The sequence below is a fragment of the Lolium perenne genome, chromosome 5 (genome assembly GCF_019359855.2).
Source record: "Lolium perenne isolate Kyuss_39 chromosome 5, Kyuss_2.0, whole genome shotgun sequence".
In the NCBI taxonomy this organism is placed as follows: domain Eukaryota; kingdom Viridiplantae; phylum Streptophyta; class Magnoliopsida; order Poales; family Poaceae; genus Lolium; species Lolium perenne.
The window spans coordinates 257,756,975-257,829,063 of record NC_067248.2 but is presented as its reverse complement, the minus strand read 5'-3'; the positions used below and the strand labels follow the sequence as shown (position 1 = coordinate 257,829,063).

Genomic DNA, 72,089 nt, shown 5'->3' with positions numbered 1-72,089 from the left:
GAAAGTCATCAAGTCCTAAGGGCATGAGCAATGGAGGCAGCTGTCCAACTAGGATTGGATAAAACTTTTGACATATGCATGCCATGTTATGGTCCCATTAATATATCTTTCTCTCAAAAGCTGATTTGGTTTTTCTCTTTCTCTCTCACATTTTCACACAGTTTTCACTTTATGGCTGAAGAGACTGCCTCCTGATGAAGAGGCTACCTCCTCATCCGAACCTACTTTGGACCACCCGAACCTAACTAAAGTTGTGAGGCAGTACCTCTAGGGCAGTGCATTGGGCATGCCCTAAACATCCTACCTGGAAATCTAGGCCAAAGTAGTGAATGCTATGTAATCCTTACTAATCAAGACAGCCTACAGGTGTGTAATTGTCCAAATTAACACAACCTGGAAGAAGCCTTGAATGTTCTTCGAGGCCTGACATAGTCATAGACTCTCTATCAAGTCCTAATCAGGCTAGGGAGAAAATGAAAGATTTGCAGTTCAGGTTTCGTTATCATTGAATCAATGTAACTGCCATACCATGAACACACATGATACACCATGTATGTAACTGCCATACCATGGACACACATGATACACCATGTATTTCTCACGCGTTCTCGCTGATGCTGCAGGTTCCACGTTTTGAGCCAGAGATCGAACACACTACCGTGAAGATCATTCCCATCCCATTGAAAGGCATGAAACATGAACATTAGTGATAGTATAATTAAGTAGTAGTTGATGCAGGATGAGGATCCTCGAAATAGGCTTTCGCCCCGCTATATTATTATAGCAACCACACGATACAACGAGCACGCTGGGGCCGCAGCACAATCAAGCCCAAAAGAAAAGAAACAAAAAGAAAGAAAAGAGAAACAAAATGCTATCATCGGCAGCTCGATGGAAAAACGAAGACGAGTCGCCACTGCTGCGCCCTCCGGACATGTCCCACCACGCTCCTAGCACTCTGGATCGCCCCCATACCAAGCAACACCTCCAACAAGGAAAGCGACGACGACGCCGCTGCCGCCCGGACAAGTCCTAGGGTTTCCCCCGGTACGCGGCGGGGGTGAGGAGGAAGGTACACCCGATGCCCTTCAGGAAGGAAGGATGGCACCCGCAGGCGTCACCGCATCGGTGCCGAACGAGCCGGCAAGGATTTCTCCTAACCCCAACCAACACCACCCTGGACGATCCAAAGAGCCCACCCAACATGTCGCCCACCAGCATGCGCCACCACGGTCTTGACTACAGCTTCGCCGTCTCACTGCGGACACCATCGCGAGGCCTAGAGGAGGGAAAGGGACAACGGGTAAGGGGCAGCAGTACCGCAGCCGCGCGGGAGGGCACTACCTCCACCGCCTTCGCGGTAGCCGACCGGACGTAGTAGCAGAGACACACCAGGCCCGAGCTGGCCCGGCCGGGCCCAAACTGGCCCGTGAAGTCTCCGCCGCCACGCTGCAGCAGGCCGGCGGCAGTGCCGCCACCACCTCACCCCACCGACACACCTCCGCCACCTCCAGGGAGCGACCACAGCGCGCATATAGGGCAGCCCGTCCAAGCCCAGATTGGGCCCAAACTGGTCCAGATCTGGGCCGAGACGACCCTGCCGGCCGCACGCCGGCGACCAGCCTGCCGCCTACTCGCGCCACGCCGCCCCGCCGCCAAGGAGCAGCGCCGTCGCCACTGTATCCACCCAGCCGCGCTGGACCGACAACCGCCGAAGAGCACCGCCGGCGGCGCCGAGCTCCGCGCCTCCTTGCCCCGCGCGCGGGGAATGGTCGGCCGCCGCCGCCGGCACCGCACGAGCAACGCCCGGCGGCCCGCACCGGCGGCAGCGGAGGGAGGGGGAGGAGAAAGGAGGTTCGGGCGGCGGCGCTAGGGTTGGCTCCTCTCGCCCGCGCGGGGGGCGAGAGCGAGCCCGAAGCGTTTTTTTTTCCGAACAAATTCGAGCAGTGTCACCGACGACCGATGCAGGATGAGGATCAGGAACATTAATGTAAGGATCTGGAAGTCCATAGTGCCTATGCGAATTAATTCAGATGTAAAGATGTTATTATTATCTGCTAATTAAGGATATTTCTTTTGGTGCATCAAGATCATGCTTTTGGCACTTGAGTACAGCTAACCCGTGCACCATTTTCAGAGATACGTTGAAACTATCATTTAGCCAGAAAACACACTGCCATGAATGTGAAAGGCATGAAGCATGAATATTAGCAATAGCAATGCAAGTTAAAGTGCTTGATGCAGGATGCCGATTAGCAACATCAATGGATTTGGAAGTCCACGCCTTGGTGCTTGGTGCAATACCCATGCACCAGTTTTTAGAGAAAAATCATCATTTCAAAAGAGGGATTTTCCCTGATCATTGCATAAATTAAAATATTTACTTAGAATTCACTTATCATCGCAAAACTTTAATATCTAGAGACATTCCTTGAAAAGCCATTGGTCCAAACAGGTCTTTTTAATTCTATCTCATATAGGTTCCTCAAGAGAATATTTTAAAATCCCTGTGCTGGAGTACTCGCCGTTTTCAGATACATTTTTTTCGAGAATACACCAATGGAAGGGTGGATCAATAATATAGAAGGGTGCCAAAAGGCAACAATAATGCCTAAGACGGATGATCCAACTAGTTTTTCAAATGATGGGGCAAATCTAAAATGTCAGGTGTAAAAAAGAAACACCTAAATATTCTTGCAAATTAGCATGTAGTGTAAGAAAATTGCTAACCACAATAAACATGAAGAGCCAGGGATCACAAATAAGACTGAACAATACTACCAAAATCATCACCTTGCAGGAAATCTAGGCCCAATCCTCTATAAAACACAATCAGGTGAGCTAGGAATATAGGCAACTAGTATATAAACTGCCCTGATGAACAACAACTAGATTTACTAGACTAATTAGTTATAATGTTTGGAAAACTGAAACGGTTTTCAAGACCACCCTTTGACCATCAGATATACTAAAATGAAGCACTACGGGAAAAACGGTCGCTGCCGTGCAACCACCTTTTGCCGTGTGCTCGCACACGGCAAAGAATACTTTGCCGTGCAACGCAAACAAAAACGCACGGCAAAGAGGACCTACGGCACACGGCAAAGATCAAGCGCACGGCAAAGCCTCAGCAAAGCGCACGGCAATGAAAAAACGCATGGCAAAGAGAACAAGGCGTTGCCGTGAGAGGTCCTTTGCCGTGCGCAAGGCCCAGCTTTGCCGTGCGCAATGCACAGTCGCATGGCAAAGGCTGCTTTGCCGTGCACATTTTCCTTTGTCGTGTGCCTTGTGACATTTTCTCCTTTTCCTTTCTATATTGTACTTATCTTAATGCTTATATTTATTCTTGAAATATGACAAGTACCACATCTTGATTAATGCAATGTTTATACCATATTTTTGCAATACGACAAGTACTCTAAGTCTTTACCCCCCCCCCCTCCAACATATCAGGGTTTCAGAGTAAATAAACCGCGTTCGAGGAATCTTCCAAGTGCTATCGCCTAAAAGAGAGGAATGCCACACATGCGAGCTATGCCTTGCACCATTTGGTGAATCACACCTTCCACCACACTTTCACACATATCCTAGGTCCACATTCAAGTTTTGGTGGCATTCCGGTGCTCCGTCGGTCATTCCCCCCTGAAAACGGCGGTCTGCGTGCCTCGGGGGGTCTACCCCCCTAGATTTCATCGCGCGAGGTTCCACCAACATACTTTTTGATAGGTTTAGTTTTGATTAGGCCATATACACATGGAAACCTAGGTTTGGCACACTTTGGCACATTATAGCCACCGGTATACCCGCAGCGGGACACTTCAGCCTACAAGTCGAGGAATCTTCCAAGTGCTATCGCCTGAAAGAGAGGAATGCCACACATGGGAGCTATGCCTTGCACCATTTGGTGAATCACACCTTCCACCACACTTTCACACATATCCTAGGTCCACATGCAAGTTTTGGTGGTATTCCGGTGCTCCGGCGGTCACCCCCCCCCCCCCCCCCCGAAAACGGCGGTCTGCGTGCCTCGGGGGGTCTACCCCCTAGATTTCACCGCGCGAGGTTCCACCAACATACTTTTTGATAGGTTTAGTTTTGATTAGGCCATATACACATGGAAACCTAGATTTGGCACACTTTGGCACATTATACCCACCGGTATACCCGCAGCGGGACACTTCAGCCTACAAGTCGAGCAATCTTCCAAGTGCTATCGCCTGAAAGAGAGGAATGCCACACATGGGAGCTATGCCTTGCACCATTTGGTGAATCACACCTTCCACCACACTTTCACACATATACTAGGTCCACATGCAAGTTTTGGTGGCATTCCGGTGCTCCGGCGGTCATCTCCCCCCGCCCCCGCCCCCGAAAACGGCGGTCTTCGTGCCTCGGGGGGTCTACCCCCTAGATTTCACCGCTCGAGGTTCCACCAACATACTTTTTGATAGGTTTAGTTTTGATTAGGCCATATACACATGTAAACCTAGGTTTGGCACACTTTGGCACATTATAGCCACCGGTATACCCGCAGCGGGACAATTCAGCCTCAAGTCGAGGAATCTTCCAAGTGTTATCGCCTGAAAGAGAGGAATGCTACACATGGGAGCTATGCCTTGCACCATTTGGTGAATCACACCTTCCACCACACTTTCACACATATCCTAGGTCCACATGCAAGTTTTGGTGGCATTCCGGTGCTCCGACGGTCACCCCCCCCCCCCCCCAAAACGGTGGTCTGCGTGCCTCGGGGGGTCTACCCCCTAGATTTCACCGCGCGAGGTTCCACCAACATACTTTTTGATAGGTTTAGTTTTGATTATGCCATATACACATGGAAACCTAGGTTTGGCACACTTTGTCACATTATAGCCACCGGTATACCCGCAGCGGGACACTTTAGCCTACAAGTCGAGAAATCTTCCAAGTGCTATCGCCTGAAAGAGAGGAATGCCACACATGGGAGCTATGCCTTGCACCATTTGGTGAATCACACCTTCCACCACACTTTCACACATATCCTAGGTCCACATGCAAGTTTTGGTGGCATTCCGGTGCTCCGGCGGTCATTCCCCCCCGAAAACGGCGGTCTGCGTGCCTCGGGGGGTCTACCCCCTAGATTTCACCGTGCGAGGTTCCACCAACATACTTTTTGATAGGTTTAGTTTTCATTAGGCCATATACACATGGAAACCTAGGTTTGGCACACTTTGGCACATTATAGCCACCGGTATACCCGCAGCGGGACACTTCAGCCTAGATTTCACCGCGCGAGGTTCCATTCTATGTATGAACTTTGTTGGACTATTGTATGGACTATTATTATATGAACTTTGTTGTTGATGATGTGCAAATGCTCTATGTATTGTGCTATATATGAATTTGCATGTATATATGAATTTGCGATAATTTTTAGCATCTTTGTCGTGTGTGTGCACACGGCAAAGACTATTGCGCACGGCAAAGTTGGGCTTTGCCGTGCACAGACGCACGTCAAAGAGAAGGTGGACGGCAAAGGCTGTCTTTGCCGTGCGGGTAGCCGCGGGCGCACAGCAAAGGGCCAGTGTCGCACGACAAAGCTCGCAGGACGCACGGCAAAGGTTCCCGCTCGGCAAAGATGCCGAGGGGTTATGCGGTCGCGTCGGCCCGACCTAGCCACCAGCTCGACCACACACACGCGCACGCACACACAGCTCGACCTAGCGCTCCTCCACCCCGCGCCTCCGCCTCGCCCTGCCCCCATCCCGCCGCGCCACCGCCTCGCCGCCTCGGCCCCGCCACCGCCACGCCAGCCCACCTCCTCGCGAAGGCCCCCGCCCCCGACGCGCTCCCGGCCTCCTCCTGCCCTCCCGTCATCCCGCCGCCGCCTCGCCCTGCCCCCGTCGCACCGCGCCACCGCCTCGCTGCCTCTGCCCCGCCACCGCCACGCCAGCCCACCTCCTCGCGAAGGCCCCCACCCCCGACGTGCTCCCGGCCTCCTCCTGCCCTCCCGTCGTGCCATCGCCGCCTCGCCGCCCCGCACGCCGGGCCCCTTCCTCCCGGCTCGGTGACACACCGGCAGGCGTCCTCCTCCCGCCTCGTCGCCCCGCGCGGCAGCTCCCCTCGTGCGGCTCACCGGCACCAAGTAAGTGCGCCCCGGCCTCCTCCAATACATCCCTGCATCTTGTGTAGTTAGAGTAGGGACTTAGTGTAGTTTAGTTTAGGATTTAGTGTAGAATTTTAATGTGCTGCGGTAGTGTAGGTTAGAAATAGGCCAATATAGAAAAAAAAGATAATGTGCTGTGGTAAAAGTTGTGAAATATGTGTGCGCCCCGGCCCTTCTCCGATTATAATGTGATGCAAGCAAATTATAAGTAATAGTTGTAAAAAAAATTGTGTTCGCTTCCATTAGTAATTCATTTTCTCACTATGCAGGCGATGCTTCGAGGTGGACACAGGGGGCAGCGTTGTGAGGGTCTCTGAGGGGGCGTCCCGGATCTTCTTCGAGGTGGACACGGGGGACGGCGTCGCGGGGGTCTTTGAGGGGGCGTCCCGGATCTTCTTCGCCGATTCGCTCACGCGTCAAGGGTAAAAATCTCGACCCTATGTACCTAGGTTTTTTTGGGTCTAGATCACCAAGTATGCCGCGTTACCTAGGCGTCTCTTCCCGACCGTAAGGGTTACGCGGATAAATATGCATTAGTGGTCTCGCATATTATGAACCGTAACTCTTACGGCATTTATCGGGACAGTCAGCGGATGCGTAGTTGGGTACGTTTTTCCTGCTCTACCCCGATCCGAGTCAGGATTTTGGCAGCGCCTCCCCGTTGTTCTCCGGATGCACACCCCTCTCGGCTTTTTGGTGAGACGTCTATCGGGAGAACAGCGGGGAGATGCTGCCGAAATTCTGTCTCGGATCAGGGTAGAGCAGGGAGAACGTACTCAATCTACGGATCCGGCGGCTGCTAGGAGCCCACCTAGTAGAGATTCAGGTTGATGCATGCGTAAAAAATAAAAAATTAAAATGCGGACCATGTTTGATATAAATTCTAAGTTCGTCTGTTTTGGTGCTGATTAGAGGATGGATAATCGTGACTGGATGTACGATGGCAGAATCGGTCCGTGGAAATATACTAAGGAATGGGGAGAAATGACCAAGCAGTTCGTGGACAGGGCGTTTGACATCCCTAGCAGACCCAGGACAGTTTTTTTGCCCTTGTAATAAGTGCGCTAACCAAAAAAACACAGGACAAGGAAACTATGAGTCTTCACCTGATGAAGTCCGGGTTCAAACCGTCCTACAAGATTTGGACTTTTCATGGAGAAAAGGCGAAGAAACGTGCTAGGAAGGAGGTGCGGTAGATTCAGCCTTCGAGAGAATATGATACTGGTTTGACAGGTGCTTAGAGAACTTGGCTAATGGTAATGTGCCTGAAAACCCTCATGTAGAGGCGGAGACACCTAGGGATGCGGAGACAGGTGAGGAGCCGGAGGAAAACACAAAGAAGTATTACGAGGCTTTGTTTGCTTCGCAGAAACCCCTACACGTAAATACAGATGTTACCCAACTAGATGCCATCGCTCGCCTTTTGGCCTTTAAGTGCCACATGAATCTGTGCAGAGATGGGTTCGATGAACTTCTGGTCCTCGCTGGCAGTATTCTGCCGAAAGGGCACCTCTTGCCGCAAAACTTCTACTATTCGAAAAAAATTGCTCAGTGACCTCAAGATGTCATCTCAGCAGATACACGCTTGTCCAAAGGGATGCATGCTATTCAGAGAGGAGTATGCTAACACAAATTATTGCATCCATTGCAATAGCTCTAGGTACTTTGAGGTTGACACCAATGGTGATGGTCAGAAGAGGCACACCACGGTTGCCAAGAATATCCTCCGCTATCTTCCAGTCCTACCGAGGATCCAGTGGCTCTTCATGACCGAGGATACTTCCCAGCAGATGAGGTGGGCTGTAGAAGGGATCAGATCAGACAGTGGCAAGATGATACATCTGTCGGATGGTACTGCATGGAAGAATTTTGTCAAGAAATATCCCCTGAAATCCGGTGACCCGAGGAGCGTAGCAATTGCGATATCAACCGATGGGTTCAATCCATATGGTATGTCGGCTGCGGTATACCATTGTTGGCCAGTGTTTGTTATTCCCCTGAACCTACCCCTGGCGTCCGCACGAGATCAGAGTACATGTTTGTGTCGATGATAATCCCAGGACCGAAATACCCGGGTAAGAACATGAACGTGTATCTGGAACCACTGATTGATGACTTGCTTCTTGGCTGGGAAGATCGCGGGATCCGAACTTATGACGCGGCAAAGAAGGAACACTTTGATATGTATGTCTGGTACCACACGTCCCTGCATGACTTGCCAGCACGTGCTTTGTTCTGCGGGTGGTGTACACATGGGAAGTGGCCTTGTCCGGTGTGCAGGCAAGCCGTGACTTTCTTCTGGCTAAACAAGGGTGGCAAGTATTCCTGCATTCAAGAAGCTCGACAGTTCCTTGAGCGAGTCATGAATACAGGAGTGATGTAAAGAGTTTCAAAAAAGGCCGTGTTGTCCATGCACCGAAGCCAATTCCGAAGACCGGACAGGAAACCAAGGCCGAGTTAGACGCTCTCCAGCCTAACCCTGATGGGAATGGTTTCTTGGGATATGGGGAGACACACCAATGGACCCACAAGCCGTGCTTCTGGAAGCTTCCTTACTTTGAGTTTCTCGAGCTCCCGCATAACATTGATGTAATGCACACCGAGAAGAATATTAGTGAAGCAATTTGGAGCACCATAGTGGACACTAAGAAGACGAAGTATACCATAAAGGCTCGAATTGATCAAGAAAAGTTGTGCGATAGGCCAGAGTTGAACATGCAGCCACCTCATGGTGCCAAAAAAACTTGGACTAAGCCACACGCTCCGTTCTGCCTCACAAAGGCCCAAAAAAGGGAGGTCTTCCAATGGATGATGGACTCCTTGTTTTTCCCTGATGGGTTCGCAGCCAACTGGATGAGGGGTCTGAACATTGAAATGTTGCGAGTACAAGGACTGAAGAGTCATGACTACCACGTATGGCTTGAGCGGATAATGCCGGTGATGATTCGAGGCTATGTCCATGAGAAGACTTGGCGAGTACTAGCGAGGTTGAGTTTTTTCTTCCGCCAGATTTGTGCTAGGGAGTTAGACACTAAAGTGATTGAGAAGCTGGATGAACAGGCACCCATGTTGCTTTGCGATCTAGAGAAGATCTTTCCTCCAGGGTTCTTTAATCCGATGCAACATATGATCCTGCACCTCGCGGAGGAATGCTTAAAGGGGGGGCAATTGGGGCCATTGGCAGTTTGGTCCCGAGAGAGAAACACAAAAGCTTCGTCAAATGACTGGCAATAAATGCAAGATCGAAGCATCCATAACCGAGGCAGTCCTGAACGTGGAGGTGGCAAAATTCACCACTAAGCACTATGATCCCAACATTCCCACAAAGCACAACCCGGTCCTCCGTTACAATGCCGCCAACAATGAAGATGTACCCAAGCTTAGCATCTTCACAGGGCTTGGCGGCAAGTCAAGTGGCTCGAAGCCGTACACAACGAATTTACATGAGCGGGAGTTGATCCACTCATATATCTTGAACACCATGGTGGAAGTGAAGCCGTACATCAAGTAAGTGCTAACCATTTAGTTATTTGCAAACATTCACTCGTATGTTTGTGGCTAACTCTTCCTCTATTCATTGTTATAGACAATTCACGGCTAAATATTGGAGGTATACCCACAGGGATCCTACCTCGGAAGAGTCCAAGGATATTTTCGATAAGGGCGGCGGTCATGGTTTCAGTAGCTGGTTATGTGGTTTGGTACTATCCTATCCAAATTTTCTTGCACACTGTCGACATTTCTCGGTCATTTCTTGTTCTAAACTTGTCGTGCTAATCTTGTAGGCAAGAACTGACAAAGACATGAATCCCTTGCTACGAAAAATTGCTAGGGGCTTTAACCATTCCTTCGACTCGTTCAATTCTTATGACGTGAACGGGTATCACTTCCAGACCCATCAATACACAACAAGCCGTCCAAACAAGAAGACAATAAATAGCGGGGTGGTTTGTCAAGGTGATGATGGACTCCATTACTATGGAAGAGTCGAGGGTATATACGAGCTGAATTACGGGTTTGACAAAGGACTAAATCCCGTCGTATTCAAATGCCATTGGTTCGACCCACGTCGCGTGAGACGGGATCCTGAAATTGGATTGGTCGAAGTTGAAAGAAGCTCTGTTTATAAGGGAGAAGACGTGTACATTTTGGCCACTCAAGCCTTCCAAGTATTCTATCTCCCGTACGCGTGCCGAAACCCGACAAAACGTCTACATGGATGTGATGTTGTGATGACGGTTCCTTCACGCATTAGGTCACCCCCGCCAAACAAGGACGATTACTGCCGCATAGACCCCTCAACAAAGAGTGTTGATTTTTATCAAGAAGAAGGGATCCCCGGTCATTTCACTATTGACTTGTCGGTTGATAACATGGTCGTAGATGATGAGCAAGAAGAAGATGCGGTTATGGAGGAAGACAATGAAGAATATGAAGGTGAGGATGTGTGTGCCGTAGAAGACCTAAGTTTGCTCGAGGCGTTCAAAGCAGGCCTTGACCTAGCTCCAAATGGACCACCTCCAGGTTTCATCGATGATTATTGGTTCGCTGAGCCTGATGATGATGAAACATGTGGTCCGATTACGGATGTCAACATAGGCTACTGATCTATGTAGTTGTAATTGTGAGGCTATCCTATGTACTGAACTATGTGCTATTTGTAATAAACTATGATCTATGTACTAAACTATGTGATATTTGTAATAAACTATGATCTATGTACTGAACTATGTGCTATTTGTAATAAACTATGATCTATCTACTAATATTCATCTACTTATATATTTGCATTATTGTTGATTTCACTAATATTCATCTGTTTACATTGCATACTAATAAACCACTCTTTTCATTGTGTTCGCAGGTGATTGAAACATGCCGCCAAGAAAAAGAAAGGGAGGTTTCAAAAAGAAGATCAAGGCCGTGGCTGAGCTTGTGGGACTTTCGAGTGGTTCATCGCAGACACGTCCTCCTAGCGCTCCTCCTAGCCCTCCACCACGGAGGAAGAATGCCCAGCCACGGCGACTTCGTACCCCTTCTCCTAGCCCTCCCCCAGCCGAGGATGATGATGAGGAGCACTGGGTGGGGAGGACGAGGAGGACGGTGAGGAGCACGATGGGGAGGACGAGGAGGACGGTGGGGAGGACAGTGGGGAGGACGGTGAGGAGGACGGTGGGGAGGACCTCGAGGAGGATGAGGGGCTGGGGGGTTTGCCGCTGGAGCTTGACCCAGACCTAGCTTGGTATCCGCCGGCGGAGGAGGTGTACGTTGCAGCCGAGGAGAGGCTGCAACCACGGGACAAGAAGTCGTATAAGCGCGGGATTACAAAACTCCCCAAGCTAAAAACTTGGGCCTTCCGCGATGTTGTTCTCGTGCCCGCTGGAAAGAGGTACATGCTGATTTTGGCATTCCATTATTGAAATTTTTATCATTATAGAATTTTTTATCACATGCATACTGATTTTGGCATTTCGTTGTAGAACATGTTCAAGTATGGCGACCCGAGGAGGAAGCCGACACGTGAGTATTCGAACATCCTTGGAGGCCTAATTAGGAAGCATTTCCGTGGGATTGTCCATCTCCCTAGTGGTGGCCGCGATGTGGCTTGGACTTGGAAGCACTACAGCTACGCGGAAGATCCTAGCGGCAAGTACAACAACATGCAAGAGCGGGTTGTCCGCCACTTCTGGGTACGCGACTTTTGGCTTCTTAGCATTCAAACACTTCTTGACTACCAATAGTTGCTCTAATTCCTCTTGTTTTACCTATGTGCATGGTTGCAGAAATACTTCAAGAGGGCTGAGGGTGAGGAAATTGCGTGCAACGTTATCTTACACGAGTTGTGCAGGGTGAGGGTGACTGACATGCACTACGAGGCACGTGTCCAGTGCGTCCGCGATTGGCACGCCGAGCGCAAAGTTTGGATGAGTAAGGCTGATTGTCGGGATACGCTCATGGCACCGTGGCAGTACCTGTAGGTATTAGCATTCTTGTGTTATTTATTTCCGCATTTTCATGTAGTTTATGTTCTAATAATGGGTCTATCTTGTGTATGTAGAACCCTCCTCAGTACGTCGGGGAAGACAAGGCGTGCTTTCTTGCGATGGTCATATGGTGGACATCCCCCGAGTACGCCCGGAAGCACGAGGAGGGCAAGCAGAAGCGTTTAGAGATGGGAGGCGGATCACATGTCCAGGGCAGCAAGAACTTGGCCCTTACCTTGCAGGAGAGGTGAGCAAATGGTTTCTTCATTCTTTCGTTTCATGTTATTGTTAGCCCCGCAAGGGTGTCCCTCTTCACTTACTTGCATGTACTCTTTTGCAGGAAGTGAAGACAGGCGTGACACCAAGCTTATTTGGCCTTTTCCAAAAGTCGAAGCCCAGGAGGGAGCCGCATCCTGAAACGGGGTCCGTGTGGGTCAACGAGCTAGCGGAGGCCCAGTGTGGCGCGTACCGCTCGAAGTTCAAGGACAAGCACGGCGAAGACGCCGACCCAACCACCGAAGACTTTGACATTGAGGCTGCGGTGCTTGCGGGACAAGGCAAGAAGGGTGGCCGCCTATGGATTGCTGACGGGTTAGTCGACCCAAGGACCATTCCATCTCTACGCAAGATCCGCCGTGGGCGTTAAAAAAACAAAAATGAAAATGAAAAAGGAAAACAACAAAAAATAAATTTAAACTAGTTGTTAATTAAACTTAGCCGTATTTTGGGCAATTTTTACACAAAAGAAAGCCCTATATGGGCTTTAAACTAAAAAAATAAACCCTAGCCAGGGTTTGCGAGCACGCGGTGGCCGCCGGCAGTACTACCCCCAGTAGTACTCGTCGTCGTCGGCGTCGATGATGACGACGCCCCCCGGCGGCAAGGCGCTATTCCGGCTCGAAACGCCGGAGGGCGCCGGGGACTTCGGCCAGGGCGACCATTGCGCCCTTTCCCAGGCGGAGTGCGGGTTCGGCGGGCTCGCCGGCCTGCGCAGCCGTGCCCTCCGCGCGGACTCCTTGCGGAGCTGCTCCTCCGCTGCGGCCTGCAGCTCCGCCTCTAGCCGGAGCGTGGCCCGGCGCTCCTCCTCCGCCGGGAGCGCGGCACGGCGCTCCTCCTCCTCCCGGAGCGCCGCACAGCGTGTGTCCTCCTCTCTGCCGGCGCGCCATCTCGAGGAAGGCCCACGCCTCCGCACAGGCGTTCTCACAGGCCTTCCTGGCCTTCTCGCGGCGCGGAGGCGTGCGGCGTCTCGGCGAGGTGCGGCCATTTGGCCGGCTCGTCGAGGTCGCAGCTCGCGGGACGCCGTGAGCGCCGCTGCGGCTCCGGGTCGTCCTCGTCCTCTGCTGCTGGGCTGCGGGCAGGGCTGCTTCTTGGGGGCGGGGCTGGGGCTCGTCGATGTACGGGCCGCCGGGCGCGGCGGCCGACCCGCCTTGCGGGTGGGCGCGGCTGCGCGCGAGGCCGCGCCGCCGCCGACGTGAAGCACGTGTGCCGGCGCGCATCGTGCTCCACTTCGAACCACAAGTCCCAGTTGGGACTTGCGTCGCCGTACGCGGGGTCCTCCTGGAGGTCCGCCGGCGTGCGCGGCGCCTCCGGATCTCGCGACGCGGCGCGGCGGAGCGAGGATGGGCGGCACCAGAACCCGATCTGGGCTCAGGTGCCAGCCACGGGGGAGGTGCACGTCCCCCACGGCATTGGGACGCCGGCGTCCCAGAACATCTGCGCCACCGCAACGGTGACGTAGATCCGGTTGCGTCTGGGGATAGCCGGCGGCCCCATGGCGAACGCCGCCGGCGCGACTAGTCGGCTGCTGCCGGCCTCGTGGTCATTCGCGAACGGGAGAAACTCGCGCTTCGGGGCCATGGCGGCGCGGAAGCTCGAGCACGCGCGTGCGTGTGGCCGGAGTGGAGAGTGAGGACTGGATAGGGACAATCCCCCTCCCCCAGTCCACATTTAATAGGACTGGGGCACCGACAGCTGTGCCAGCCACGCGGACCAGGCGGACACGCGAGGACGCCGCGTGCCATCCGCGGTCACGCAAACCAGGCCCAGATTTGGGCCGGGTTTGCGTCGTTCCGGACGCCGCGGCCGTCCGCTTTTGCGGTGCATCCCCGCGTTGGGCCGCATTTTTGTCCGGTTTGACCCATCCGGACGCGCGGGCGCGGGATGGGTCGCCCCGTTGGAGATGCCCTAGGGCTAGGGCGAAAGGAGGACACATGGGTGGTCGGCATCTCATCCACGCAGTTTGCAGTTTGCGTTGGGCCGCTGGGTCGTACTTTTGGTACCTTTGTGTGCACGTGGACTTTGCGTTGGGCCGCTGGGTCACACTTTTGGTACCTTTGTGTGCACGTGGACCAAACAGACGGCTTCGATCGCAGCTGAAGATGCTCCAAACGATGGCAGTACTTCACCTGAAACAGCTGAAGATGCTCCAAACGATGGCAGTACTTCACCTGAAAATAAAGCATTCTCATCATAAAATCATATGTTGTGAGAGAGATTGTAGGAAAAAGGAGGTAAGTGCACAAGGATGACGCCCGCAGCCTCCAGGCTTCGGGGATGAAATATCCGTGCTCAGCCTATTGACAACAAAAATAAACTCATGTAATACATCAGTGAAAAAATATTATAGAAAGATCAAGAAAAATCTAGGGAAATACAAATGTACATACACATGCAAGTACATGAGCTATCATGTCCTCTAATTTTCAGAGAGCTGCTTTGAGATTCACTAAGAATAAAATCATAAAATATCATACAAAGATAAGGAAATCTTATACTGCAGCATAATAGTATGTTGAGAGAAATTATGCGTTAAGAAAGAATTAGTGGATTGTGTTAGTGTAACAACAGAAGAGACTTCCTCACAAAAAGAGATTAATCATGGCACAAAAAAACATGGCGAAAAGAAAAAAAGAAAAAAAAGACACGAAGAAGAACCAACATATTTCCAGAAACTAAGGGCAAGGAACCTGATATTACAAAATCTCAGGAAACTACTGGAGACGCCAATTGAGGCCACCCTTGTTGAGCTGAGGGGGGAGAGGAGAGCCTGTACAGCTCCACTGCATGATCTATGTACACCAGAGTCTGCAGATCTATCTATTCTATATTCTGGAGGGGTCAAAGTCCATCACTTGCTACCACATACAACACATGTATGCAAAGTCAGATCTGCATAACTTAACTAGTTTCTTCTAGCTGCACAATAATAACTCAAACTAATCTGAAAGGATCTCCTCCAGCTCAGAATCCTCCTGTTTGGACAATGATTCATCATCAGCCTCAGTGTCAACCGTCTCTCCTGTTGCAGCAGGATCATCTTCAGCAATCATCTCTTCTCTCGCATTGAGATCATCCTCCTCAGTAATCATTTCTTCTCCTGCCCCTGTGGGGTCTTCTTCAGAGTCTGACCCATCCACCTCTTCGTCGATGTAAATAGGATATGCTGGTTCGCCAATGGCCTTCCTTATTCCAGTGCTATCTATGGTTTCCTGACGATTACTAACAGGAATTGATTTGACTACTGAATTTTGGTCGGTCTTTCCACATATACATGCAGCAGGGTTGGCATGGAATTCACCTCTTCCCGGCATGACTTCCAAGGGATCTCCCATAAATCCTTTCTGCAGTATTCTCATCTGAGAGGAGAATTTGTCCCATGACATGTTCCCCCTATTCATCAATAACGGGTAGAGCTGTTTAGCATTTGGGCGGATTGTTCTCTTGTGGCTAAAATATCTCCTGCAAAGAGCACCACTAGATGATCAGAACTAAGAATGAAAATTGAACAGAGACATAAATAGCCAGCACAAGCATAACCTTCGCCCAGCAAGTATTTTAGCCATGTTGCCATTGTTGTTAGTCACAAAAGCATCACTTCCATCACAGACAATAAAATCAATTGCAGCCATGCGAGATGAGTGTGTCAAGAACGGAGTCAACTCATCTTTGCTTGCCAATGATTCTTTTGTATGGAAATTCGGGAAGAGCGCCTTGAGGGGTGCTAATGTAGCTTCCCCTCCATATATCTCACCGGAAGCAGTATAGATATGAACATCACTTCCATAGCCTAATGCCCGCAGCAGCAGCCCTACCTCCTCAGGAGTTAGTGGGCATCTACCTTGCCTTCTTCCTTTCTCTGGGTTACTTGTCTGAAATTTTAAAACACGATAAGTTGGCAATAGGCAACTTTAGCTCACTGTATAAGTAACTGAGATGCAAACTGTTCATACATGCAAGGTTTTCCATCGCTTGCGAATGGCACCTAGATCTCTCCTCTCCTTTTCTCCACCACCATAGTAACACCCAGAAAAGGCAAGCATATCACTTTCGAATCTGCCAGAAAGACAGAAAACCTATGTTGATCAATAAACAAAAGTATAATGATGCATGCTTCACATTTTGCAACCAAAATATTTTCTTTCATTTTCTTCTTTCCTTATGATCAGTTAGCCATTTAGACATCATAATTTTTCTGCTCAATTATAATTCTAGTTAAGACAAAAACAATTGGTTCGATCTGAAAGGAATCTAGATAGTGAATCATAATGACATTAGGTGTATTTCAATAATTCAAAATCCAGCTTCATTTTGTGCAAAAAAAAGTGGATGAGGGGAATATCCTACAACTCTGGAATTCTTGAAAGAACGGATGTACCAGAGAAAGACATGAGAACGACAAAGAAATGAAGATTATTTTCAGTTTTTCATTACACTGTCGTAATTGAGTAGTCTAAGTATGTCCCCTGTTGTCATGAAAACTGCAAGGTCACATATGTCTCTGTGTCATATTTTGAGAGAGTTCAGTAACAGTAGTATACTTTATGCGTTACCCGAAAATTGTATTTCCCAGAAACAAGATATCACACAGAGGGTCATTACATGTACTTGCAAGTTGAAACCAAAAGGATGAGGGGTAAACTGAAATTGGCATATTATGAAGAAAGGAAATATGTGTATCAAGGACAGCTTCAGCTAGATGTACCTCAAATGAAGGGCAATAAAATATCTGCTCTTCTCTCGCATTCTTTGTATTAGCTTTTCACCCAATTTTTGTATTGGATCAGTAAATCTCAAAGCATGGTAATTTACTCTGCAACGCAGTTTTTGCAGGTCAGTGTCCAATTTATTTGAGAGCCTGTAGTCATATTTCGTCATCCGAATAACCTGCAACATGAGGAAGAAAATAATAAGCCTGTGACTTGAGAGTGAGAACTTCAATAACCTCAGCCACAAATGAGCTGAAAAGGAAATGGAAGTACAGAAAGAAGCAAAGAGGGCAGAACAATGTACCAGGAATTTACTGGATGAACAGAGTGCAAGCATTACTGAAAAATCTTTTGGTAAAGGTTATTTATTTAAATGCCTAACTAAATTTAATCTACTTATAGGTTGTGTGTGGCAAGAAAATAAGATTAATTTCATACAGAACTAATATGTCCCAGTAACAAAGACTCCTACTAAGCCACAGGGGCAAAACTTACATGTTTCTTCAGAAGTGCAGGCAAGACACGCTTCAAGTAACATTGTGGAGTACATTTCCGGGGGACACGCATTTTATAAGGTCGCACAGCTTTCCCTCCTTTTTCTGGAGGTTCTTTGATAATTTTGACATCCTTCGCAAGAAATGAAATGAACCAGTCGATATCAAAGATTTCGGAAAAATTGCTGCAGCAGATGTTGCATTAATATAGAATAAGCGAAATTTGTTCAACTTAATCACTTAAACAGTCATAGAAGACCACCGGTTGAGATTTGGAAGCCTTCACTACTTCCATACCTTGAATCTTTCCAGAAAGATGTCTGGTCCAACTTGGGGACAACAAGTGTAGCATTTAAAATACGTGCAGCAACTACAGCATCAACTATCTGAAAAGAAGCAGATGTCACGGTTTGTTTGATACACACAGTTCAGTTGTAGAGAACATACAAAAGTACTTGCGTACTTTAGACTTGCAAGTAAATGTACGAAGCATATGCTTTGCAGTAAACTGTAGTTCTTATTCTGCATAAATCTTAAAATGAAGATGCATGGTTGCAAATTATCAGCTAGAACAAAAAGGTAAGGCTGAAGAAAGAAAGGAACTTGATGTGGCTTAGCATATACACAAATAAAAACCACATGCTTTGCAGTAAACTGTAGTTCTTATTCTGCATAAATCTTAAAATGAAGATGCATGGTTGCAAATTATCAGCTAGAACAAAAAGGTAAGGCTGAAGAAAGAAAGGAACTTGATGTGGCTTAGCATATACACAAATAAAAACCACATGCTTTGCAGTAAACTGTAGTTCTTATTCTGCATAAATCTTAAAATGAAGATGCATGGTTGCAAATTATCAGCTAGAACAAAAAGGTAAGGCTGAAGAAAGAAAGGAACTGGATGTGGCTTAGCATATGCACAAATAAAAACCACATGCTTCTAGTGTGTCCATCAGAAGCTTCTCAAATGTATCCGTACTGTATTGTACAAGGAGGATGGCGTTTTCAATATTCTCTTGGGACAAATAGACTCAAAAGAGCCCAAGAATCACACAAATCATAGGCATAAAACTACCTAAAGTACTTAGATCATAAAGAAATATCTTAGACAGTCAGTGCAGCTGAGGTTAGTGTTCTTATCACATGTCCATTTACACGCATGAGAGTGTAGGGGGAGGTTGGGTTAGGGGGCACCTCACCCCTGTTCTCTGCTGATTCAGGCCTCCACTTGTAACAATAATCAAATATCGATCGGATTGTGTGGCAATACTGGAATCTGCAAAAAAAAAGGCTTTAGCAGGCTGTAGTAAAGTTGTCATAATACAAAAATGGCATCTCAAAATTCTGAAATGTAGCATGAAACGACCCCCAGGTGTTCATCAACCAACACCCAGTACAAAAGTGTTGCACAGCATTCAATAATCATGATGCGGTGTATATATATATATACACACAATATTAGGAGAAGTTTCGGCAGCACGGTGGCTCACCAAGGAATTTACGGCTAGCGTTACTGCATCCGTAGAAGTTGCTGGCGAGCTGTGAGCCCCAGAGACCGTCTTGCGCACGCGCAGTCCATCCACTCGGCTGCATTTTGGGTGACACGTGTGAATTGAATAATTGATCGATCAGTTATGCAGAGAGAGCTGAACATTTCCTATGCAGAGAAAGCTACCACCACGTAACCGTGGAATCCTGAAACAGGGGGAATATATAGCGCGGCTCTTGGGGTGAGGAAAACTACTAGTGTATGCGCCTAGATGGTCCGATGTAAGATGTGCGTGCACGGACGAAATTTCCAAGACAGGTGGATGAGGGAGACTAGGGTGTTGACTACTTGACCATCTGTTCTAATCCGAATTCGACATATGTTTACCGAATCCGCGGCATAGGCCAGAATGGAATCCTTGCATTGCGATTCCGACCTAGCTCGAGCGTGGTAGGCTGTTGACAAGAGATCGAATCGAGCCGCATAGACGGCGCGAGGTGGGAGGTGGAGGGGGAGCCGGAGCTAGACGTTCGTACCGGAGGGTGGCGGAGGGACCGGCGGGAGGAGGCGCCGGGACGGCGGTCCGCGACCCGCGGCGCGGAGATGGCGATGGCGAGGAGCGAGACGGCGAGGAAGAGCAGGAGGAGCACCGCCACCGCCGGCAGGGCGCCGCGGCGCGGGCACGCGGTGTGCCCGCCGCGCGGGTGGGCGCGGCGCCTCGGGTGGGCCATCTCCGGCGGGGCGATGCGGGGGACGCGGCGGGGCGGGGCGGTCGCCGGGACGGAGGCGACATAGATCAGGCTCGGCGCGCGGGGACGTGGCGCCGGGGATTTGGGGCGACCGGCATTTTTTTTTTTGTTGTCTCGTTGTGTAGTGCAGGTGCACCTTAGCCGAATCGGAGATTTCCAATTTGAATATTGACACGACGCGTTTTGTATAGAAAAACACTTACTCCCTCCTTTTTTTAAATAGGTGGATGTTTAACTCCAAACTTTATGATCTATAAAAGAGTACACCTTTATCTTTCTAATGTTTCTAATGCAGTTAAAGTAGCAAAATTTTCTTCTCTCTTATCACACACGGAAATCAAACCCAGTAATATTTTCAGCACATTTATCTTCATTTTCTACATGCATTTAATTTATTGGAGGTGAAAGAATTAAATGAAAGAGATGTTGTTAGTTTGCATCTTCCCATGCAATTTTCACTCCCTTGATAATATGTCTTGAAAAACTCGCATTTATACTTATTTGTGGACGGAAGAAGTAATTATATAGGAAGTAATAATAAGAAAGAAGAAAATTTGTGCAAGCGGAAGAGGAGATAAGCCAGTGAGATTCAGCTTCTAGCCATCAGCAAAGGGCCTCGCCGGATCGCCTGTCCTCCACATTAAGGACGGACTCTATTTAATGCAGTGGGGGGCGAATACGCCCCGCACGCTAGGCCGCGGCCCTTTCGATCGTGTCCTAGTCTTTATTGGTTTTTGGAAGTTTCTAGAACTTTTCGGTTCGGGTTTTTTCTTTTTTTTTCCTTTTTTCTTATGGTTCTTCACGGTTCCTTCGGGTTTCTGTCGGTTTTTGTTTTTCTATTTATCTTTTATTTAGATTTTTTTAATTAGAGCAAATTTCAAAGTTAAGCAAATTTTAAATGTGAGCAAATTTCGAATACAAGTGATCCTCAAATTTGGAATTTTCCAAACTTAACAATTTTTTGAACATTTTTTCAATCTGTACACTTTCTCAAATCTAAAAGTTTTTAAATCTACATATTCTCCGAAAATAGTAGAAAAAGAAAAAGAAAACAGAGAGAATCCCAAGAATGTTCCGCTAATAAGTGATGGATAGATGCTCCTTGCATTAAGTGGCGAAGCACTGCACCGCTTAAGGTTCTTCCTTCCGGTAGGGTTGAAAACGAAAGGGAATCTTTCCGTTCATTTCCGAAGAAAAAGGAAATGGAGGACCAAATACGGAAAAGGAAGTGGCATTTTGAGAAAAAGAAACGGAAACGGCAAAAGCATAAACGGAAACGGAAAAGAAAACGAGGGAGCCCTTTCCGACGGAAACGAAAACGGCAGGGGAAATTCCGGAAAAATAAATACGGAAAGTTTCCGGAAATATAACCTAGAGAGGCCCGTGCATTTAGTACGCCTACATTTACACATGAAACCAGGCTTGGCCACGTATCATGTCCACTAATTCCTCTAACCCTAATCACTCTGTATAATTGCGCGTGCATGCAGCTGTTAAACTATGTGTGTTACTTTATGTGAATTGCCGCTTGTCGAACTTAAGTGTTATATCTTGTTTTATTGTCTTTTCCTTTATATGTGTCTTTCGGTCTACAAACCAAGGCATCATGCCGCATTGTATTGTGGCAAATATTCGTTTTCGTAACGTATCCGCTACGTATCCGTTCCGTATTCATATCCGATGGTTTCCGTTTTCATATTCGTTTCCGGGGATTCCGATTCCATTTTCGATTCCGATAAGATAGAGGGAAACAAAAACGGTAAAGCATGTTTCCGTCCGTTTCCGTTTCATTTTCAACCCTACCTTCCGGGCGCTCCGAAAGTGACCCAATAAAGGTACTATTTTTTCCTTCAGTTTAGATTTCGAAATCTAAACAAAACGGAACAAAATTCAAAATCAAACAAATTCAAAACCAAAAAAATTAATAATAAAACTAAATTCAAATTTCAAGAAATTTCAAATTTGAAAAAAATCCAAAATTAAACAAATTTCAAATTTGAACAATTTTATAATATGAACATTTTTTTAGGTCAGAACAAAAAAACAAAGCTGAACAAATTTCGAAATCAACAAAACTAGTAAAACCGAACATAACCTAGCAAAAACTAGAAAACCGAACAAACTCGCAAAAACCAGACAGACTATACGCTAATGGGGTGACCGCCCTGGAGCGTGTTGGTAGCTAGTTAAAAGGCAATCTCTAGTGTCCCGAGGCAAATGAATGTTAATGTGACCATTGTGTCTGCGCCGTCGAAAAATGGGTTTACCTCTAGCCCAGCGGGTTGATGCAAACTAACTGGACTTTCCGCTTAGATGCATGCGAGGTTTAAATTTGTGTCGCGAATGTGTCTATGTGGACATTGCGCGGTCACACCGCATGATCGCTCCAGTCTTCCTCTGGCCCACCTAGCAGCATCCCCATCTGCTTCAGGGGCGGCATCGCTTTGGCGTTCTGCCTTCGAAATTAATGGCGCCCAGTCGCAATGATGCAGGTTCCCCAAGCTTTGCCATGTGTGCCAGCCTTAATGTGCTTAATTCACCGCCCCGTCAGCTGCCTTCGCCGTATAAATTGGAGCCTTGGCGCATCCACCCCCTTCACACAACCCTAGCCACCTCTCGAATCCCCAACTCTAGGACCACCACTGACTTTATCTCTATCCACATTATCCCCACGAGCTCCATGGCTGGTCCTAAGGGCGAGGTCGCGGATGCAGCCACCGTGGCAGGGGCAGGGACGACCATGCTGGATCTGCACCGCCTGCCCCGCTGCCGTCATTTGCCCGCTCACCATCGCCGGAGTGCAAGCACGACAATTACTTTGAGTTCGTCATCCACAATACCCAGGACCTGTTTGGCAGAAAGAAACTCTCGGACAAGTTCGCGGAGTTTCTCGCTAGCCGGGAGCTGGTGGCCCTGAACCTGTGGGAAGTCAAATGCGATTTTTGCTAGTGGCCCATCGACGTCCTATTCAACATGCAAGACAAGATGTACCTCGACATTGGTTTTGAGGAGTTATCCCACGCCCACAGCCTCGAGGTTGATCGGGTGTCTCCTCCACTGCCTATACGAAAGCGGTGGCGACATGACCATCAGGGTGTTCGACGACTCATCCTGTCGCATGCACTACCACGGCGACGACTCTAGCGATGACAACTACGGGCAACTATAGGTTACATGGTGTTCTTTCTTTGTAGCGAAGATGGTGTGTGCCAATTAAAGCCACTAGCTAGGTTAGGTTTCTCGATGTTCTTTCATCGCAGCGAAGAAGGCAAAGGCACTTAGTTTCCTAGTTTGGGTGACTGAGTGTTCTTTCTTGGCGGCGAAGAAGGCGAAAGCTAACACAACTACTTATTAGATTTCCTCATTTTACACTTTTAAAATTTATATATGTCTCAAAACATATGTAATATGTGTTTATCTATCAGTGAAAAAAAATGCCTACAAAATGAGAAATGCGTTGGCCTGCTGGGGGCACCCGCGATGCAATCGGTCAATTGTGGCCCGAAGACCAATTTGGCATCCACGTCCCGACACAAACAGACGCACGCGGTCACTTTTGGCGTCTATTTTGCATTAGCCTGCTGGAAATGCCCTAAGGATGCAATCACGAATTTTCGATGGAGAGCAGTGTGCGGCCCTAGTGTATTGTTCACCTATTCGCCTCCTTCGCGCGGCATGACAGCAATTGATAGCTGTGAAAAATAACCATCTTTATCTATGTTTAATTTGATATTAGTCAGGTATTTGATGAAATATCTCTCTCAGCTTGCCATTAATCACTAATTATTGTAAAGATGTGCAAATCCTCTCTTTTATTTCTCTGTGTGCAGATATGGAAATTTTATGGAAAAAATCAAGAGCACTTACTGAAGATTTCCAAGTTGCCAAATTTACCAAGTCAAAGAGACCACGAAAAGAAGCATTAGAGAGTTTGGCGAGCTCTGGTACGACTGTGACACGCGTACAGCACGCGACCGTTGGGAACCCCAAGTGGAAGGTGTGAAGCGTACAGCAGTAAGTTTCCCTCAGTTAGAAACCAAGGTTTATCGAACCAGTAGGAGTCAAGAAGCACGTTGAAGGTTGATGGCGGCGAGATGTAGTGCGGCGCAACACCAGGGATTCCAGCGCCAACGTGGAACCTGCACAATACAAATCAAGTACTTTGCCCCAACGAAACAGTGAGGTTGTCAATCTCACCGGCTTGCTGTAACAAAGGATTAGATGTATAGTGTGGATGATGATTGTTTACAGAAAACAGTAGAACGAGATTACGAGAGATTGTATTTCAGTATAGAGAATTGGACCGGGGTCCACAGTTCACTAGAGGTGTCTCTCCCATAAGATAAACAGCATGTTGGGTGAACAAATTACAGTTGGGCAATTGACAAATAAAGAGGGCATGACCATGCACATACATATTATGATGAGTATAATGAGATTTAATTGGGCATTACGACAAAGTACATAGACCGCTATCCAGCATGCATCTATGCCTAAAAAGTCCACCTTCAGGTTATCATCCGAACCCCCTCCAGTATTAAGTTGAAAACAACAGACAATTGCATTAAGTATTGCGCGTAATGTAATCAATAACTACATCCTCGGACATAGCATCAATGTTTTATCCCTAGTGGCAACAGCACATCCATAATCTTAGAGGTTTCTCTCACTCCCCCAGATTCACGGAGACATGAACCCACTATCGAGCATAAATACTCCCTCTTGGAGTTACTAGCATCAACTTGGCCAGAGCATCTACTAATAACGGAGAGCATGCAAGATCATAAACAACACATAGATATAAATTGATAATCAACATAACATGGTATTCTCTATTCATCGGATCCCAACAAACACAACATATAGAATTACAGATAGATGATCTTGATCATGTTCGGCAGCTCACAAGATCCGACAATGAAGCATAATGAGGAGAAGACAACCATCTAGCTACTGCTATGGACCCATAGTCCAGGGGTAGACTACTCACACATCACTCCGGAGGCGACCATGGCGGCGTAGAGTCCTCCGGGAGATGAATCCCCTCTCCGGCAGGGTGCCGGAGGCGATCTCCTGAATCCCCCGAGATGGGATTGGCGGCGGCGGCGTCTCTGGAAGGTTTTCCGTATCGTGACTCTCGGTCTTCTGGAAGCTTCGTGGCAAAATAGGACCCTGGGCGTTGATTTCGTCCAATTCCGAGAATATTTCCTTACTAGGATTTCTGAAACCAAAAACAGCAGAAAACAAAGAATCGGCACTTCGGCATCTTGTTAATAGGTTAGTTCCAGAAAATGCACGAATATGACATAAAGTGTGCATAAAACATGTAGATATCATCAATAATGTGGCATGGAACATAAGAAATTATCGATACGTCGGAGACGTATCAGCATCCCCAAGCTTAGTTCCTGCTCGTCCCGAGCAGGTAAACGATAAACAAAGATAATTTCTGGAGTGACATGTCATCATAACCTTGATCATACTATTTGTAAGCATATGTAGTGAATGCAGCGATCAAAACAATGTAAATGACATGAGTAAACAAGTGAATCATATAGCAAAGACTTTTCATGAATAGTACTTCAAGACAAGCATCAATAAGTCTTGCATAAGAGTTAACTCATAAAGAAATAATTCAAAGTAAAGGCATTGAAGCAACACAAAGGAAGATGAAGTTTCAGCGGTTACTTTCAACTTGTAACATGTATATCTCATGGATATTGTCAACATAGAGTAATATAATAAGTGCAATATGCAAGTATGTAGGAATCAATGCACAGTTCACACAAGTGTTTGCTTCTTGAGATGGAGAGAAATAGGTGAACTGACTCAACATAAAAGTAGAAGAATGGTCCTTCAAAGAGGAAAGCATCGATTGCTATATTTGTGATAGAGCTTTGATTTTGAAAACAAGAAACAATTTTGTCAACGGTAGTAATAAAGCATATGTGTCATGTAAATTATATCTTACAAGTTGCAAGCCTCATGCATAGTATACTAATAGTGCCCGCACCTTGTCCTAATTAGCTTGGACTACCGGGATTATCGCAATGCACATGTTTTAACCAAGTGTCACAAAGGGGTACCTCTATGCCGCCTGTACAAAGGTCTAAGGAGAAAGCTCACATTGGATTTCTCGCTATTGATTATTCTCAACTTAGACATCCATACCGGGACAACATAGACAACAGATAATGGACTCCTCTTTTATGCATAAGCATGTAGCAACAATTAATTTTCTCATATGAGATTGAGGATATATGTCCAAAACTGAAACTTCCACCATGGATCATGGCTTTAGTTAGCGGCCCAATGTTCTTCTCTAACAATATGCATGCTCTAACCATAAGGTGGTAGATCGCCCTTACTTCAGACAAGACGAGTAGTTGATGGCGTCCCCAGGAACATGGTTATCGCACAACAAGCAACTTAATAAGAGATAAAGTGCATAAGTACATATTCAATACCACAATAGTTTTTAAGCTATTTGTCCCATGAGCTATATATTGTAAAGGTGAAGAATGGAAATTTAAAGGTAGCACTCAAGAAATTTACTTTGGAATGGCGGAGAAATACCATGTAGTAGGTAGGTATGGTGGACACAAATGGCATAGTGGTTGGCTCAAGTATTTTGGATGCATGAGAAGTATTCCCTCTCGATACAAGGTTTAGGCTAGCAAGGCTATTTGAAACAAACACAAGGATGAAGCGGTGCAGCAAAACTCACATAAAAGACATATTGAAAACATTATAAGACTCTACACCGTCTTCTTTGTTGTTCAAACTCAATACTAGAAATTATCTAGACCTTAGAGAGACCAAATATGCAAACCAAATTTTAGCATGCTCTATGTATTTCTTCATTAATGGGTGCAAAGTATATGATGCAAGAGCTTAAACATGAGCACAACAATTGCCAAGTATCACATTATCCAAGACATTTTAGCAATTACTACATGTATCATTTTCCAATTCCAACCATATAACAATTTAACGAAGAAGAAACTTCGCCATGAATACTATGAGTAGAGCCTAAGGACATATTTGTCCATATGCTACAGCGGAGCGTGTCTCTCTCCCACACGATGAATGTTAGGATCCATTTTATTCAAACAAAACAAAAAACAAAAACAAACCGACGCTCCAAGCAAAGCACATAAGATGTGATGGAATAAAAATATAGTTTCAGGGGAGGAACCTGATAATGTTGTCGATGAAGAAGGGGATGCCCAAGCTTAGACGCTTGAGTCTTCTTCATATATGCAGGGGTGAACCACCGGGGCATCCCCAAGCTTAGAGCTTTCACTCTCCTTGATCATGTTGTATCATCTCCCTCTCTTGATCCTTGAAAACTTCCTCCACACCAAACTTAGAACAACTTATTAGAGGGTTAGTGCACAATCAAAATATACATGTTCAGAGGTGACATAATCATTCTTAACACTTCTGGACATTGCACAAAGCTACTGAAAGTCAATGAAATCAAAATATCCATCGAACATAACAAAACAGGCAATGCGAAATAAAAGGCAGAATCTGTCAAAACAGAACAGTTCGTATTGACGAATTTTATTGAGGCACCAGACTTGCTCAAATGAAAATGCTCAAATTGAATGAAAGTTGCGTACATATCTGAGGATCACTCACGTAAATTGGCATAATGTTCTGAGTTACCTACAGAGAATTTTTCCCAGATTCGTGACAGCAAAGAAATCTGTTTCTGCGCAGTAATCCAAATCTAGTATGAACTTTACTATCAACGACTTTACTTGGCACAACAAAACACTAAACTAAGATAAGGAGAGGTTGCTACAGTAGTAAACAACTTCCAAGACACAAAATAAAAACAAAGGTACTGTAGTAAAAACATGGGTTATCTCCCATAAGCGCTTTTCTTTAACGCCTTTCAGCTAGGCGCAGAAAGTGTGTATCAAGTATTATCAAGAGACGAAGTGTCAACATCATAATTTGTTCTAATAATAGAATCAAAAGGTAACTTCATTCTCTTTCTAGGGAAGTGTTCCATACCTTTCTTGAGAGGAAATTGATATTTTATATTACCTTCCTTCATATCAATGATAGCACCAATAGTTCGAAGAAAAGGTCTTCCCAATATGATGGGACAAGATGCATTGCATTCAATATCCAAGACAACAAAATCAACGGGGACAAGGTTATTGTTAACGGTAATGCGAACATTATCAACTTTCCCCAAAGGTTTCTTTGTAGAATGATCAGCAAGATTAACATCCAAATAACAATTTTTCAGCGGTGGCAAGTCAAGCATATTATAAATTTTCTTAGGCGTAACAGAAATACTTGCACCAAGATCACATAAAGCATTACAATCAAAATCATTGACCTTCATCTTAATGATGGGTTCCCAACCATCCTCTAGCTTTCTAGGAATATAAGCTTCACGCTCTAGTTTCTCTTCTCTAGCTTTTATGAGAGCATTTGTAATATGTTGCGTGAAAGCCAAATTTATAGCACTAGCATTAGGACTTTTAGCAAGTTTTTGTAAGAACTTTATAACTTCAGAGATGTGGCAATCATCAAAATTCAAACCATTATAATCCAAAGCAATGGGATCATCATCCCCAATGTTGGAAAAAATTTCAGCAGTTTTATCACGAGCGATTTAAAGTAGTTTTAGCAGTTTCGGGCAGTTTTTCGCGCTTTGCATTAGAAGTGAAAACATTGCTAACACCAATTCTTTTATTAGTAATAGTAGGAGGTGCAGCAACTTGTGTAGCATTAGCATTACTAGTGGTGGTAATAGTCCAAACTTTAGCTATATTATCTTCTTTTTCATTTTCTTCTCTTTCCCACCTAGCACGCAATTCGGCCATCAATCTTATATTCTCATTAATTCTAACTTAGATGGCATTTGCTGTAGTAACAATTTTATTATGATGATTTTCATTAGGCATAACTTTCGATTTCAAAAGATCAACATCAGCAACAAGACTATCGACTTTAGAAGCAAGTATATCAATTTTCTCAAGCTTTTCTTCAACAGATTTGTTAAAAGCAGTTTGTGTACTAATAAATTCTTTAAGCATGGCTTCAAGTCCAGGGGGTGTGTTCCTATTATTGTTGTAAGAATTCCCATAAGAATTACCATAGCCGTTGCCATTATTATAAGGATATGGCCTATAGTTGTTACTAGAATTGTTCCGGTAAGCATTGTTGTTGAAATTATTATTTTTAATGAAGTTTACATCAACATGTTCTTCTTGAGCAACCAATGAAGCTAACGGAACATTATTAGGATCAATATTTGTCCTACCATTCACAAGCATAGACATAATAGCATCAATCTTATCACTCAAGGAAGAGGTTTCTTCGACAGAATTTACCTTCTTACCTTGTGGAGCTCTTTCCGTGTGCCATTCAGAGTAATTAATCATCATATTATCAAGAAGCTTCGTTGATTCACCAAGAGTGATGGACATAAAGGTACCTCCAGCAGCTGAATCCAATAGGTTCCGCGAAGAAAAATTCAGTCCTGCATAAAAGGTTTGGATGATCATCCAAGTAGTCAGTCCATGGGTTGGGCAATTTTTAACCAAAGATTTCATTCTTTCCCATGCTTGTGCAACATGCTCAGTATCTAACTGTTTAAAATTCATTATGCTACTCCTCAAAGATATAATTTTAGCAGGGGATAATATCTACCAATAAAAGCATCCTTGCATTTAGTCCATAAATCAATACTATTCTTAGGCAGAGATAGCAACCAATCTTTAGCTCTTCCTCTTAATGAGAAAGGGAACAATTTTAATTTTATAATGTCACCATCTACATCTTTATATTTTTGCATTTCACTAAGTTCAACAAAATTATTGAGATGGGCAGCAGCATCATCAGAACTAACACCAGAAAATTGCTCTCGCATAACAAGATTTAGTAAAGCAGGTTTAATTTCAAAGAATTCTGCTGTAGTAGCAGGTGGAGCAATAGGTGTGCATAAGAAATCATTATTATTTGTGGTTGTGAAGTCACACAACTTAGTATTTTCAGGAGTACCCATTTTAGCAACAGTAAATAAAGCAAACTAGATAAAGTAAATGCAAGTAACTAATTTTTTGTGTTTTTAATATAGCAAACAAGATAGCAAATAAAGTAAAACTAGCAACTAATTTTTTTGTATTTTGATTTAGTGCAGCAAACAAAGTAGTAAATAAAACTAAGCAAGACAAAAACAAAGTAAAGAGATTGGGATGTGGAGACTCCCCTTGCAGCGTGTCTTGATCTCCCCGGCAACGGCGCCAGAAATTTAGCTTGACACGCGTACAACACGCGACCGTTGGGAACCCCAAGTGGAAGGTGTGATGCGTACAACAGTAAGTTTCCCTCAGTTAGAAACCAAGGTTTATCGAACCAGTAGGAGTCAAGAAGCACGTTGAAGGTTGATGGCGGCGAGATGTAGTGCGGCGCAACACCAGGGATTCCGGCGCCAACGTGGAACCTGCACAACACAAATCAAGTACTTTGCCCCACCGAAACAGTGAGGTTGTCAATCTCACCGGCTTGCTGTAACAAAGGATTAGATGTATAGTGTGGATGATGATTGTTTGCAGAAAACAGTAGAACAGTATTGCAGTAGATTGTATTTCAGTATAAAGAATTGGACCGGGGTCCACAGTTCACTAGAGGTGTCTCTCCCATAAGATAAACAGCATGTTGGGTGAACAAATTACAGTTGGGCAATTGACAAATAAAGAGGGCATGACCATGCACATACATATTATGATAAGTATAGTGAGATTTAATTGGGCATTACGACAAAGTACATAGACCGCTATCCAGCATGCATCTATGCCTAAAAAGTCCACCTCCAGGTTATCATCCGAACCCCCTCCAATATTAAGTTGAAAACAACAGACAATTGCATTAAGTATTGCGCGTAATGTAATCAATAACTACATCCTCGGATATAGCATCAATGTTTTATCCCTAGTGGCAACAGCACATCCATAATCTTAGAGGTTTCTCTCACTCCCCCAGATTCACGGAGACATGAACCCACTATCGAGCATAAATACTCCCTCTTGGAGTTACTAGCATCAACTTGGCCAGAGCATTTACTAATAACGGAGAGCATGCAAGATCATAAACAACATATAGATATAAATTGATAATCAACATAACATGGTATTCTCTATTCATCGGATCCCAACAAACACAACATATAGAATTACAGATAGATGATCTTGATCATGTTCGGCAACTCACAAGATCCGACAATGAAGCATAATGAGGAGAAGACAACCATCTAGCTACTGCTATGGACCCATAGTCCAGGGGTAGACTACTCACACATCACTCCGGAGGCGACCATGGCGGCGTAGAGTCCTCCGGGAGATGAATCCCCTCTCCGGCAGGGTGCCAGAGGCGATCTCCTGAATCCCCCGAGATGGGATTGGCGGCGGCGGCGTCTCTGGAAGATTTTCCGTATCGTGGCTCTCGGTCTTCTGGAAGCTTCGTGGCAAAATAGGACCCTGGGCGTTGATTTCGTCCAATTCCGAGAATATTTTCTTACTAGGATTTCTGAAACCAAAAACAGCAGAAAACAAAGAATCGGCACTTCGGCATCTTGTTAATAGGTTAGTTCCAGAAAATGCACGAATATGACATAAAGTGTGCATAAAACATGTAGATATCATCAATAATGTGGCATGGAACATAAGAAATTATCGATACGTCGGAGACGTATCAGACTGCAGCCCGCATGTACGGCGTGCTTGTACCATGTGCCACCGCCTTCCCCTCGTCAACCGGAACAACTTCCATAAATGAGCCTATGTATAATGGGCATCATAGACGCCACCAATTGAGACGAGAGAGCAGAAGAAACACAACACAAAAATTTAAAGAGAAGAAGCCAAATAAGACCCATTTCACCAATCGCACCTAAGGAGAGGGGAACCGCTGCTCCACCGTCATCTTCATCACCATCTCCATCTTCCCCCATCTCTTTAGCCATATGTTCTACTTGTACCCTTGATCTCATCACAATTGGTGGCATTGTATGACTATTTTATATTGATCTTAAAAATTTATTTACAATGTTTATGATTGTTGATCTTATCATGACTGATTAGTCCTCACGGACCGAAGGCTGATGCCTAGCCTCGTAGCATCATATTCATCTAACTTTTATATGGGCACTGTGATCAATTTTCATTTAATGATTTATATGATTGTATATCTATATCCTACCTCAATGTAGCACTTGTCAGGTACTGATGACCCACAAGTATAGGGGATCGCGGCAGTCTTCGAGGGAAGTAAAACCCAATTTATTGATTCGACACAAGGGGAGACAAAGAACACTTGGAAGCCTTAACAGCGGAGTTGTCAATTCAGCTGCACCTGGAAACAGACTTGCTCGCAAGGGTTTATCAGTAGTAACAGTTTTATAGCAGTAGCAGTAGTGAAATAACAGCAGCAGAGTAACAAAGACAGCAGTAGTGATTTTAGTAAACATCAGGATTAAAATACTGTAGGCACGGGGACGGATGAACGGGCGTTGCATGGATGAGAGAAACTCATGTAACAATCTTAGCAGGGCATTTGCAGATAATAATAAAACGGTGTCCAAGTACAAAGCAATCAATAGGCATGTGTTCCATATATAGTCGTGCGTGCTCGCAATGAGAAACTTGCACAACATCTTTTGTCCTACCAGCCGGTGGCAGCCGGGCCTCAAGGGAAACTACTGGATATTAAGGTACTCCTTTTAATAGAGTACCGGAGCAAAGCATTAACACTCCGTGAACACATGTGATCCTCACATCGCTACCATTCCCTCCGGTTGTCCCGATTTCTGTCACTTCGGGGCCATCGGTTCCGGACAGCGACATGTGTATACAACTTATAGGTAAGACCATAAACAATGAATATCATGATGAAACAATAACATGTTCAGATCTGAGATCATGGCACTCGGGCCCTAGTGACAAGCATTAAGCATAACAAGTTGCAACAATATCATCAAAGTACCAATTACGGACACTAGGCACTATGCCCTAACAATCTTATGCTATTACATGACCAATCTCATCCAATCCCTACCATCCCCTTCGGCCTACAGCGGGGGAATTACTCACACATGGATGGGGGAAACATGGCTGGTTGATGTAGAGGCGTTGGCGGTGATGGCGGCGATGATCTCCTCCAATTCCCCGTCCCGGCGGAGTGCCAGAACGGAGACTTCTGGCTCCCGCGACGGAGTTTCGCGATGTGGCGGTGTTCTGGAGGGTTTCTGGCGACTTCGACTTCTCCCCGTGCGTTTTTAGGTCGAGGCCGATAAATAGTCCGAAGGAGGGCGTCGGAGGCCGGCCGAGGGGGCCACACCACAGGGCCGCGCGGCCCCCTGGGCCGCGCCGCCTCTATGGTGTGGGGCCCTCGGGCCTCCACCTCAATTGTCCTTCTGGCTCCGTCATTATTCTGGGAAAATAGGGCCTTCTGCATAAATTCCGAGGATTTTCCCAAAAGTTGGATTTCTGCACAAAAACGAGACACCAGAGCAGTTCTGCTGAAAACAGCGTTAGTCCGTGTTAGTTGCATCCAAAATACACAAATTAGAGGCAAAACAATAGCAAAAGTGTTCGGGAAAGTAGATACGTTTTGGACGTATCAACTCCCCCCAAGCTTAGCTTATTGCTTGTCCTCAAGCAATTCAGTTAACAACTGAGCGATAAAAGAACTTTCACGAACACATTTGCTCATATGATGTATATATTCTCATGCTATGGCTAATACTTAAGCAATTCATAATGAGATACATGCAAATAAGATCATCTAACAGCTATGTCAATCATGGAGAGGTACCAACAATTAATAATAAGCATCATGAATCATGTATATAAGCAGGATTGCAATGTTCATAAGAGAGTATGATAAAGTGGTATCTCGCTTGCCTGTATTTGATTGGCAAAACATAAATGCCCGGGCACCTCTGGAGTTCATAGAAAGACTAGAAGTAGTGATTGTCAAAGATAAAAGCATCAAAGTTATACCACAATTAATCATATTTTGAGACAAGCATATTATACTAAGAATGACAGTTGTGCTCTCAAGATAGTGCTCAAAGAAATAATGGAGACACAACATAAAAGTAAAAGATTGACCCTTCGCAGAGGGAAGCAGGGATTAACATGCGCTAGAGCTTTTCATTTTTATAAATCAGGAGTAAAATTATTTTGAGAGGTGTTTGTTGTTGTCAACGAATGGTAATGGGTACACTAACTACCTCGCCAACCGGACTTTCAAGAGCGGCTCCCATGAATTATTGCATATTTATTTGGCACTCCTTCCAACATTTCTTTCACAAACCATGGCTAACCGAATCCTCGGGTGCCTGCCAACAATCTCATACCATGAAGGAGTGCCTTTTTATTTTAGTTTTATTATGATGATGACACTCCCCCCAACCTTTGCTTACACAAGCCATGGCTAACCGAATCCTTCGGGTGCCGTCCAACAATCACAAACCATGGAGGAGTGTCTATTAAGTTAATTAATTCGGGACTGGGAATCCCATTGCCAGCTCTTTTTGCAAAATTATTGGATAAGCGGATGTGCCACTAGTCCATGTGAGAGTCCGTCAAAAGTGAATGGCAAGGTTGAAAGCTAAACACCACATACTTCCTCATGAGCTATGAAACATAAAACACAAATTGAGAAGCATTTTGAAGGTTTTAAAGGTAGCGCACGAGAATTTACTTGGAATGGTTTGAAATGCCATGCATAGGTATTTATGGTGGACACTTTTGGAACAACTTGGTTTTCAGGTGTTTGGAAGCACGAGCAGCGTTCCCGCTCAGTACAAGTGAAGGCTAGCAATAGACTAGGGAGCGACAAATCAAGAGAGCAGTAACTGTCATAATCATGCTTGCGGCAAAATAAATTAACTGAGGCATAAAAGTGATACAAGAACTCTGAAGCAATATAAATCATCGAGGCTTAATTGACTTTTTGTTCAGTCATATGCATGCGTGAGCATGTGCCAAGTCGATATAAATGAATTATTCAGAGGAGGATACCACAATGCCATACTTACTTATGAATAAAACAATGCAAGCAAACATCCATGACATGCTACTCATATTAATAAATTGGAGCTAAACATGAGAGACCATAAACTACTAGACTTTCTCAAATAACATATACCTCACATGAACCAACTAAGCATGCTCACATGGATGAGTATATGTACAAAAATGAAAACAAATAGAGTTCATACCAGCCTCTCACCACAATCAGATTGTCGTAGATCGTCATTATTGCCTTTTCACTTGTGTAGCTTGGATAATATGAAATGAAAACCACGCTCCAGCCACCGAAGACCATTGAACTCATAAAGAACTTTACAAACCAAAGAAGAACAGCAAATATTTTTGGTGTTTTCGAATTTGAGAACAAGAACGAAAGGAAACAAGCAAACAAAGCAAAATCTTTTTGGGTTTTCTTATAGCAAACTAGCAATAGCAAATAAAGTGAAACAAATGCAAGAAACCAAAGCAAACAAATGGTGAAGAGAAACAACAGAAATATTTTTGGTCTTTTTGTGTTTTGGGAGGAAACAAAGCAAAAACAAGAAATAGCAAACTAAAAGAAACGCAGAAAAGCGAGATGGCAGAAATCTGCCAAAACCTGACAGCAGTACAGAAATCGATTTTTACAAAAATCTTACGTTGCTCAGATAGAAAAGTGTTCAACTAATGAAAGTTAGATAACAACCTGGGGAACCTGCACAAAAATTGGCAGCTCAAAATAACGCTCTGGCTATTTTTGAGAATCTTTACGGTAACGTTCCAGAATCTGTTTTCAGGCAGCACTTCCCCAAATATCATCTTCCTCTCATTAGAAAACCACTCAAACGAACAAAACAAGTATGTGCAAGTATCCAGCAACCATAATATGCAAAGAATGAGTGATGCCGGTATACCTCCCCCCAAGCTTAGGCTTTTGGCCTAAGTGGAGTTCAATCCCATCGATCCCATGAGGTAGTGTCTCCGTAGTATGACGAAGATGGATCGTATTCCGGGTATGTGCTAGAAGAAGCAACCGGATACGTGACGGTGTGGTCGTAGGAGGCCCCGGCGTCCTCGGAGTCATGTTACTGGTGGAAGTCTTTTATCTTCAAATGTTCATCCACTTCCTCCTTAGTGCACGACCATGATTGCCTGTCAATACTGAACAAACCTGGTTGGGGAAAAGGAATTTCTTTCTCATCCCCGTCAGAAAACAACATTCTATAAACCATATTATCTAAAGTAGAGTCAGTGGTAACAAAATGATGACTCTTCATAGCAGTAATATCGAGTCTCCTAGGGGCCAATGGCACATCATTAGGATCAATAGGAAGATTTAGATATGTTAAAACGCAGCATGCGATAGTTCCTCCAAAAATAGGCCCCCTGGTAGTCGCGGCGAGCAATAAGAGCACCAAGGTGATAGGATGTCCGACCAAGAAGTGCAATATTCAAGAAAGCAAGATGGTAACTAGAAATGTTGCTAGTGTTCTCCCTACCAAGAATGCTAGTAGCAATATAGTATGCAAAATACTTAATGGCGGGGAGTTGAATGTTCCTTATCTTGCCCCGCTGAATGGTGCGACAATCATCATCGGTGATCCCTCGATAGAGCTCCAACAAGTCCCGGGGGTTGTCATCGATCCTACTTGCTGTACCTACAGGGACAATATCCAATGCACGACAAAAATCCTTCAATTGCATAGTAACAGGATTACCATAGATCCTGAATGCAACCGTCGGCTCATATTGTTTGTTGTTGAACTGGAAACTCTCGACGAAGATCTTGGTGAGCATGTAGTATTGCTCCCTTTCATCGCCCACATAGGTGGTTAACCCTGCCCTGTTGACAAGGGTGAAGAAATCCTCCAATATCCCTGCACTCCTAAGAAAATCATAGCATGGAAAAGACGAAGCATTAGGAGCCCCGTTGTCCTCTTCGGGCGCGAAGCTAGGCGCGATGATGTCTTCATTGTATGATCGCCTAATCCGGGTGGCGGCCCTAGAAGGCCTCCCGGTGCTGGTTGTCCCTTTCTTGAACAACTCTCCAAAGTTGAACTTCTTCATAGCTTCTCTGAAATTTTTAACAAATGATATAAAATTTGATTTGGTGACATATAATTGAGGGAAACTACCATAGGAACTTGCTAGAGTACTAATCATGCATCAAAACTAGTTTCTACCACTTAGAACAAGCATGCAAGCTCACTAAACATGTTACCTACAGCAGCAAAATATTCAAGATATACTCAACCAAACAAAATTCTACTTGGATGGGTGGAGGAGTCACATACCAAGGAGCAAATGTGCCAAATTTCAGCAGGAAATCTGGGCTGAGCAAAGAGATCGAGAAATCTGGAGCTCTGGAGCAAAAACGCGAGAGAGAGGAACCTGGTACGAGTTTTTTCGGGAGAGAGAAGGTGCTGGGAGAAAGAGATGACAAAGTGGGGCAAAGGGGGGCCCACACCACATGGTGGCGCGGCCACCTCCTTGGCCGCGCCGGCTTTGTGGTTTGGCGCCCTCGGTGCCCCACAGTCATCCTCTCGGTGCTCCCTGTGTGCCTCGTCGAAAAATAGGACCAACGGTATAATTTTTGTGAATTTTTGAAAACTTTGAAAAATGCACATTTCTGGGTATTTAGTTTATTATTACTGGCCAGGAAATTTTTTGAAATCTCCAAATAACTAAGGAACTTTGCAAATTAAAAGTGCTACAGCAACTAAAGCAAGTGGAGGAAGAAAGATATGTTGTTTACCTCCTCTATGCATATAAAAAGTATTTGTTAACAAGGTTGATCAAGTCTTGTCACCAAATAAATTTTACATAGCATAAGAAGAAATAAATCTCAAATCAATCATGTTACCTTGAATTGTATTGATATGGATCCAATCACGAGAGTTTGATATTCTTCCTTAGGCTCATATATAGGACAATCAATAGTTCCCACTTTGATAGTTCTCACATTAGAAATAGTATTAACTCCACACGCTTTCTCAATCCTCTTGGGAAAATAAACGGTATGCTCCCTATCATCAACATTGAAAGTAACCTTTCCTTTATTGCAATCAATAACAGCCCCTGCGGTGTTAAGAAAAGGTCTCCCAAGAATAATAGACATATTATCATCTTCAGGCATTTCCAACACAACAAAATCAGTTAATATCAAGCAGTTAGTAGTAACTTGAACAGGAACATTCTCACATATACCAACAGGAATAGCAGTAGATTTATCAGCCATTTGCAAAGATATATCAGTAGGTATCAACTTATCTAAGTAAAGTCTCTTATAAAGAGAAAAAGGCATAACACTAACACCGGCTCCCAAGTCACATAGAGCAGTTTTAACATAATTATTCTTAATAGAACAAGGAATAGTAGGTATACCTGGGTCGCCCAACTTCTTTGGAACTTTGCCATTGAAAGAGTAATTAGCAAGCATAGTGGAAATTTCCTCATTTGGGATTTTTCTTTTGTTAGTAACAATATCTTTCATATACTTTGAATAAGGAGGCAATTTAATAGCATCAGTCAAAGGGATTTGCAAGAATAAAGGTTTCATCCAATCACAAAATTTATTATAGTGTTCTTCTTCCTTTGATTTTAGTTTCTTAGCAGGAAAAGGCATTTGCTTTTGCACCCAAGGTTCTCTTTCATTACCATGTTTCTCAGCAATAAAGTCTTCTTTAGTGTACTTTTTATTTTTAGCATGCTTTTCAGGTTCTTCTTCAACCTCTTCTTTATCAGGAGTATCATTCTTATCATTATCATTATCATTATCATTACCACTTTCAGTTTCAGCATCAGAAATAGAAATACTATTAGGATCATTAGCAGGTCCAGAGGATTCTACAACATTTTTATGTTTCTTCTTCTTTTTCTTCCTAGAATGAGCACTAGGTTCAATGCGTTGAGAATCTTGTTCAATTATTTTGGGATGCCCTTCAGGATATAGAGGATCCTGGGTAGAAACACCACCTCTAGTCGTTACTTCATAAGCATGTTTTTCTTTAGAATTACTCCCTAACAAGTCATTTTGCACTTTAGTGAGTTGATCAATTTGAGTTTGAATCATATGAAAATGTTTAACAAGCATCTTAACATCATTGGAGGTTCTCTCCACAATATTATGCAATTCACTAATAGCTCGAGAATTTTCCATTAAATGATTCTCTACTCTCATATTAAAATTTTCTTGCTTAACAATATAATTATCAAACTCATCTAAGCACTGTGCAGGAGGTTTCGAATACGGAATATCTTCCCTAGTAAAGCGTTGAAGGGAGTTTACCTCAATCATGGATGAAGGGGGAATTATCTCACATATATCTTCTATGGGAGGTAGATTCTTCACATCTTCAGATTTAATACCTTTCTCCTTGAGAGACTTCTTGGCTTCCCTCATATCTTCATCATTCAATTTAATTAAACCCCTCTTCTTCAATATTGGCGTTGGAGTTGGTTCAGGCGTAGTCCAATCATCATGATTCCGGCTTATTTTAGCCAATAATTCTTCAGCGTCGTCTGGAGTTCTTTTCCTGAAAACACAACCAGCACAACTATCCAGGTATGCCCTAGACTCAATGGTTAGTCCACTATAAAATATATCAAGTAAATCATGCTTTTCCAGATCATGCTCAAAGCCGAGCTCTAATAAGAGAGCAAAATCTCGCCCAAGCCTCAGGCAATTTCTCTTCATCTCCCTGGTCAAAATTATAAATTCTCTGCAAAGCAATATGTTGAGCACTAGCAGGAAAGTATTTGCGGAAGAAAACATCAAGAAATTCTTTCGGACTTTTAATAGAATTAGGTGGCAAATTATTATACCAAGTTTTAGCGTCATCCTTTAATGAGAATGGAAAGATTTTAGCAACAAAGTAAGTACGCATCTTGACATCATCAGAAAACAAGCTACTTAGAGTAGATAACTCAGTCATGTGTTCAACAACACTTTCTTTTTCAGTACCACAAAAGGGTGTTTTCTCAACAATAGCTATATGAGATAGATCAAGAGAAAAATCATAATCTTTATCCCTAATGTTTATGGGAGATGTGGCAAACTTAGGATCAGGAGACAGTTTATATCTAACAACATGTTCTGCAAGCAACTTTTTAATTTTTCTTGCATCAGTAGTAGCATTGCATTTTTCAATAAAATCATCATTAAGCTCCACATAATCTTCCTCAGGATCATCACTAAAATAATCAAGTTCAGGTGAACTAACAGGTGTAGTAGCATTAGGAGTTTCAGTATTTTCAATTTGTCTAGACCTAGCAATTGTAGCATCTAGAAAGGATCCCAATGAACCACTATCATCAAGCACAGCAGAAACATTATCAATATTATGAGAGTTTTCAGATTCAGCAGAAGTACCCGCATGTGAAGCATGCGGCGGTGAAACAAGTTTATCAATCACAGATGGTGAATCAAGAGCAGCAGAGGTATTCAGAATTGTACCTTTTCTTGTAGTGGATGGTAATATGGCGATCTTCGTATCGCGAGGTTTACCCATGATGGAGAATTTGCAGCGAACAATATTAATCCAAGTGAACTTCCAAATAAAGCTATGCTCCCCGGCAACGGCGCCAGAAAACAGTCTTGATGACCCACAAGTATAGGGGATCGCGGCAGTCTTCGAGGGAAGTAAAACCCAATTTATTGATTCGACACAAGGGGAGACAAAGAACACTTGGAAGCCTTAACAGCGGAGTTGTCAATTCAGCTGCACCTGGAAACAGACTTGCTCGCAAGGGTTTATCAGTAGTAACAGTTTTATAGCAGTAGCAGTAGTGAAATAACAGCAGCAGAGTAACAAAGACAGCAGTAGTGATTTTAGTAAACAGCAGGATTAAAATACTGTAGGCACGGGGACGGATGAACGGGCGTTGCATGGATGAGAGAAACTCATGTAACAATCTTAGCAGGGCATTTGCAGATAATAATAAAACGGTGTCCAAGTACAAAGCAATCAATAGGCATGTGTTCCATATATAGTCGTGCGTGCTCGCAATGAGAAACTTGCACAACATCTTTTGTCCTACCAGCCGGTGGCAGCCGGGCCTCAAGGGAAACTACTGGATATTAAGGTACTCCTTTTAATAGAGTACCAGAGCAAAGCATTAACACTCCGTGAACACATGTGATCCTCACATCGCTACCATTCCCTCCAGTTGTCCCGATTTCTGTCACTTCGGGGCCATCGGTTCCGGACAGCGACATGTGTATACAACTTATAGGTAAGACCATAAACAATGAATATCATGATGAAACAATAACATGTTCAGGTCTGAGATCATGGCACTCGGGCCCTAGTGACAAGCATTAAGCATAACAAGTTGCAACAATATCATCAAAGTACCAATTACGGACACTAGGCACTATGCCCTAACAATCTTATGCTATTACATGACCAATCTCATCCAATCCCTACCATCCCCTTCGGCCTACAGCGGGGGAATTACTCACACATGGATGGGGGAAACATGGCTGGTTGATGTAGAGGCGTTGGCGGTGATGGCGGCGATGATCTCCTCCAATTCCCCGTCCCGGCGGAGTGCCAGAACGGAGACTTCTGGCTCCCGCGACGGAGTTTCGCGATGTGGCGGCGTTCTGGAGGGTTTCTGGCGACTTCGACTTCTCCCCGTGTGTTTTTAGGTTGAGGCCGATAAATAGTCCGAAGGAGGGCGTCGGAGGCCGGCCGAGGGGGCCACACCACAGGGCCGCGCGGGCCCCCCCTGGGCCGCGCCGCCCTATGGTGTGGGGCCCTCGGGCCTCCACCTCAATTGTCCTTCTGGCTCCATCATTATTCTGGGAAAATAGGGCCTTCTGCATAAATTCCGAGGATTTTCCCGAAAGTTGGATTTCTGCACAAAAACGAGACACCAGAGCAGTTCTGCTGAAAACAACGTTAGTCCGTGTTAGTTGCATCCAAAATACACAAATTAGAGGCAAAACAATAGCAAAAGTGTTCGGGAAAGTAGATACGTTTTGGACGTATCAGGTACCAAAACCCTCGATGATTTATAAAGGTAATGAGGTCAGCTTAGTGGTAATCTGCTGCTTCTTGCGAAACGTAGTGACGATAGGGAGAGTACGATGATGTATTAATCTTAATACTTTGTATGTGAACCACTTAATAATCCTTCATAACCAGCTCGGCTGAAGTGAATGAGTTGGTTAATATTCTGTAGATAACCAACTAAACTGGAGTCGATAGTACATCACGTTGTACCAACAGTGACATGCAGGGTTGATAGCTCTCGACCAGATCGGCTAGTAGACATGTGAAAGCGCATGTGCGCAAAAAGGTTGGTTCCGCAACTGACATGTAGGTCAAGGTAGGGCACAGTGACAATAATGGCCGGGCCACTTCTCTATCTGACAGGTGGTCCGAACGGCCACCCTCAGACATGTGTCGGTATCTGATAGGCGGGCCTGAGTGTGGCAGGTCCAGTATAAGTGTGCATAGTCATTACTCCACCTGACATGTGCCCCCTTTAGTGATAGGTCTTGGACTCTTGTGCAACTAGTTGTGGGTCCATGTTTGAGAACGTGACGCACCATATAGAAAAGTATGTAAACAGCATAGTGGGTGGGTCCATATGTGTTGATCAACCTAAAGCCCAAATCTTGTGACTCTTCCCTACCGAGGTGCGGGTGTTTGGGGCTCCCATCGTCGAACGGTGAAATTTAGACAATCATTGACGTTGAGGGGTTTTCCTTTGTTTTTTTCCAAGTCTGACGGGACAAAGGCAGATATGTGACCTGGAAACATGAATCTTTCATGGTGTAGGACATCTGCTGATGGATCTGCTAAACGTCAGGCCAATTCCGTCGCTAAGATTCTCAGCTACTAGGTAGTATTAACACGCACGACACCCAACAGGCCGCCCCCAACCCTAACCTCTCCCTCCACCCTCCGCCACCGCCACCGGCAGTAGCGCCACCGGGGCAAAGTCCCTCGGGGCATGGCGGCGGCGGGCCCCCTTCCTCGTCGCTGTGTGGAGAACGGCGGCCGGATCCCACCTCCTCGATTCATGGCGGAGCAGACGCGCGTGGGATGGGCGACGACGGCGGCGGCCCTCCTCCCGTCGGCTGTCCCCTGGCAGACCGGCCGGCGCGTTTGGGATGGGCGGCGCTGCGGTGTCCCTCCTCTCGTCGGCTTCCCGCAGCACTCCGGCAGGGGCTGGTGGTGGGCGGCGCCATGCCATCCACCCCCGCCTCTCGTCGGTGCGTGGAGGCGATCTCGGGCATCTTCCGCGACACGAGGGCGCCCGGGGCAGCAGCCTTGGGTTCGACGAAGGAGGTGACCCTCTTCTTCGCCGGAGAGGGTAGGCCTGCGGTTGGTGGTGGTGGATCCTTGATCTATCACCGCGATCCGGCGGCGAGATGGAGGTGCATGGAAGCCGGCGATGGTGTCGCCGGTGGAGGGTTGGGTTGGCCAGCCCGAGATGGTCGCCAACGTGGGGGTCCGACCTGAATAAAGTCGGCGGTCCTAGGGCCTCTCTTGCATGAAGAGGAGGACCTACCAGAGGCCTGGACTCGTGATCTGGCCGGGGGGTTGAGTTCCGGAAGGCTCTGTCGGCGAATGTAACAGTGTTTTGCCTGGAGTTTGCTGGATCGGAGGTATTCGGTCGTGCGCACCCATGCGTTTGTTCCGACCGTTTGGTTCTGGAGGGAGCGGCGTGAAGCTCTTTTTCTGTGTTGACATCAAGTGACTATGGATCTATGATGAAAGTCGGAAGAAGAGAATTTCATGAAGGCCGGAGGGGAGGACTAGCTAAGGGAGGTTCAAGTCTCCGCGCTGCTGGGGGGCTTGCTTGGTGTCCGTGCTTCACAGCAGCGGTTTGAAAGTGGGGGCGACAACACATGTAAAGCGCAGAGTCCTACCTTTCAGGGTGAAAACCCAAGGTCTGGCCTTAACTGGTTGTGTCTGGCAGTGACCTTGGTGGAGGCATTATTTTGAGAGTGGGGACTATCTTCAGGGTGAAAACCCAAGGTCTTTGATCGGGCGACGACGGTGTTTGAGCAGTGTTTCCTTCTTGGAGGCGTTGTTTTTTGGAGAGACTGTAATTCAGGTGTTGTCATGGCGGTGGATGTATTGCTGTTGTTAGGCCCGAGATACTGTAGCGGGACTTTTATTTCTTACTTTTCTTTTTCTTTTTTTGGCTGTGTGCATCCGTAGTACCATTAGGGTGGTGCGTTATTGCAGAGGCTGGGTGTAATTGGTATCATATTTCCTTTATCGAAAAAAAAATCGTCGCTAATTGTCAAGCGTGTTGTAACGCATGAGACGACACCCTCGACTACCTCAGCCTCCTCGCGAGGGAGCATATATGAACATACGGCCACCCTGAAGTCTGAAGAACGAGGCAGAGCTCCCCTACCAGCCATACGAGCTAGATGACGACGAGGCCCTCAAGTTGGGCATTGCCGCATCGAAGCTGGAGGCCATAGCCGAGTGGCAAGGCCTCGCCGTCCAACTGCGTGAATCCACTACTGCTGCGCCAGCGCCCGCAGCTCCGACGTCTGTGGTGCCCTGGCCCTATCCGGCCATGGGCTACGCCAGAGTTCGTCAACCTAGCCGTGGACGACGACGAGTAGGCAGCGAGCCAGCGAGGATGGCCCAAACCCTAGCTGGCCGATTGGGCGGTGAAGAGCTAGAGCTATATCCCAGTAACGGTCCCATCGCACTACGTACATTATCGGCTCGATTTCGCCGGCCGGCACTAGCTAAGACTTGCCCCAGGCGCCATGATTGAGAGCCATAGCTAGCTGCAGAGGTCAGTCGAGGATCAGCTACGTGGTGCAATGGCAAATCCAGGCACGTACGCCGAGCTGTATCTGCTACACGAGTGGAGTGAAGAAGGCCAGAGTCAGGAAGGTACGTAGTACGTGCTAGTGTAGGTAGCTGCCGGCCGGCTGGGCGGCCTGGCGTACGCCGTAGCGACAGTGAACTAAAGAGTTCCCAGAGGCAGGCAGAGACGGCAGAGGCAGCTGGCTGCTGGGTGCTGGCGCCGGAACAAGTAACGTGGAAAGTGTAAATTCTAGCCCGAAATGAAGCACCACGTCAGGTCGGTACTTTCTTGCTGCTTGATCATTGCTGCGTGCGCACATTAATTAGTTTGACTGAGTAGTACTTCCTTTTCTGCTATTTTTATTGATTAAAAACAAGGTTGTGGTGTTCGTTTAGCGACATTTTACCAAGCTAGAGTTTGGCAATTTAGCATATATATTTGATTTTGGCCACACGATGTTGCGCATTTTATCATACAATATGGTCTATGTATTACGATGTGGTTTTTTCTCCAACTTTTGTTAGACTTTATGGCTTTCATATTTTTAGCCATATTTTTATGGTTGCCACACTTGCCAAGCTCAGCCTTGACAAAGCATGGCTGGGAATCAAACAACACACCATTGGCAAGGACTAAGGTCAAAAAATAAAAGTCTACCATCGCGGCATTACGTACTCAACACTATAGCCCCCTGTTGAGACCTCGTATTGCCGTGTCCTCTTTAATTTTTGAAACTAACTTGATAGAAGTTAAGGAATTTTTTCGGGATACATGGGCATTGTACTCCTTTCAAATTTCACATGCCAACAAACATGTCAAGCAAAGTCATTGCCTTCTCGATTCACCATTCTTGTGGATTCTTGTGGATGACGTGAGTCCACCAAATGACCAATCCTTCATGGTGTCCCTGGTATGCCAATATCTATGCTCTACATCATCTAATCCAAGCCAAGTCTTTAGGTTGGAACAAAGTCTACAGTGAACCTGCATTTGAAGAGGAGATGTGCGGCCAATTTGGGCACTTTATTGCAAATCTTACAAAGGCCACAATTTTGCCATCCTCATCGCTCAGACCTATCCATCGTCGATTTTTTCCACACTATATTTTGAAGAATCAAATATGCAAAATTTTTGCATTTGGGCTGCGTCCACAATTTCCACACCAAGGAAGACATGGATCCATCGAGGATGTGGTGAGGCCCAAAATTTTCATCTTGCATACCAATTTGTCTGAATAGCATTCATTGTTGGTGAACTTCGATATGATTGGGTCTGAGACTCCGGAGTGTCATTTTCCAAATGGATGGTGTCAAGAGGAGGTCCTAAAGCTTGGAGAATTGGACAACGTGTTGGATCACTAGTAGAAAAACGCTCATCTATACCGGTTCCAGAGGGCCATTCGTACCGGTTTTGCAACCGGTACAAATTATTCGGCACTAAAGCCCCCCCCTCTTTCGTACCGGTTGCTTACGAACCGGTATAAAACGGGCCTCCACGTGGGCCACCAGGAGAGCTCAGGGCTAAGGATCTTTGGTACCGGTTGGTAATACGAACCGGTACCAAAGGTTCCCCCCGCGGCAGGGAATTTTCCCAAATCTTCGCCGGCAGAGAATTGGCTTTTTAGGGTTTTGGAGAGGTTTAGGGATATCGGTTTGATTCATATCGCGTCGATGCACCAGAAACGCGTTTGGGTTTAGGTAGTACATGAAGATCAAGATGATGCATAGCAAGTTGGTGCATATAATATAACACACATGTTATTGCATGAGATCGCAAATTAAGTAGCACTATGCATGAAGATCGATCTTCATGCATAGTGGTGCTCTCCGAGGCGTACTCTATATATGTCTATTACATGTAGCATAGTGGTACTCTTCGAGTCAACGATATATGTAACATGTACATCTTCATTCATTGTGGTGCTCTGCGAGTGGTGGTATGACGTCCCGAAGGAAAAATCCCGCCAATTCCTCGCCTATTGCTATGAAGCGGTCATCAATTGAGAGCTTGTTCCGCTTTCTTGCCAACTATAAAAGAATAAGATACAAATGAATACATGAAACAACTATTACTGAAACTCAGCACAACTTATGATAACAAAACAAATTTGTGAAGATTGTTTTTGTACCTCTTTATTTCTTTCATTATTCGTTCTCTCGTTGACAATTCTGCGGATGTACTCGCAAACGAAGAATCCACAGAGATCGGTCCCCGGAGGTTGTTGCGGGCATTTCTTTACAAGAATATAATTCAATCAAACAATAGTCAAGTATGATAATTGAAAGGTGTGTGGACCTAGGTAGTACTACTTACTTTCGCACGCCATCGCAGCTTCGGTGGCCATTCACGGGACGTATCTTCCTTGATGAAAGTTTGCCATACGCTGCTCGACAAAAGAAAAAGCATAAAAGAGTCATCAATTAGTTCAAAGCAGGAAATTAACGAAACAAACCGATAAGAATTAAAATTACCTTCGAGCATTAAAAAACAAGACACGTATAGATCCTTTTCTTTGCTTAGTGAGTCCAAGACTTCAACTTCTCCAATTTCCAAATTGATGACGAGAAGAATAAAGTGAAACCTACGCACGTTTCAATATGTAGTCATTAGTTAAAATTTTGACATACGGTGAGCAAAATATAATGTGTTATAAGACAAGAAGACTCACTCGAAGTTGTAAGGCCAAAGTATTAGCTTTTTGTCACGTTGTCGCTTCAAAAACCTTAGCAAAGTCTGCGGTGTATCCTTGTTATAGAGGGGATCATCTATGGTTTTGACATGCATTGTGTTCGGGTCAATGAACCCAATGTCAGTGATATCGTCCCTTTTGCATTCGAGCATCTTTGATCTGCATAATATAGCGCACAAAAGATTATAATCTGCAGACAATGAACGACTTCTCAAATTAAATAAATAAATCACTTACGTAGACAATAGCAACCGATGATTGATTTGTCGAGGGCCCGGAGATTGTATAACCGAAAGAGTTCGGCGAAGTCAACGTTCACACAAGATTCCCTGGAAGTAGTGCTCTTCCCTAACTCGCACCATGATAGTCTCGATCCCTTCCTTTGAGGCCTTAAGGTACCACGAATGCAAGTTACGCATACATGTTGGTACCTTCCTGAGATTCTCGACCAAATCTTTCCCTTGAACAAACCGATATGCTCGTTCAGCTAAGGCGTAATCGCCATGCGTCTTGTCGAGAACTTTGAACGGTCTTCCCGTCCAACACCTTGAGAGGGGCGACCGATTGAACGGGTTGTTGTCCGAGCTGGTAGACACCGTGTATCCCTTTTATCTCCCCGATACCCGATTTAACGGGTTTTGTCGCCTCGATCATCTTGTCATACGACCTTTCAATAGAACGCGCATAGTCGGATGGCGGCGATGGTACAGGTCATATAGATTGTCAACGGTACGCACAACTTTCTCCCGATCTAGTGTCTTCTCGAAAGGTATCTCCGGCACTTTCGGTGCAAAAATTTCTTCACCTCGGCCTGAACGGCCTCCGCGTTTTCCTCCGGGAGTTTTTTCCCAAGGTAACTTCTCGGGAGGCGGCAGTTGTTTCTCCTTTCTAGCTTTCTTCCTAGGCGGCGCATCGTTCCGCTTAACGGACGCTGTCTTACGCGGAGGATCTCGAGATGGTGGACTCACGCTGGGGTCCCTCTCGTGTAGGTGTGGACTTGGCTGCTCACCAGGACTGCCACCAGGAGGAGTCGATGGCATTTGCTGCTCATGTGTAGGAGTCGGTGGCCTTTGCAAAAGGACGACGTACTTCTTCGGCCATAGGGCGAAACCGTGCTTGACATCGCCCGGTGTCCTCTCATCTTCACCTCTAGGAATATCAAGCTCCACTTTTTCAAACCCCGAAACAACTTCATCCACCCCGACACGAACACAACCAGGTGGAATGGGCATATGATGGTGCATTGCTCCATCTTCACTTGGGTACACATAGCCGACCGCCACCTTAACGTACGCGGTCCTGATTAACATATGTAGCTCGCAATCTGTCTTCTCCGTGACATAATCCACGGGGTAGCTTCCTCCACATCCGTCAAGATGCGAGGAACCGACACCGCTTCTTCGCTGAGATGGGGCAGCATCGGCTTGTGGATCCCGTAGAAACAGCGGCTGATCAGGTGCCCTCTCGATTTCTCTCAAGAGCCTCCACCCTAGATAACAACTCCGTTACAATGTCGGCGTCCTTCTTCTTCTTTCGCGAACGGCTTCTATAAGTGTCGGCGCTGTCCGGCCATGCTTCCTTCATGGTGAGACTGGGCGAGCTCGTACCCGTCCAACATGTTCGGGGTTCCCGTAGCGAGTGTCAGCTCGTCATTCTCTCGATCGGGAATGTACTCTCCCTTTCTCGACCTTTTCAATTGCATCTACAAGCTTCGGTACAATTGCCTCAATTTTTTCCTTCCATTTTCCCTTCGCAACGATCAACCCTGTCTTTGGGTCCAACCCTGCCCCATGAGCGAACAACCAGAACTTGGACCGTTCGGGCCAGTCCCATGTCTGTGGAGTGATTCCATGATCCATCAGTTTATTCTCAAACGCTGTCCACTTCGAAATGGCACTCTTGTAGCCACCGACCCCAAATGATGCGGAAGTTTCTTCTTTGCAGCATTTTCGGTATTTTTCTTCGATCGGGACACAAACTTAGACGATTTCTTATACTCCTTAAATGCGGCCCGGTGATCTTTTATCTTCACTAGATTTTCGGTATTATCATCGAATCTTTTGGATCTTCATTCTTATATTTGTCCCATAAATTTTTCTTGAAGCTCTGGAATTGTATGGCCATCTTCTTCCATGTCCATTCCTTGACTTTATCCTTCGGCCTTCCGTCATGTCTTCCGGTAGGCTGAACTTTGTCGCAGCGTTTCCCAAAGAAATTTTTTCATGCCGTCGTTGACATAAGTAGCACCACTCTCCGGGTTCTTCGGCTTATGCCACTCTTGAATGCTGATCGGTACATGGTCCCTAACAATAACTCCGGATTGACTTGTAAATTTGCGGCAAAACTCCTTGGGCTCCACGGTTCACCATTAGCCTTGAATGCCGTGAGGGCTAACCTGCCCTCGCCCTTTAGCACCCGCGTCGGGCCTCGTTTTGTTCTAACAGACTTGCTCGATGATCCGTAAGGCTAAAAGAAAAAATTATTCGTTAATAAGTGCAATACAAATAAATGAATGCATCTAGGGATGAACACAGACTAATTGATACATAGATATACACCTCGCCGGAGTTTGTGATGGACACTTCATTGTCTTTTCTAACTTGTTCGTACTCAAGTCCCTCGCCAAAATCATTCAGAAAGTCGGGGTACTCGTTGTCATCTCCATCGTCGGGTTCCGGACCACGGGCACTCTCATAGATCAATCGCTGCACCGCTTCTTCCCCTCCTCATCTCGGACGAAGGTGCCGTACTCCATACCTCAATGTCACTGCAAAATTAAGAAAGCAATTAATAGCATAATCATGTGAAATACAAACACATATGCCCTCCTTTTGAAATGAATATGCCAAACAAAAACACAATCATGCCCTTAAGAAAACTTAGTTGTGGTACTTTCTATCTATCCAGATTTCACCTTGTGATGTTCATATGTTTATGTACTCGCGCTCCTCCTCTCGCTCTTCTCTCTATGACACGGCGGCACCTCCACGGACTCGGCTCCGCTTCATACCCTATCCCTAACACTCGGCGCTCCTCCTCTCGCTATTCTCTCTATGTCGCGGCGGTTTGTGAATATTCCAAAATTTGGGGAAATCTAAAATTTGTTTCAAAGTTGCCACTTTGCATGCTTATATTAAGAGTTTGACTTTGAATCAGCAAGGTTGACTTTAACCAAGTTGTTCACTTTTATGAGTACTATTGATCTCAAGGGGCAAGCGGCACGGCACGGCCAGGCAGTGGCACGGCAAATGGGCAGTGGCACAGCAGGGCACTGGCAGGGCACAGCAGCAGCACGGCAGTGGCACGGCAGAATGGCAGGTGGCACGGGCAGGGCACGGCAGCGGGCAGGCACGGGCAGGGCACGGCAGCACAGCGGCAAAGGGGGCACGGCACGGCAGGGCAGCGGCAATGGCAGCGGCACGGCACGGGCAGTGGCAGCCAGCGCAGCGCACGGGCAGGGCACGGGCAGGGCACGGCAGCGGCAGCGGCACGGCACGGGCAGGGCACGGCAGCGGCAGCTGGCACGGGCAGTGGCACGGCACGGCAGCGGCACGGGCAGTGGCACCCGGCAGGCACGGCAGGGCACGGCGGTGGCACGGGCAGCGGCACGCAGCGGCAGCGCAGCGGCACGGGCAGGGCACGGCACCGGGCAGGGCACGGCACGGCAACGGCAGCGGCAGCGGCACGGCACGGGCAGGGCACGCAGCGGCAGCGCAGGGGCAGGGGCATGGGCGTGGGCGTCTGCGGCATTTCGTCGAACACCCTAAGGGTGGTGTCGACGGCCGCAGAGTGCGGCTTGGCGTCGTCGGCGTGGGCGTCTGCGAGCGTCGGGGAACGGCGGAGCGTGGCCGAGGCGACGTCGGGCACGGCGGGCGTGGTGAGGCGAGCGGCGGCGCCGACGCCGGATGTGCGCGCGCGTGCGAGCGGGGAGGGAAGAAGGCCGGGAGGAGCGGCGGACTTACCTGCGGGCGCGGCGACGGCGACGGCGACCGCGTGGCTGCGGACGGCGCGGCGTGGCTCGGATGGCGGCGCGGCGTGGCTCCGATGGCGGCGCGGCGTGGGTGCGCGGCGGTGCGGCGTGGGTGCGAACGGCGCGGCACGGCTAAGTGTGAGAATGGAGAAGAAGATGGCCGCGCGGCTAAGTGTTTTACAGGGAAAAACCTTTGGTACCGGTTGGTACCACCAACCGCACGAAAGGCCTTTCGTATCGGTTGGTGGTACCAACCGGTACCAAAGGTTTTTTTTTGTTTTTTGTTTTTCTTTTTCTGTTTTCTTTTCTTTCTTTGTTTCTTTTCTTTTTCTTTTCGTTTCGTTTCTTTTTCTGTTTCTTTTTGTTTCTTTTCTTTTTTATTTTCTTTTCTATTTCTTTTCTATTTCTTTTTTCTGTTGCTTTTCTATTTATTTTTTTTTCTGTTTCTTTTCTATTTATTTTTTCTATTGCTTTTCTATTTATTTTCTTTTCTGTTGCTTTTCTTTTTCTGTTTCTTTTCTTTTTTTATTTTCTTTTCTATTTCTTTTCTATTTCTTTTTTCTGTTGGTTTTCTGTTTATTTTTTTCTGTTTCTTTTCTATTTTATTTTTTCTATTGCTTTTCTATTTATTTTCTTTTCGTTGCTTTTCTTTTTCTGTTTCTTTTCTTTTTTATTTTCCTTTCTATTTCTTTTCTATTTCTTTTTTCTGTTGCTTTTCTATTTATTTTCTTTTCTGTTTCTTTTATATTTATTTTTTATATTGCTTTTCTATTTATTTTCTTTTCTATTTATTGTTTATATTTCTTTCTTTACACTCCCGCCACGACGCCGTTCGCGCGGGAAAGTTTCCCGCCTCGACGTCGCGCAGGAAACTTTCCCGCCACGACGTCGCGCAGGAAACTTTCCCGCCACGACGCCGCGCGTGGGAGAAAAAAGGCGAGAAAGAAAGGGCGGGAATAAATTTTTATTACGATTGAACTCGAATTAAAAGTACATAGCTTAACTGAAAATTAAAGATACATGGCCAAATTCTACTGTTGGAGTCATTCAGTCATACTCGTGCCTAGCCCTGTAGTAGTCGCCACTGTAGTCGTCGTAGTCGCCGTCATCATCGTCGCTGGCATCGGGGTCGCGGTACTCTCCGGTCGGCGGGTGAGCACGCGTGGGCTGGGACTGAGGGTAGCGCAGGCGGGGGCCACGGTAGGCCATGACGCCCTGGAGAGTTCGGCCGCGCCACCACAGCCGACGGCCGGCCTCGTTGAAGTTCGAAGGAGGCGGACCGCCCTCCTCATGCCTGGAAAGCGTGGGAAGAAAATAGGCGGGAAGACAGAGGCAAACCTTTAGTACCGGTTGGTGGGTGCAACCGGTACTAAAGCTGTCGGCAGGATAAGGACGCCCTGTCGGTGGGATAAGGACGCGTGGGTAACCTTTAGTACCGGTTGGTGGGTGCAACCGGTACTAAAGCTGTCGGCAGGATAAGGACGCCCTGTCGGTGGGATAAGGACGCGTGGGTAACCTTTAGTACCGGTTGGTAGGTGCAACCGGTACTAAAGCTGTCGGCAGGATAAGGACGCCCTGCTCGATGAGATAAAGTATGTAGCGCACGACGCCCGTCGGTGGGATAAGGACGCGTGGGTAACCTTTAGTACCGGTTCGTGTCCGCAACCGGTACTAAAGTCTGTCGGCAGGATAAGGACGCTCGGCCTATAAAAGGAGCATCGATAGACCATGGGAAGCAGCTCAACAAGCCAACATGGATGGAGAGTTTCATCACCATGGATGGAAGAAAGGGTTGGGAAATCTCCCGTGGCGGAACTTGTCGAAGATGCCCTTGGTGCACACGCCCTATGGCATCTTCGAAGTTCCGCCTCGGAAAAATTTCCCCGCAAGCCCGTGGAAGACTCCATCTCCTCTAACAATGTTGTGGAAAGGGTTGGGAAATCTCCCGTGGCGGAACTTGTCGAAGATGCCCTTGGTGCACACGCCCTATGGCATCTTCGGAAGTTCCGCCTCGGAAAAATTTCCCTGCAAGCCCGTGGAAGACTCCATCTCCTCTAACAATGTTGCGGAAAGGGTTGGGAAATCACCGTGGCGGAACTTCTCGAATATGCCCTTGGTGCACATGCCCTATATATGGCATATTCGGAAGTTCCGCCTTGGAAAAATTTCCTGCAAGCCCGTGGAAGACTCCATCTCCTCTAACAATGTTGGGGAAAGGGTTGGGAAATCTCCGTGGCGGAACTTGTCGAAGATGCCCTTGGTGCACACGCCCTATGGCATCTTCGGAAGTTCCGCCTCGAAAAATTTCCCTGCAAGCCCGTGACTTAACTAGTAAAACAAGCCAACCATCTCCATTGTTAATATCTTACATACAAGAACATCATTACACAAAAGTGATTTCCATATTGAGATACACAAGTTATACTCCATCTCCTCTAGTCTTCTCGAGTTTTCTTCGCCTCGTTTCCCTTTCTTCATCGCGACGCAACCATGGACAATCTTCATTGTTTAAGATGATGCTTGGGTCAATTTTTACCTTGAAGGGTGGAATATCGTCAAACTTATTATAATCTTCTCGACATGTCTGTCTTGTCCTCTACTCCCACGATGTTTCTTTTTCCTGAAAGAACTATGTGCCGCTTTGGCTCATCGTATGATGTGTCCTCTTGCCTTTCTTTTCTTTTTTCGGTTTGCTAGACATATCCTTCACATAAAAAACCTGAGCCACTTCACTGGCTAGGACGAATGGTTCGGTGTCGTACCCAAGATTCTTGAAATCCACTGTAGTCATTCCGCATCGCGGGTCTACCTGTACTCGTCTTTCAGGTTGAACCATTTACACCGGAACAAAGGGACCTTGAAATTAGGTCCATAGTCAAGTTCCCATATCTCCTCTATGTACCCATAATATGTGACCTTGTTCCCATTGCCATCTTCTCGCATCAAAGCGGACACCACTGTTTTGGTTGGTGCTCTTTTTGTCTTGGGCGAAAGTGTAAAATGTGTTCCCATTAATCTCGTACCCTTGAAAAGTCGATATAGTAGAAGATGGTTGCTTGGCCAACAAGTACAGCTGCTCGTCATCGGTGACATTCATGAGACGTGTTTGCAACCAACCGCCGAAAGTCTTCATGTGTTCTCCATCAATCCAATCTTCACGTTGCTCCGGTATTTAGAGCGTAAGATCTCCTTGTGTTCCTCTTTGTACGGAGCCACCAAGATGGAATTAAGTAGAACTGTGTAGTGTGCTTGAGTGAAAGAATGTCCGTCCATACACGTTGCTGATTTCTTTCCTAGCGTGCCTTTTCCACGCAGCTTCCCTCATAGCGCGATTCAGAACACCGATCGGCTTAAGGTCGTGAATAAAGTCAACACAAAACTCAATGACCTCCTCTGTTCCATAGCCCTTGGAGATGCTTCCTTCTCGGCCTAGCACGGTTATGAACGTACTTCTTTAAGACTCCCATGAATCTCTCAAAGGGGAACATGTTGTGTAGAAATACAGACCGAGAACGCCAATCTCTTCGACCAGGTGAACTAGGAGATGTGTCATAATATTGAAGAAGGATGGTGGGAACACCAACTCGAAGCTGACTAGACATTGGACCACATCCTTCAGAATTTTGTAGAGTAAGTGGATTGATCACCTTCTCGAGAAATTGCATTGAGGAACGCACATAGCTTCACAATGGGTACTCGAACATTTTCCTACAGAAGCCCCTCAATGCAACCGGAAGTAATTGTGTCATAATCACGTGGCAGTCATGAGACTTTAGGTTTTGAAACTTTTTCTCCGACATGTTTATTATTCCCTTTATATTCGACGAGAAGCCGACGGGACCTTGATGCTACTCAGACTTCAAAAAAGATCTCCTTCTCCTCTTTGGTAAGAGCATAGCCGGGCAGGACCTTGATACTTCTCTGGATTCGAGTTGTTTCCTTCGTGGATACTTTGCTGGTCCCGCCGTGCATCCGGTGTATCTTTTGTCTTCCCATACACGCCCAAGAAGTTTAGCAGGTTCACGCAAAGATTTTTCGTCACGTGCATCACGTCGATTGCAGAGTGAACCTCTAAGAATTTCCGTAGGGTAGCTCCCAAAATATCGACTTCTTCTTCCACATGGGTACGTGTCCGTCAACATCATGCGGAACAGATTGTCCGCCGGGACCCTTTCCAAAGATCACTTCTAAATCCTTGACCATATCATATATAACTTCCCCATTAGGGCGGGTAGGCTTGGTTCGGTTATCTGCCTCACCTCCGAAATGCTTTCCTCTCTTTCTTACGTGATGTTGTTTTGGAAGAAATCGACGATGCCCTGTGCACACATTCTTGTTTCCCAAATAAATACTATCGGCCTCACCTAAACAAGGTGTGCATGCATTGTATCCCTTGTTTGACTGCCCCTGAAATGTTACCAAGAGCAGGCCAATCATTGATGGTTACAAATAACAACGCTCGTAGGTTAAATTCCTTTTGTTCGTGCTCATCCCACACAGGTACACCTTCGTCACGCCACAACTCTAAAAGTTCTTCAACCAATGGCCTCAGGTACACATCAATGTCGTTGCCGGGTTGCTTCGGGCCCCGGATGAGCACCGGCATCATAATGAACTTCCGCTTCATGCACAACCAAGGAGGAAGGTTATAGATACATAGAGTCACCGGCCAGTGCTATGACCGGAGCTCTGCTCCCGAAAGGATTAAAGCCATCTGTACTTAGACCAAATCTTAAGTTCCTTGCGTCATCTGAAAATGACTTGAACTCTCTCGTCGATTTTTCTCCACCGCGACCCGTCGCCGGGGTGTCTCAAAGCATCACATCTTTCTTACGGTCCTCTTTGTGCCATCGCAACAACTTGGCATGCTCTTTATTCTGGAACAAACGTTTCAACCGTGGTATTATAGGAGCATACCACATCACCTTCGCAGAACCCTCTTCCCGGGGGTGGACTCACCCTCAACATCGCCAGGGTCATCTCGCCTGATCTTATACCTCAATGCACTACATACCGGGCATGCATTCAAATTCTCGTACTCCCCGGTAGAGGATGCAACATTGATGCATGCATGTATCTTCGCACCTCTAATCCTAGAGGGCAGACAACCTTCTTTGCTTCGTACGTGCTAGAGGGCAACACGTTCTCCCCGGAAGCATCTTCTTTATTATTTTCAGCAACTTTTCAAATCCCTTGTCGAAGTACCATTCTCTCGCCTTCCATCGCAGCAATTCCAGCGTGGTACCCAGCTTTTTCTCGACCATTTTCGCAATTTGGGTACAACAGTTTGTTGTGATCCTCTAACATTTTCTCCAACTTCAACCTCTCCTTTTCATTTCCGCAGTTCATCTTCGCATCAAGAATGGCCCGACCCAAATCGTCATCCGGGTCATCAAAAATCGGCTCATCGAAAATGAGCTCTTCTTCAGCTTCGTCTTAACCCATACTACTACCACCGTCTTCATGAATAAGCTGGGATAGTTGTCACTATCCTCTTCTTCTTCGTTGTCTTCCAATATAACCCCTCTTTCTCCGTGCTTGGTCCAACAATTATAGCTGGGCATGAAACCATTCTCCAGCAGGTGGACGTGAAGGGTCTTCGAGGTAGAGTAATCCTTCATATTCTTACAGAACTACATGGACAATACATGAAACCATTCGACCGCCTGTTTGCCTCAGCCACGTTGAGAAAATAATGCATGCCGCAATGAACTCGGGATGGCACCGGTCACCGTACATCCATTGTCGACTCATCTGCATTTTATATGTATATCAAAAATCATTAAGTACACAACATCATGGATATATGAGTGACCAACTTAATTAATATTCAAGTTCATCACATAAAACTAATTGTTTTTTATAAAAAAGAAGAGGGGCTCACCGAGGTGGTACCGTGCCGGCTAGGGGACGACGCTAGCGATCGACGGCGGTGAGGACGGGGATGATACTAATTAAAACCTACAAAACATACCATAATTTCAGCTCAAATTGCATATAAAAAAATAAAATCACTGACTTAGGCATTTCATCGAACACCTTGATTGCACTACAAAAATAGTACGAGTTAAAACTACCAAAGAACTGAGCTAAATTAGGAACGCCGGAAGGAAGGATGATATTGCTAACCCTTGGATAGATGTATGCCGTTAATCTTGTTAAAATGGTGGAGAAAAATAAAGATTATTGAAGTGTAAGAGGTGGAGAAAAATTTAGAGTGTGAGGAAGAAGAGAAAAATGAGAGCCAGCAGGGGGCTCGGGACGATCTGGGCGATTTTGATATGGCTGGGTACCCTTTGGTACCGGTTCGTGTTACGAACCGGTACCAAAGGTCCAGCCCGGGCCCCACCACGCGTTTTAATTTTGGCCGAAGACCTTTCGTACCGGTTCCTAACACGAACCGGTACGAAAGCTCCTAACGAACCGGTATTAAATCTCCTCGCCCGCCAGAGCCAATCAACCGGTATAGATGACCCCATTGGTACCGGTTCGTAAGGGAACCGGTACCAATGGCTTAGATGGATGAGAGGTTTTCTACTAGTGGATAGAAAGACCATTAAATGTGGTTATTCGAGAGACCAAAAAGTCGTTTTCCAAGGATTTCGCAACTGTGCACTTCTTCTTATTGGAAAGCTCAAATGTGAGAGGTGCAATAATTTCTTTTGGTTCCATGCCATTTAGCCATGTTTTCTCCCAAAAGAGGGCTTTCTTCCCATCCCAACGGTAACTTTAGTGGCTACCGGAAAAATCTCGTGCTCGCGAGGTGTACATTTGTTTCCAAGCCTTATCCAAGATTATGGTCATCGCTCCATCCATGTCAAAGCAATATCGTGGTCTTTAGGCTTGCACACACATTCAAAATAAACTTTGCATTTTCCTCCGGTTATTTTGTCACAAGCCGCCCAAAACGAAGGCACACCTAATGCTACCAATCTTCATGAGCACTTCCATGGGAACATCGAGCACTATGATATCGTAGATGCCAATGCTTGTGAGAACCACCTTCACAAAAGTTGATCAGCCGGCCATAGTGACAGGCTTCCCAAGCCAAGGAATAAGTTTGGTGGCCACTTTGTCTTCGAAAGGCTGAAAATGGATTCTGTCGAGTCGTGTGAGGTGTGACCAACAAAGCAAGAACAAGATATTTCATAGGGAAATTGACTTGTGTTGCCAGGAAGGCTCGAAGGATATCTACAAGGTCATCACAATGAATGGGGTCTTCTTGACTTTTTGCACAACATATTACAAGGCAGGTGACATTTTAAAAATTTGCCAAGATAGATGCTAAGGAGTTAATGTCATTCTCATTTGTGATCACAAAGATGGTTAGATGGTGGCGCCATCGGCATAGAGGGAGGTGCGAACCTTGGGTGGTCTCACACAGAGCTACTGAAGGTGTCCTTACTCGGTGCCTTAATTTGTTTGCACATGGCAGTATGGCACATATTGCAACACGTTTGTGTGTCCTCCGCGTGTGTGAGTTACAATTATGTGTAAGAGATACTAGCAAAAGTGCCCGTACGTTGCACCGGGAGAAACAATAATATCAAGAACTCCACCAAAAAATATCAAGTACTCCACCAAATCATTCGTATTGACACTCCATCACCATCATCAACGGTAGTCCCAATTCTTCATGATTGTTCTATTCATGATGAACGTAATCCTACAATATGTACAGGCTCCGGACCGGCCTAAGGATGGCCGCCACCATCATTGCAACTCTTTAGGTATCCAAAAAAGAACTTGCACTAAAATATCTCCAAGATGATTGGGAAATTGGCAACAGTAAGCACTGAAGATTCATGGCGGTGGAGGGACGGCGGCTTAGTCCGGGCTGGTGACGTCGGCGAGCGTGCAGCATGGAGATTGCAGAGGCCTCTAGAACCACTCAACCAGACCCCCTTGTTGTTACAGTCCAGCTATGGCGTGTAGAGTTCACGTGCACGGGATATGGGACGCCCGGTCGGGAGAAGTTCTGAACAAGGCGCGCCGGAACCTTCCGACAAAGGGGAACCGGGGCGTGCAATGGCGTCTCCACAGAACTGCTACTCCGTGCTGAACTCCGACGGTAGGGGTACTGGAAGCGTGCCTGGCGTCTTCGCATAACCGCCGATTTGTATCGCTGAACCCAGCATGGAAGTTGAATACGTCGATCCTCAACGAGCCTGCAATAGACCGGGAAGCCATTGAGGCGTGGCTAGATAGATTGCCCAGGCCAGGGCGCGTCACTACATGAATGGGCCGATATGCAGAGGGCCGGGAACCCTCGGCGTAGCCTGTTTTGGCCGTTGGCATAGGCTACGCCGAGGGCCGCCCTCAGCATATCTCCTTGGCGACTACCTCCCTCGGCAGAGTCATTATTGCCGTCGGCGTAGCCCGGCCCTCGGCGTAGGATGCTACGCCGATGGCAAAATCGTCGGCATACAAATTTTAAAAATTCAAATTTCCATTTTCAAAAAAAAAATTTCCAAAAAAAAATTCCAAAATAATAATCATTTTTGGCTATGACGACGGAAAAACCCTCGGCATATAGTTTTAAGTTTTACAAATTTTAATTTATTTTACACCATTTTTTCCTTTTTTTTCTTGTTTATCTTTCACCCAAGACACTTTTAACTCTAAGTACACTTAATCTTAGGTCAAATTATAATCATGGTTAAAATTCTCAGTCGGTCACCCATCCTCACACTGCTCCAGCCTCAGCACGCTTAACTTTTTGGTTCCATTCGAATGAGTTTCCATTAAAGAATTGACACCTTGCTGATAATAATAGCATATCAACTCTATTAACCCTTGGACCGTGATGTCACACCTCTTTATTTTTGAATTCCAAGCAATTACTTAAGTAAACAACAATGAATATATAAGTAATAATAATATTGAATTCAAATAACAATAAAATAATTTCATTTTTTGGTATTTTTTCTATTTAATATGGAATAATTAATATCTTTAAATCGGAAAAGCGAAATTCCACAAATAATATGTCTAAATCGATCAGAAAAATGAGAGGAATCTAAATATATCATCGATATCATCATTTGAACCTAAAAATTAGAGGAATCCAAATATGACGTCCAGTTTGCTATCTGGCCAAAACGGTCCCCTCGGCAGATGCGAAATGGCCGTACAGGGCGTGCTGGTGCACCGTTCGCCAACACGCTAAACGGAAAAAATTAGCATATAAAGTGATGTGTTTTAGACCTAAAAACATTTTTTCGCGAAACTTATTGGGCGACGGAAAGTGTACCCCTAGTTCAAATCCGGTCAGTTTTCAGCGGATTCGGCGGGACACCGCAGGAAGCCGCAGAGATTTCCAGATACCTAGCGCGCATATATGGCATATGATATGTGGTGCAGAGTCCGTGTCCTACCACTACGTGGAAGTCTAGCGCAATACTAAAATGCTCCCCATGTAGCTGCTTCAAAGAAAAACCCGTTTTGACACCTCGAAAATGAAAAAATCATCGCCCATGGGTCGGATTGGAAACTCGCTCCCGAGGCCTTGCTTCCCATCCCAGGGACCTTACACGTGCCAAATATGGCCTCGTTCCGACAAACTATGCGGTGCCACAGACCGTTTCCTACTCATTTGCCCTAAAAGTCATAGAACTCCGGACATGATAGTCCTGTTTGTAAAAGGTTTTCCAAAATAATTGTTGTATCGTAATTCTTACTTTTGGAGTGGTTACTAGAACACATAAAATGACACCATTTGGCTCTGTGGGATTTTCCGACTTCATTTAAATTGCCATTTGGCCAAAACGGGGCCCCACGGAGATGCGGTATGGCCGTACCGGGCGCGCTAAACAGAAAAAAATTAGCACATAAAGTGATGTGTCTCAGACCTAAAAACATTTTTCCCGGAATTTATTGAGCAACGGAAAGTGTACCCCTAGTTCTAATCCTGTCAGTTTTCAGCGGATTCGGCGGGACACCGCAGGAAGCCGTAGGGATTCTCAGATACCTAGCATGCACATATGGCATGTGATATGAGGCGGTGTCCTACCACTACGCGGAGGTCTCGCGCAATATTAAAATACGCCCCATGTAGCTGCTTCACAAAAAAAAACCCCGTTTTGACACCCCGAAAATGAAAAAACCATCGCCCATGGGTCGGATTGGAAATCCGCTCCCGGTTCCTTGCTTCCCATCCCAGGGACCACACACGTGTCAAATATGACCTCGTTCCGACAAACTATGCGATGTCACATGATGTTTCCTACTCATTTTTCCTAAAAGTCATAGAACTCCGGACTTGATAGCCCGGTTTGTGAAGGATTTTCTAAAATAATTGCCGTATCCTAATTCCGACTTTTGTAGTGATTACTAGGACACATAAAATGACGTCATGTGGCTCCGCGGGATTTTCTGACTTCGTTTAAATTGTCATTTGGCTAAAATCGGCCCCCACGGAGATGCGGTATGGCTGTACTGGGCGCGCTGGTGCACCCGTACACCATCGCGCTAAACGGAAAAAAAATTAGCACATAAAGTGATGTGTCTTAGACCTAAAAACATTTTTCTCGGAATTTATTGAGCGACGGAAAGTGTACCCCTAGTTTAAATCCAGTCAGTTTCCAACGAATTCGGCGGAACACCGCAGGAAACCGCATGGATTCCCAGATAGCTAGCGCGCACATATGACATGTGATATGTGGTACGAAGGCGGTGTCCTACCACTACGCGGAGGTCTCGCGCAATACTAAAATGCGCCCCATGTAGCTGCTTCACAAAAAAACCCGTTTTGGCACCCCGAAAATGAAAAAAACCATCGACCATGGGTCGGATTGGGAATCCGCTCCCGGGGCCTTGCTTCCCATCCCAGGGACCCCACACGTGGCAAATATGGCATCGTTCCGATAAACTATGCGGTGTCACGGGCCGTTTCCTACTCATTTCCCCTAAGAGTCATAGAACTCCGGACTTGATAGCCCTGTTTGTGAAGGGTTTTTCAAAATAATTGCGGTACTCTTATTCTGACTTTTGGAGTGGTTACTAGGAAACATAAAATGACTGTCATGGGCATACCCTTCGGGTACCCATTATTAGTATATCTGGCTCGGCCCAATATAGAGAAGGCTCAAGAAGGCAACCCGAAGAAGTAGTAAACTAGGACTCTTGTAAAACCCTATGCTGGTTGCATATATAAAGCCAGCCAGGGCACCCATATAGAGGGGGACAACAGATAGACAACATAGCTACGCCTACGGGCGACCCCCTGTAAACATATACTTATGATTATATACTAGATTGCTAGCAGCACGTAGGGATCTTCCACCGAGGGGATCCGAAGCTGGGTACATCGTGTGCCTAATCTCGCTCCCAGAATCTCTATCGCCGCTCTCTCCCGAAACCCAAGTATACAACACGTAGGCATTGGCGAGGTGATCCCTCGTCAATGACGCCATGCGGCTCCGCGGAATTTTTCGACTTCGTTTAAATTGCCATATGGACAAAACAGGAACCCGAGGACATATAAGAAAGTGTTTGAATTGTTACTATGTTAACATGATACTTTACATTATTCAAATATGCATGATTTTGACATAAACGGATAGAGGATGTTTTTCTGAATATTTTGATACCTTATACGCATTTTTCTGACATCATATGAATTAGTTATGATTTTTACAAAAGTAGACAAATTTGAAAAATGTCCTACACCGAGGGTGGCTCTCGGCGTAGCCCTGTCTACGCCTAGGACCAAAGATACACCGAGGGCGGCCCTCGGTGTAGACCTCGCTACGCCGACAGAAACGCTACGCCGAGGGTCAAACTGGCAGGCTAGCCTGGCCGGGCTGTACGCCGACGGTCCCGACTTTGGGCCATCGGCGTATAAAAGGTCCTCCTCGTATCGCACCATTCCTGTAGTGCAAGTATATAAGTAGGGGATTTTGATCGAGTACTTGTACGTGTGTGATACGGAGGAGTATTCCATCAGGATACGATCCAATTAACCAAAGGAAAACTGGCGGCTGCCTTGTGTTTCATGTACGTCCGGTTATGTAACTGCCGTCAATAGATGAAATCTGGCGAATCTTCTTTACTATTATATTCGAGTTGGTACGTCGTCAAAAATGTTTGATGTCAAAGATCAGGCGCATATAAACCATACGATCCTACATCAAAATCTCCGCTCAATATCTGGCCGTCCATTGGATCTGCTCTCCTAAACATCTCACTAGCGTTGGTTACCTGTCAAAAAGATGTAAAATAATAATAACCTGCCAAATACCTCCCAATTATCATAAACGCTTTCTAAATTGGGCTGAGTTACCAAAATGCCAAAGATCACAGACCAAGACATGCGTTGATTGTGAGAGAAACCACTACGGGAAAATCTGGCATTGCCGTGTCTTCGACTCTTTGCCGTGTGCCAAACCACGCGGAACACGGCAAACAAGCACTTTGCCGTGTTCCGAGAAACTAGACATACGGCAAAAAAAAAAGTACACGGAAAAATGCAAAGAAAACACACGGCGAAGAAAAATAACACGGCAAAAAAAGAAATAAACGCACGGCAAAGTAGTGAACACGGCAAAGCAAGAAATAAACACACGGCAAAAAAACGGGCACGGCAAAGAGCCCAGCCACGTGTCATCACCGTCCGCAGTTAGACACAAGACTAGAACTTGTAATCCAAATTTACTCTCGTGGGAGTCACTTGTACAATTGCATGCCATCGAATTTACTTGTCCTTGTTGCTTGCCAATTTATACATAGAATTTGAACTTGTCCATATTGCTTCATAGTACTTGTGAAAATTTAGACATAGCGGTTGAACATGACCATTTTGCTTCGTTACTTGTAAAAATGTAGACATAGAGATTGAACTTTCGATTTTGAATTACTCTCACGTGATCCACTTGTAGAATGTTCTGGTCTCATGTGAGCCACTTTAATTACTCTCATGTGCATTTTGGAACTTGACCATATATCTTGTTCATTTTATCTTTTTTTTTTGTATTTGCTTGAACTTACCATATTGCTTGCAAACGTGTAGGATATGCATGAAGGACGCTTATCTTCGCCGTTGTGGTCTACATGTGGAGCTTCCGTTGATGGTCTCTATGTTTCTATCGACTTGTATTATGTTGCTTCCGGTTTTGTGTTATGAAGTACATGTTTCCATGGGCTTGTATTATATTGCTTCCGAACTTGTGTTAGAAACTATATGTTTCGACTCTATGTTTCTATGGACTTGTATTATGTTGCTTCCGTACTTGTGTTATAAATTATATGTTGTGAAGGATTTTGTGTTATGGACTATGGATTATATGTATGTTATGGACTATATGCATATTATGGAGCTTGTGTATTGGGTTACTACTGTTTATTTGTATTTGAAATATATGGATCAAAGAGAAATATTTTTAAGCAAAAAATGGAAAAAAAGATGGGCCTTTGCCGTGTGTACAGGAACGGCAAAGATGGAAAATGGTCTTTGCCGTGTGCCTATACACGGCAAAGTGGACAGGTGTCAAGTTCTGGGCGACCCGGGCAGGACTTTGCCGTGCGCATGGGCAACAGCACATGGCAAAGTATTCAGGCTTTGCCGTGTACTAAACTGGGAGGACGCACGGCAAACAATTGGAGATTTGCCGTGCTCCAAACTGCAGAACCCACGGCAAACGTTTGTTTCTTTGCCGTGCTCCAACCTAGAGGACACACGGCAAACATTTGTTTCTTTGCCGTGAGTCGTTCTTTGGTACACGACAAAGTTTGAGCGCCGTCAGCTCCATCTCGGCACGTCAAGTTACTTTTCATTTCCGTGAAGCGTGGAAAACACACGGTAAAGGTCTTTGCCGTGTACATGTTGAAGGAGCACGGCAAAGAGCACTTTGCCGTAGGGATGTATGCCGTGTATATTTTGCCGTGTGCTAACACACAGCAAAGTCTTTGCCGTGTTCCGGGGCCTCTTTGCCGTGTTCATTTGGCACACGGCAATGCCAGATTTTCCTGTAGTGAACCAAAGCCAGCGTCTAAATTTTCGTTCTTAACCGAGGCTATTAATTAAGTTCGAATGATTCCTAAAAAAAGTATTAAGTCCGAATTAATACAAATTTCTACTTACCTAAAAAAGGCGTGTTCCATCGCGCGCATCTATTTGGGTCGATCCGTGCGGCTCACCTCACGAGTCACGCACATGCAGTACATATATGTGCGACACCCCACCAGAGAGCCATGGGTCCCATCCATATGCGATCGCCGCCACCTCCCTAAGTCACTGTCGATCCAGCGTCGAGGCCACCGAGGCAACATCCCTAGCAGCGGCGGGATGGCCAGTCAAGCAGTGTGCCTCCGCAAGTCTGGTTCCCCCTCGACGCGGCCGCGCTGTCCAAGGGGAAGCGTAAGCTGAGAGCCGGCTACGTTAATTTAGGAGATGGCCTGTACGGTTTTCGTGGACGAGGATTGCAATCGGAGTGGTTCATGGATGGGGATTGGTGAATTTTTAGCATTGTACTTCTTTGGTCTTAATTGGATCCTGTATATATGATCATATTAATTTTTGGTTACATGGGAAGATGTTCTGGATGGCGTTCTTGATCAGGGGATATGCTGCATGATTTTTTTTGGGGTATTTCAAAGTGATAGATTGGTGCAGATTACAATTAGATGTATTTAGCTGCCAAAATACGAATCAAGTTGTCTATTATCAGTTTCGCATACCCGTGCCTAATTTACCTGCTATTTTGTACAAAAGTGTGGAAGGTCTAGGCAAATTAAAGAAAATATGAGAATTGGTAGGATAAGATATTTATCCTCTAAAAAAGGTATTTCCTCTGTTCACTAATATAAGATGTTTTGGAATGCTAAATTAGCTTTCTAAAACGTATATTTGTGATATAGGGAGCACGAGATTGGAAAGCACATTCACACAGAAGCAACCATGGATGCAACGATTGCATGGACATAGGAGATGTATCTTTGATTCTTACCACTTCTAAACTTGAGTCAATTGGAGTTAACTATAGCAGATGTCTATGTATAGTTGGCAATGCATCTGCTGTTGTCAATTTTTTATTTCCTTGCTGAAATATTCTCTTGTTGATTATTAGAATTAATTTTAGAGATGTCGGTATAATCTGTGCTCAGATTCAGTTTACTCATGTTCTCTCTCATATATGTGACTACAAATGTTATGAATTCAGGTCTGCACAATGTTGTAGATTGTTGTATATTTAAGTATAGAATTATTGTAACAATATCTTCTTCTGAACATCGAAGATCCTTTAACTTTTCTTGACTACCGGTCTGATGGAAATATTTTCTACAATGTTGAGGAGCACAATTTCTGATTGATCTCCAAAATAGAGCCTATATGTTTTACTTTCTTCAATAATAAAGATAATAACGAGAGATTTATCTACAAAAATGTGTCTGGTCATTTTAGTTTATATATTATGCTATCATGGAATGGTAAAGAAGTGGTTGGCAGTGGGTATTATTTTTTCATGAAAATTATACATGCTAATGATAATTATTGTTGTGTAGAATGTTATCGAGCTCGGGAAGAATTTTTCGGTACACTTGCTCAAGTACCATAAAAAATGAAGCACAAAAAAATATTCCATACATTGTACTACATAATGTAAAGAGCACGGAGGAGGGCATTTTTTAATACTATAAAATAGTTAGTTTGTGTACTTATTTCATATTCAAATGATATCAAATATAATTTAGACGGGTTAGAATGTTATGATCTTTTTAAAATATCTTTTGGTTTTTTATTACACGTGAACTTTTACAACAATTGTATTCATACATTGTGAGAAAAAAGAGAACCGTAGCAACGCACGGGTATTCAACTAGTCGTTTTCTAACTTATAGGTAGCATTGCTTGTAATTTGGCATAAAAAACAGGGGCAACAAAAAACAAACATGAATCGCTTTTTATTTACAGTGGCAGTGGTGGGTAATTTATACCATTTTTCGGGCGGTTTTAAGTTGAACGAACGACTAAAGATGAAACCCTTTTGCTTTTATTATTAGGTAGTATAGATTAAGAAATTAGACACGAGATAAATATATGAGTGCATAGGGGATTTGACTTGCATGTTCGTTCGGCAGATAATCCGAGCACACCTCAAACTAGAAACACACACTACTAGACGGTTACACTACTCCGTCAGGCGTCTGCCAAGAGAGGTCAAGTAAAACCAACTTAATTAAATAGTTGAGGAACTAATTAAACAGAAAAAAGCGTGCGTGTGCATGTAGGCAGAGGAATATTCTCCATTCGTACTAATCTTCACGTGTCACTAAATAAACCACTATCGGGCCAGCAATGCAGTAAGGGTAGATCGAGTGGCTCAAAGAGCGACCTCGGCGAGGAGCGTCTTGCTGTAGCCGACCTGCTCCATCTCCCACCGCAGCTTCGGCGTCGCCGGGTCATCCTCCTCTACCGCCGCGTACTCCTGCAAAATTGGATTGCAAAATTAGCAAGTCATGCGCGCGCGCGAGGCATTAGATCGAGGAAGAAGATGATCAACATATCATGCATGCATGAGTGATCACCTCAAGCTTGTGGACGAGGTCCCTGGCGTGGGGCGCGCTGACGAAGATGTGGCGCTGGGCAGGCCTGATGAAGCCGTCGTCCACCGCCTTGTCGATGAAGGCCAGCAGGAAGTCGTAGTACCCCTCCACGTTCAGAAGACCCACCTGCATCCGTACGTTCAGTCTCCATTAGCGCGCGAAAGCCAGTGCGCTGACGAAGAATGTCGAACTGCAGCTGATGAGAACTTAACAGGTTTGGTGTGGATGCCGAGCTGCGCCCAGGCGATGACCTCCAGCAGCTCGTCGAGGGTGCCGTAGCCGCCAGGGAGCGCGATGAAGGCGTCGGCGTTGCGCGCCATCTCCGCCTTGCGCTGGTGCATCCCCGACACCGCCACCACCTCCCCCACCGTCTCCCCCGTGATCTGTTCCATCGACATACATGCATGAGTTAGCTTAGCTAGCTTACTAGTCCATGAATGGGCTGGATGTGTCGAACAATCTTGTGCTTACCTCCTTGCCCATGAGAGTGGTGGGTATGACGCTGCATGCAGATTAAAAGAATAGACACAAAGCAGCACCCGTGAGAGCTAGCAACTTGGATTGGATACTTCCTTTCTACTAGTTGGAGAGATATCATTGTCAACAAAAAAGGTCGCTACAGTGAGGAGATAAAAGGCGGTGGATACGAACGATTGACAATAATGCATGCAAGATGTATGCTATGTGTACGGTGTACGGACCCGATGACATGGCCGCCGGCGTTGTGGACGGCCTCGGAGACCTCCCCCATGAGGCCCAGGCTGCCCCCTCCGTACACCAGATCCATCTTACGAGCTACCTGAAGCGCACGCACACAAGAGATACCAGCACACCAGATTAACTAACGAACCAACAAATTAACTCATGCAACAAGATCCAGTAGCAGTAGTATGCATGCACGCGACTTACCAGCTCCTTGCCGAGCTCGACGGCGGCGTCCCGGTAGCTGCTCCGCTTCCCGGAGCTGCTCCCGCAGAACACGCACACCCGCCGGAACCGAGGACCCTCCTCCACCTCCACCTCCACGCCGCCCTCGCCACCTCCCTTGGCAGCCGCCGCTGTGTCCTCCATCGTCGCACCACCGCCGCTCTGCATGCCTCCCTGCTGCTAGCTAGGGCTTGGCGACGATATAGCGCGTGGTGCCGTGCGCGCTCGTGTGAGGACTGTTTGTGTGGTGGGGCGGCCAAGGAATATACTAAGGAAGCTTCAACTTGGAGGGTGCCGGGGCATGTAAAGCAGCGGGTCGGTATATATCCAGGGAAAGAGAACAGGAGTTCGTCATGAATGGCACTAGCTATAGTCTATAGTGGAGTTTCTTTTTTTCTTTTGAGAGAAATGATGGAGTTTCTTTTACCGACCATTTACTGATTTGTTACCGCAGTTTAACTCTTTGATCGTCCAAAATGTTAGCCCTGTCGGCCGCCCGTCCAATCAGGGAGTCTAGCTAGTTAGCTTTCTGGTGCTACTGCAGTATAGCATCAGTGACTTGAATGCATTGACACTTAAACTTGTGACCACTGACCAGTCGAGATCCAGCCGGCGAGCGACAGAGGCCAAGTGTGTAGCCAACTTGTAGTTAGGACAGGACGTACGGTAATGCAAAAGCTACCTCCAGAAGGTGGGAGGATGAACGGCGATGGGAAGACGAGCGTAGACGTGAGGATGAATCTAGGCGAGAAGAAGAAAGGCACAGGATCGAGAAAGGCCGGCGTCGTTTGGAGGAGCGCCGTCACAATGAAGAGAAGAAGCTGGAGGAGGAGCACCGCCGGGAGGAAACTCTCCCCATAACCGAGACGACTGCTAGAGAAAGGGCGATGGCCGATGGCAGAACGCCAGCGCAAGGAAGTAGAAAACATCAACGTTAACATGGATCGGTGGGCGCACAGATAGGAGATGCAATGTGGAGCCCGTGTGAACGATTCTTCCTCCAACACTTTCACTACTGTTGTAATTAACCATATGCGTCTGCAGGCTTCCGCCAAGCAACTCCGGTCAGTTCCACTCATGTTGAACCTTCGGACCTGCTAGATAGCAAATGTTGTGGTGGCATCCCCTTCGCCTGTGGAGGCTTTTTACGGTACATTTTACTAGTGTTAGGAGAGAGTAGTATTGACTTGTCTATCCGCAAGCTTATTTGGGGCAGGGTACAATCGCTGTATGGAAGTAAATCGTATGTTTCGGTTGTGCTTTGCCAGCACGTTTAGTTGGATGTATTTAGCAGCAGAGAGTGGGATTAATTAGATAGGAGACTTAAAATTCGGTTGTATCGTTGGTGCGCATGGGAGTTGATTTTTTTTTCGATAAAGAGAATATATTAATATCAAAAGATACCCATTACACCCAGCCTCTGCAACAACGCATCACCCTAATGACACTACGGATGCACACAACTAAAAAATAGAAAACAAAACTAAGAAACAAAAGTCCCGCTACAGTATCTCGGGCCTAATTAACAACAGCAATACATCCCCCACCAAGACAACGCCTGAAATACAGACTCTCCAGAAACGACGCCTTCAAGAAGGGAACAATGCTCTAACACCGTCGTCGTCCGATCAAAGATCTTAGGTTTTCACTCTAAAGATAGTCCCCGCTCTCAAAACAATGCCTCCAACAAGGTCATTGCCAGGCACACCCAGTTAAGGCCAGACCTTGGGTTTTCATCCTGAAAGGTAGGACTCTGAACTTCACATGTGTTGTCGCCCCCACTTTCATACCGCTGCTGTAAAGCCCGGAACACCAAGCAAGTCCCTCAATAGCGCGGAGACTTGAACCTCCCTTAGCTAGTCCTCCCATCCGGCCTTCATGAAATTCTCTTTTTCCGACTTTCATCATAGATCCATAGTCACTTGATGTCAACACAGAAAAAGAGTTTCGGCCGCTCCCTCCAGAACCAAACGGTCGGAATAAAAGCATGGGTGCGCGCGACCGAATACCACCCGATCCAGCAAACTACAGGCAAAAGATGCGCTGATGCATTCGCTGGCGGAGCCTTCCGGAACTCAACACTCCGGCTTGATGAAAAGGATCAGCATCCGGTAGGTCTTCATCTTCGCAGAATAAAAACCCTAGGACCACCACCTTCAAACCCGAAGCAGACGAATAGGCCCCCACGCCGCCATCCGCTGACCAACGATGACGAAGGAGAATTCGGTGGACGGCGGAAGCCGCAACCACACCATCCTCGCCCCGCACATCGCTGCCCCCTTCCTCGCGCCGCCAGCAGAAGCCGATGATGGATCTCGGCGGGCACAAGATCCAACAGCCTCCACCACCATCCATCACCGGAGGCCGTGGAAGAGGAGCCGCCGCCGCACATCCAAGGACGCCGCCGTAGACGCGGAGCACGCCGAAGCCGGTGGTCGCCGCCCCAGCCGCCACCGCCGGTCGCCGCCTCCAACAACCCCCCGGGCACTTTGGCGCTGGGGCCTGCCGCCACCGTGGCCAGCGCCGACGGCAGCGGTGGAGGGAGAGAAACGGAGGGAGGGGTGGCGGGAGGAGGGAGATCGGCCCCCCGACGGCGCCCTGGGGAGGAGCGCCACGGGAGGGGTTAGGGGAGAGCACAGCCCCTCCAAATATCACGTGTGCTCGGCCTCCGCCTAGTTGAAAAATAGGCCTCCATCACAGCCTAACGATTTGACGCAAAATGATCGGCCTGTTCACGGGACGCAAACACAGCCTAAATTCGCGTCAAGAATGCGTCTGCGCGAGGATGTTGTAAGGTCAGCTCGTATGTCAATCTGGCTAGTATCCATGCTTGTTAATATTGATTATAGAGATGGTTAGACGAGTTAACCTAAACTACGACGGCCATACCTACTCGTCGTCGCATGGTCTAATATGGCCGAGGTTACTCGCTGTCGCGTGGCTGTCGGCCTGCCCTGGTGGCACGACACCGTTGGAGCTCCTCGAGAGATGCCCGCTCGCCCTCCAACGCGACGACCAAGCGCCCCACCGCCTCCGCCACCTCCCCCATGCCCTTCCGGTAGGGCCCGTAGAGCTCGTCCTCGCGGGCGTAGGCTGCGGTCTGCTCCAACTCGAATGCAATGAGTGCGTCGAGATGCGCTCTCTCCGGATCTTCCGATAGTGTGCGCAAGCCATGGCAGTGATGCGCCTCCAATTTCTTTCATGGTCGGCCATGGCATGTAGATAGGGTTTGCCATTGCCGTCGCTAGTATGGACATTATATAGTCACGGTAAAGC

The 72,089-nt window shown here is 46.1% G+C and overlaps 2 protein-coding genes and 1 long non-coding RNA gene across 3 annotated transcripts; all 3 read right to left on the bottom strand.

Moving 5' to 3' along the window:
- Positions 1 to 15,038: 15,038 nt before the first annotated feature.
- LOC127302828 (O-fucosyltransferase 6) lies at positions 15,039 to 19,965 on the bottom strand. The gene is made up of 9 exons (XM_051333469.2): positions 19,631 to 19,965; positions 19,096 to 19,192; positions 18,805 to 18,881; positions 17,906 to 17,994; positions 17,610 to 17,793; positions 17,111 to 17,292; positions 16,359 to 16,461; positions 15,946 to 16,277; positions 15,039 to 15,867 (listed from the first exon to the last, which is right to left on the bottom strand). Exons 1-9 carry the CDS (start codon positions 19,823 to 19,825, stop codon positions 15,345 to 15,347), a joined length of 1,782 nt encoding a protein of 593 aa, XP_051189429.1. The 5' UTR covers positions 19,826 to 19,965; the 3' UTR covers positions 15,039 to 15,344.
- Positions 19,966 to 46,398: 26,433 nt separating this feature from the next.
- Positions 46,399 to 47,073, bottom strand: LOC127298386 (uncharacterized). The gene is made up of 3 exons (XR_007849728.2): positions 46,999 to 47,073; positions 46,814 to 46,918; positions 46,399 to 46,712 (listed from the first exon to the last, which is right to left on the bottom strand). It is a non-coding gene; the product is annotated as an uncharacterized lncRNA (long non-coding RNA).
- A 20,349-nt stretch (positions 47,074 to 67,422) lies between these two features.
- LOC127302827 (probable cytokinin riboside 5'-monophosphate phosphoribohydrolase LOGL9) lies at positions 67,423 to 69,091 on the bottom strand. Its single transcript, XM_051333468.2, has 6 exons — positions 68,796 to 69,091; positions 68,588 to 68,685; positions 68,358 to 68,388; positions 68,099 to 68,269; positions 67,869 to 68,012; positions 67,423 to 67,768 (listed from the first exon to the last, which is right to left on the bottom strand). The coding sequence occupies exons 1-6, from the start codon at positions 68,979 to 68,981 to the stop codon at positions 67,664 to 67,666; spliced, it is 735 nt and encodes a 244-aa protein (XP_051189428.1). The 5' UTR covers positions 68,982 to 69,091; the 3' UTR covers positions 67,423 to 67,663.
- Positions 69,092 to 72,089: the final 2,998 nt, after the last annotated feature.

Coding starts and splice junctions, on each gene's coding strand:
- LOC127302827 (XM_051333468.2), bottom strand. CDS start 68,981: ATGCAGAGCGGCGGTGGTGCGACGATGGAGGACACAGCGGCGGCTGCC. Junction 68,686..68,795: donor TCGAGCTCGGCAAGGAGCTG/GTAAGTCGCGTG, acceptor CGTGCGCTTCAG/GTAGCTCGTAAGATGGATCT. Junction 67,769..67,868: donor ACCTCGTCCACAAGCTTGAG/GTGATCACTCAT, acceptor CCAATTTTGCAG/GAGTACGCGGCGGTAGAGGA.
- LOC127302828 (XM_051333469.2), bottom strand. CDS start 19,825: ATGGCCCACCCGAGGCGCCGCGCCCACCCGCGCGGCGGGCACACCGCG. Junction 17,995..18,804: donor TGAATCAGCAGAGAACAGGG/GTGAGGTGCCCC, acceptor GCTTCTTTTCAG/ATAGTTGATGCTGTAGTTGC. Junction 17,794..17,905: donor TCTTTCTGGAAAGATTCAAG/GTATGGAAGTAG, acceptor CATCTGCTGCAG/CAATTTTTCCGAAATCTTTG.